We start from the raw sequence: 72089 nt of genomic DNA on the forward strand, positions 1-72089 counted from the left end.
AGACACGAGGCACCATGGAAGGCAATCAACCTTCTGCAGCCTAATCAATGCAGAGGTCCCAGGCTTTCTCCTGCTGATCAGCTGGGATGGATACTGTCCTCTTGGCAAGATCCAATCAAGGAGATTGAGTTTGGAGAAGACACAGATACTGTAAGCTTGCAACCATATGAAACAAGGTTGACTATTTTATGACTTTAAAAAAAAAAATCTATTCCGCTAGTAAATGTAATACAAATTGCATTTTAGAATAATGTCCTTTCACCCAGGCTGAGTTTCAGGTGCTGACAAATGCAGCTTGGCATTCTATAGCAAAGAGACTTGACACCAAATGTGTGCTACTGTTCCCTGGGTCAGAATGACTCTTCCGGCCTCTCCTTTCCCTGCTTTGGCAGCAGGAGTAGTGCCGACCCAGTTCACCCCCAGGCCTTTCTCCTGGGACAGCATCCTTGGGTTCAGACAAATGTTATCACAGCAGTCCCACTTGTGTGAACTTTCTTCCTTGTAGCCTGTGAAACTGAAGAGGCAGAGGGCAAGGAGAGGATTTTCTTGGCTGTGCTCACTCAGGAAACCTGCAAATACTTCCACCAAGCCTCTGGTAAAAGCAGTATCAGGTCAGGAATTCAGGGAGAATGGAGGGCAACTGTGAGGGATAACCAGTGTGGGTCTCTCCAACTGTAACAGCCCTGTTTTCCAGCAAAGCACCATGATAACAATGTCAATCATTTCTCGGGAACGACTGCAGTGGCCCAGCACTACCTTCAGGGGCAGAGTTTTTGCATGAGGAGGGTTCACCCAGCCTCCTTCAATCACTCAGTAAGAAAAAGGTTTTCTCACTCTGCTCAGAGAACTGTAATTTAAATAGACAAAACTGACTTATCCCTGTTGTGAAAATGAGCAAGTCCAAGAGAGTTTGAACGACTTGTGTAATGTCACATGGGGAATTTGTGGCACAAGTATCCTGAGCACAAGTCCACCACTATCTTCATCCAAAGGTCGTCTCTCCTGTCACTCTGAAGATTAACTGGGAGGTTTGGGCTTCTACAGGAGCCTTGCTGCATGGAGCACAAACCAAACCAATCAGCCCAGTCAGCAAGGAATGTGTCAATCTCCTTTCTCTGCTAATTCCACTTAGAAATGCAACTTGGAAGTAGCTCTCAGGACACCTGGAAACAAGAGGTATCATTGCATGTGTTCCCAATGCTTATCACAGGCAGAACTTGGCTTCTCATACAGACCAAATGCAGCCTTTTTCACAAATAGTTTTGAGGGTGAGCTTGCAGCACTGGTAACCGGAAATGCTTTCCTTTCTTCAGCACACGATGCTAGATGAGTTAACATCCTTCCTAACACCTTGTCCTTTTCCAGGATGTTCAGCCTTCTGGTATTTTCTTAACATTTTGAATTAGGCAATTAAATTGCTTAGTATCTTGGTGGCATACGTGGAAATAAATAGAAAAATGTTTGGCTTCCACCCAGAGACAAGATATTTAAATGGTGGAAAGTATGTGTGTATTTTTGGGGTGGTGTACTTAGATCTCTACAAATATTTTTAGTTGCTTCCCTGCGCTCATGCGCAACCATCCCATGCCATTCATCTCATTCCCCACTTGTAAATTCATTTAGGAAGAGTTGACAGACTTTGGTTTGGCTTCTGCTAGATTTCAAGCCTGCTGTCTAATGTCGTGTGAGACAGGATCTCACAGCAGCGCTCTGGGTGGTTGTAAGAGTAAGGTTTCCAAGGACTGTAATACACCCCAGCTCCCTGCACGTGCAATCATAGCTCTGTGCACTGATGTGTACTCCGAGGTGGCAAGGAAAGTACAAAGTCATTTCCAGACTTAATATAATTCATGTAATGACCTAAGGAGTCACTGATGTTAAGAATACATATCATTGCATGGGGGAGCTAGAATTAATGCATGCTTTGGGATGGCTAAGACATTACAAAGTCATACACAGCCTTAAACTTAATTCTTATCTAGAATTCTTAATTATTCTTAATTATATAGAGAGTGTAATGTGAACTGACATTTCTTTTTCTGCATTTTCTAAGGTTATGTCACGATGAGCTGCAGAATTGGCCAGTATCTGTTTTAAGGGAACTGACAGGACTAGTATCAGGCTTACCACTTTGAGCAAGCATTTTTCTGATTTTCACACTCTTAATTTCTCTGTTTCAGTGTTGTGCCGATGTTAGCTTATTAACTGTTTAAGCTCTTGATGTGAGATTTCAATCTTAGGAAAAAAAGAACAGGGCTAGGGAACTTGTCAGTGTAAACAGTGAGATCCTTGATGTTGAAGTATCAAGTGTGATATGTTCCCAAATGTACCCTATCTTCTAATCTGAGATTTCCGGTATTCAGATTATGTTTAGCTCCGACCTGATTCAGAAACTAAAAGCTCAGACACTTCTAAAATTTGAAGCATTAACATCCTTGTGCCCTGGAGGGCCATTTCCAACCTTAAAAGCCCAATTCCAGAACTACTGAACTCAAGTGATTTCACTTTAAAAGTGTTTACTCTACAACTTCCTGAGAACAATGATAAAAGCCAGGTTAGAAAGTATAACTTTCAACCGCATTTTGCACAAGTGCTGGCCACAACTTAGAACAGAGCATTTTGATGTGTGCAGCCAAAAGAAGCAGCACTCTGCTGGTTTTGTTCATGAGTCTGAACATTGCAAAATTCAAATCCCTAGAAATCTGTTTCAGAAAACTCTGAGCAGCTAAAAAAGACAGAGTAGAAGCTAGGACTGAATGCAGATGCAGTATACATGGTTCATCCCAGATAGGAAATAGAAGTAGAAATACAGTCCTTTTTTTTTTTTTTTGAGGGGTACCTAAAATGAAGGTCCCAATGTCACAGTAATGTATTGGTGGGGGTCCTGATGTTCAAACTAAAGTACCCCCAGCAGTTTCTGTGTATTCCTGCCAGGAAGGGCGGATGGTCTGTGCCTCTGAGAGGAGCGTTCAGACCAACACTGCGGCTCAGGCTGCCAAGCAGGAAATGTATATACACATATATACGCGTGTGTGTGCGTGCACGCACACGTGTATCCTTTTGGAGCAGAAATCTGAAATTACCAGGGAGCTAAAAGCCCAAGTGATAGTTACCCTTTAAATAAATAAATAAACAGGTAGAACTCCAGCTGTGTGGCTGACCCTGGTGGCTTGGCAACAATGAAAGGGGTTTTCTGTGCAGTGGCCCCAAGTATTGGGTATCGCTGCAGGATTTCTCTGTTCGCTTCGTGAATAGACCTCAGTGAATGTCCTCATCTTGGGGAAAACCCCAGAACCCCATTAAGTGGTTGAGCCAGCCACAGAAATGGGAAGGCTTCCAAAGTAGAAAATGAAATAGCAATAGGATGAAGCAGAGAGATGTATTCTGCTCAGAGGAGTTATCTGCTTTGCTGTGACTTGGAGGGTCAGGTACTGAATGGTCAGTGGCTCTGCTTCTCTGGGGCCAGTGGCTGGCCTGTGGGGAAACCATGGGCATTTTGGCAAGTAGGAATGCCTGTGCATTCATTCATCTGCCTGAAATGGAGGGGTTTGGTGCAAACCATTTGGCCAGAGCAAGGCAGCCTTTGCAATGATGCCATTACCACAGTTTAGCTATGGTTTCTGCCATCTGCCACAGGGCTGAGACACAGCTGTACTTCCTTGTGTGGCCAGAAGTGCCACAGGCCTGGAGCAGGCTGGTGGGTGAGCAAAGTCCTCACGCTTACCCCTGTCTTTGCAGAGAGATTTGAAGGGCTGTAATGTGTCAGAGAGGTAGCAAGAAATACCACATACATTTAATTTCTAAACTCGCGCACCCATCACAGATGCAATGCTATTTACTGCATTTGTGCTTCCCTAGACTTTGAACAAAAGGACTCCTTCCAGCATCAGGTAGGAGGAGACTGGAAAAGAACAGACCATTTGATGGCAGGAGATTGCGTTCCCCAGTTTCCTGGGGTAAAATTCTGACTCCACTTAAGTCAGTGGCAAAAATCTCATACACTTAAGTGAAGCTAGGATTTGTCTCCTGGGATCTGCAGGGTTTGGATGCCAGTATCTCAAGGTTTGGGATCCAAAGTACCCCCTCCACTGGCAACTCCCCGAGATGAACTTCCCATGGTCTTCTCCCGCCCGCATTCTCCTAAGGGACACTAGGTACAATGACAGCCTAAGTCCATAAAAAGGTTAGCCTACATGGTGCACCAGCTCCCCAATTCTGTCTCTAAAGGGCTGTGTTTGAAATGGGAGCCACTTTCCACTCCTGCAAAGTTACAAGTGGGTGAGTGAGGAGTAAGAGCGTCCTGCTGACGGATGAGGAAGGGCTTTGTGGGACCCCAGGATCACTGGTTTCAACCTTAGCACGTTAGCCTGTCACCTTTTTCCCTGTGCCCAATTGCCAGGTCATTTCATTCGCTTGGACCTTCACAAACCAGCTTGAAAAAAAAAAAAGTGTATCTAGGAGGAGTAAGCAGTTTTTACTTAAAAAGTCACAAACTGGCAAGGACATTCCCTCAGCCACCTTTCACTCATTTTTGACAGCTTGCAGGGTTTCGAGCTGGCAGCAATTCTTTCCAATATTAGGTTGAATTTCCAATCAAAGATTAAAAAGCTGAAAGGGTGCCTATGTACTAACATACATGAGAAAAAGGTCCTGTAACAAAGAAGCACCCCTGAAAGGACTGTGTTTTCAAACCCACTCACATACATAATGTTTTAAGAGCTGTCACCATCAGAGCACATTTTATGGCCAGTTCCTGAAGGAAGTGGTTGTAAAGATGTGGCACGAAGAGCAGAAAATCCAGGTGCTGAGCAGAGAGCTTTTGAACTTACAGCAAATGCGTGATACTTTTTTCTAACCAGAACAACTGCTGTTTGTGACCATCTGAACTTTGAGCTACAAGAAAATGTCTTTGGGGTTCGTCAGGCTGATATCCTGTCTCTAACCACAGCCTGTACTAGATACTTCAAAGGGAGAGAGTACAAGAAACTCTGTATTGGAATCATCTGCTAGCAGAGGAAATTTCTTCCCAACATCAGACAATTTGTCATTGATTTATGCCCTCAAACAGGAAAGTTTATGTGCCTCTTAAAAAAAAAAAAAAATCCAATTGAATGTAACAATGATGCAAGTTTATTCATTAAGCCTAACAAATTTTTATTTGAAATGTATTTGATTTCTCTGAAATACCATAACAACCCTTCTGCCATTTTCTCTGGAGATTTTTCTAGTGCTGAAATGATAGTTTTTTACCCAGCCAGTTTTTTATATGGATAGCCCTGCAAATGTGATGATGTCCAGGAGCTGCGGCCCTATAGCAGCCATTTTGCAAACATCAGTGTCTCACCCTCCAAATCCTTCTCCTGGCAAGTGTTTTTAATCCTCTTTTATGGATCCTTTAACCTTAATTTTCTTATTGTTAGGATGATATTGTGTTCCTATTGTTGTACAGTTTCTCTGAAGCCTCCTGTGTGTCAAAAGACACAAAACAGATTGAGGATATGAGGCAGGTAGTGAAAAGACAGCAAATTTATTGTTTTGTTCATTTGTCAGCTTGCTGGCATTGAGCTGGATTTATAATATTTGTTTTCTGGGACTCAGATACTTTCAAAGACAGCTGTGCTGTAGCTGTGAATATAAACTAAGATGAACTGGGTGTCTGAGATGAAGGTGTAAAGTCTGTATTTAGGCTCTTAAGTACAACTGGCTTTGCTCGGAGAGGTGTTGAATGTCTTAATTTCTTCCTGAAACCCATGAGATTTCCTAGCTGGATAGGTGTAAAACATTGGTGCCATTGACCCACTGAGGTCAATGGCAAACTTCCCACTGGTTTCAGTAATATATAATCACCCCCAAAATTAGAGTTAGGTGACTAATTATTGGCAGCTATTTTTCTAAGAGCCTGGCTAATACATAGAACAATACCAAAATGCCTCTTCGTGTTTCTTTCTTTGTGCAAAGCTTTTCTACGCATTTTTCCATCCCCTGTAAAGAAATACAGGAAAATTCTGCAGCCTGAATTGCCATCACAATCTATTTAAGGGTCATCTATTCGGTCTTAGTCACAAGCACCACAATTGAAAGACCTGCTTTGCTTAAAACAATCCCTGGCCAGGTGAGCAATTCAGCCAAATAGTAGAAACTTAGTGGTTCTGATGCAGAAACTCATTGGTTGATGTTTGGATCCTAATTTGAGACTTCTAATTTGATTGTTTAGCAATTGTTCATTGCTTCAACATGAACTACAGATGATCAGCATCTCTGGAAATCAGGCCACAGATCTCTGAAAATAGTAGCTATGGGTTTTTTTAAGATGTGGGTCCTAAGGCTCTACGCCTCATTGAATTTAATCACAGCTTGGAGTAAAAAGACACACACAAATTCAACTTTGGCTTGGTTTCTAACAGATTTGAATTTGCACCATTAATCTTCTGCTTGTCCTACTCCTGTAATGGTTTTTGAACCACACAGCCAGTGAAAACCAAACTGAGGTCTTGAAGAAACTAATTTCCTGTAGGCTTCTTAAAAATAGGCAGCTGGATAAAATGGAGAGCTGTTAGTACTCTTACTGAGGCAAAGCAAAGTGTGAGCTCATCCCTGATTCGACATGAAGAAAACAGTGTGGGAAAAACCTTGTTATGAATGCCTTACCTGTGGATAAACTCTCAGCTGGCAGTCATGCCCTACTGGACACTAAACATCCACCCCACAAGAGCAACTTCACTTTCACACCATACCTCTCTCTTAAACAGCCAGTCATGCTCAGACACATCCATTGGAAACCAAGTGCTGTTGTTTTCATCGCTTGTGGAATACTTGTTTTAACATATACCAGTGATATCTAGGAGGGAAGTGACATGTTTTCCCAATCAGGGCAAAGAAATGTGTCAAGTAATGCCCTGGTTTTTTTCAGTCTGGCTCTAGCAGCTAAAGGGTCTGCTGCACAATTTGTTAATTCAGCTGAGACTGTTGGCTGTATCTCCGAAGGGCTGTAGGTGCGTGATTTGCTTTTTTTGTTGTTATTGCCAGATTGAAGTCTGCTTTCACCTTTTTCTTCTCACTTGCTTGTGCATCAATAGGAGTATCTTTCCATCTATGAAATTAAATTATTGTAGCTGGAAAGTCAATGATTCCAAGAGATTTCCTTGGGCTTCTACTTGCATGATGACAGAGATTCCTGGGCTCCAAAAGGCTTAAAATGTCTGGGTCTTGCTAATAATAACAACCCAAAGGGAATAGTCCAGCTGACTGTATGTAGGCCAGACTTAATCAATTGACACACTGAGATAAAGACATACCAGCTTACGGAGCCTCCTAAATATGATCACATGTGAAGACAGCCACTGGCTACAGGAGGTCTGATGGCTTCACAAATTAAATAGCACAGAACTGCCAATATTTAGATCTGGGATTTCCAGGAAGCCACACTGAGATAGAGAGCAACAGCAATTTCTGAAGAAACGTGCATCTTTCCTGGCTGATACCTTAACCGAAACCATGGCTCAGGGGACACTGATACCAGAAATAAATGTCTTTCAGCTGTGGTCCTCTGTGGCTGGTGGGTGCCAAGTGATACCTGTTGGACTTGTTCAGCCGAAGTCAATGCGACTGTTCCTACATACATCTTTGCAGAACAGGGTCCAGCGTATGGAAATGTTGCTTACTTTGGAAGTTTTGGTTGTACACGTCTCTGTATTGTTCAAGGACATGTGAGCCTAAGTTTGCATAACAGCTCTTTAAAAAGTGGGCCTCAAAATGTCAAAGGGAGCCCCCTTTCATGTCAAAGATGAAAGCCACATCTTGGCTAAATTCCAGCATCTATCCTTGTGTGTTCAAGTGGGTGATGGAAGGCTTCTTGTGATGGATCCTGAACCAGGTGCCTTTTTACAGCCGATAAAGCTAAGTTGGTTAGCCTTAATTTTTCTGTGGGCTACTTTGCGTACAAAGGGATTACAGTAAACTCTTAACTGGTGGCTGCTTGAATGTGTGTGTGAGCCCTTAGTTCACCCATCTGTACGATGAGGGCAAAAGAGGGGTCCCTTCCTTTTTGACCCTTTTGTCTAATCTGGTTTGATTGTAAGATCTTCCAGGCAGAGATTGTTACCACATGGTTGCACATTGTCTACTGGGATGGGGACCCTGGTCCCAGCGGTAAATAACAGCCTTCAACAGTTACTCTCACATGAATAAAATACGACCGGCAGAGAGATCCGAGTCATCTATCAAATAACCCACAGCTCCACCCGCATACAGCTCCTCCATATGAATCCTGAGGTTAATTAAAAGAATCTAAAGAATGATGGATCTAGGGTGATTTTGGTTGAGTGCTGAAGATTGATGTATCCTCACAAGCTCCCTGTGCTGTTCCTCCAGGCTGGGGGTTTTGCATGGTTCCTGTCCAGTCCCCGAAAGACCAGGGCTAGGTTTCTAGCTGCTCTGTGCAGGCTATGCCAAACTACAGGTTTAAATATTCATTGCATTCTTCACATGCCAAATCATCTAAGTTGGAAAGCAGGAGCCTAAGATTTTGCAAAGCTGCTTTTTGCACATAAAGACCATTAAAAATTCATTGTGACAGGGAAAAAACAACGTTGCCAGTAGTAGGGAACTTTACGTTGACTTGGCTAATGCTGTGTGGGGCTAAGTTAGAGCTAACCCACACTAATCCACTTAAATGGAAGGGTGAGCCTGATCCAGTAAAAGCAATAAATCCTCTTTAGAGCTGACCAACCTCCGGTTGCACTATAGGAGAATGGGGCTGAATGGCAAACAGTTGGCAGGAGGTAACTGGATGGGGCCTGAATTTCCAATGCTCCAGGTAATTTAACCCTCAGCATCCCCTTTCCCCCATATGTGCAGACTGCTTGTGGGTAGGACCACATCCCAAAGCTCTTGGCACCAGAGGTGGAATGATAGACTGTGGGGCAGGGAAACTCCCTGCCAATACAGAGCTGGAAAGATTGAAGCAGCTCTCTGTCATCGCAGGGAGTGGGCACCCAAGATGCCTGTGTTGGCAGAGTTATTATCGCAGGCAGCTCGAGCAAAAGGCGTGAGATGCAGGGAGCAGAGATGGACAGACAAATGCCTGACCTGGAGCTGGTGAGGCTCTGCCTTGCCTTGGAGGCAGCCTGCAGATGTCAGGAGAGAAGGGCCAGCTGCTGCTGCCTTGCTGTGCGTGAGGGACTAACTGGATGCTGTTAAACTCCACAGAATTACATCTGAAGCTGTACTGGCTTGGGAGCAAGCAGACCTGCACGCCTGGGAAGTGGCTGTTACTATCAGAGAGCAATTTTCTCAAGGCTGACCCAAGGCATGGAACTAAATCCAGACTGGGTGAATATCTGTGTTTCCTTATTCCTCTGAGAAACTGGGCCTGAATTTAAAAGGCTGTTTAACACTTTGAAGCCACCCACAGTTCTGTCTTTGCCTCCCACACAAGCTCCAAGGAACTGACTCATTCCCACTGTATTTTCAGCTGCGCGTAGATCCTGCTCACAGCCCAGGAAGATCCCCGATCAGCCAAGTGAATCAAGCGCACATTGTGACTTGGGTTAGCTGGTCTTGAAAGGGTTTTGCCACACCAACTAACAGTTGACTGTATCTGAAGACATCTGGCCTGCCTTTTAAAGTAGAGTAGGAACCATATTCTTTAGTGAGCTGTATAATTTATGCCTTGTCTGCTGTTCTCTATTCATGATGCTTCCTTATGTTGACTGTTAAATAGCCGTCTGTGAAAATAAGTGACACTGTCATCTGCTGTTAAATGCAAAGAGGTCTGCTCTACGAGCAGGCATTCACCTCTCCTCTCCCCTTCTGCATGGCAAACTCATGTTTCTTCTCTCCCCATGGGGATGCTGCTTTGGGTTTTGCAGCGCTTTAAAGAGTGCGAGTGATACGCACAGCTCTCGATGGTTTGTAACTCAGGAAAATCAACAAGCCTTTCTGCAAGGGGAGACATAGGCTTGTTCCTCTGTCCCCTGACAATCTGGTGAGCTCAAAATGCTCTTTCCAATTTGGACTAAAGTCCTGACATCCCTGGATTTCTAGCTCACTAATTCCTCTGACTGCTCAGGAAAACAACTCACTTCTTGCTGTCATCATGCTGTCCTGCTATGCCTTATCCACTGTGAGTCTTCAAAGTTCATGCTATGCCTGAACAGTTACACCCACATTTTATCTGGGAAAAAAGAGACAAATGAAGGCAGTTAGAAGAAGGACATGGGAGCCCTGCCTTCCATTTTCCTGTTCTTCACACTGGGCTCATTACTGCCATCTTTCCCCCTGCCTGGTAGCAAATCTCCAGCAAATACCTGTTGGGGTCACCGCTCAGTGCCTTTTCCCTGTTCTCTGTAGAAGTATCACCTGTCTATCTGGGCTCTGGACCACTTCTACATGCTGTGACACCACAGCACAGCCTTTACAGATAAACTTTTGCAGGTTTTTGAGCATAATCCTGCTCACTATATTATTACAGAAGAGAGGGGGAGTAAACACCCTTTGCAGTACAAAGGAATTGTCAACACAGAGAAGGGGAGAAATGTCCAAAGGTGTGCTCCATTTTTGGCTTGTTGCATTTGGGTTTCCTTCATGCAACTCACTGAATATTTGCCCCCCTCTGCAAAAATCTGGGGCAAAGGCCTGGCTCTTGTCTGCACTATTAGCTAATGAAGTCAGGAATTTACCTCTGTCACCACCTGGGAACTGAATAATATAAAACCCAGCTCCTCCTCCCTACTGGCACTGGGCTGAGTTCCATTAGCTTCTGAGGAGCTTTTTGGAGTGCAGAGTCCTGACCTGCTCACAGTGGCTAGTATTAGCTGAGACATGAATAAACAATAAAGGAGATAAAGGAGAGGCTGGGTTGAAAGCAACAGCTGTTTCCTATGGACTCCTGAATAAATTCAGGCTCCTCTTGCTGAGGGGCTGTGCTTTTGTCCTTGTGCAAAGGAATTAATTGCTCTGGGAACCTTGTTCTGATATGAGAGCAGAGTAGTATTTGTTTATCATTAAGCATAAAGGTCAGCTCAAAAAGTTTTAAGAAGAAAAACATGTCTATTTTAAAATGTAATTATTTCAGGTAGTTCCATTATTATTTCTTTTAGCTCTGTTATCTCGCTTTCAGCTGTGACTCAAGGGAGAATTACACCCCAGACTTGCATGTGTAGATCATCTATGGCAAAGAGCAAAGTCCTTGGCCCGAGATAGCCTTTTGCTGACTCCAGATGTGCTCTGCCATAAAACACTTTGGAGGCCCGATCCTACATTACATAAGCCACTCAGTGGTTTTAACACTGATTTCAACAGAAGGAGCGATCCTTTCTCTGTGTAACTAAGCAAAAGGTTTGGCTTGAGCCCGTTGCTATAATGAATTTCTAAAGCCAGGCTTGTGGGAATGACTCTGTCAGCAAAGCAGGAGCCCCTGCTCTGCTCTACTCCCAGGAGTGCACACCAAGTCTCGGAGCTTCAGGCATTTACTCCTGATTTCCACCAGCAGAGCAGAGAGAAGAGCTTGGCCAGGAGAGGTGGACTTTCCTGGTACTTCTCTTGTGTAAACTCATTCCGTTTGTGTGGAAATCAAGCGTTATTTTTCATAGGGAGATAGAGCCTTCAGTTATCTCAACAGTACAGCAAGAGGAAATTCTAACATCAAGATCTGGGAATCAGATAAATGCAATTTGTCTTAACGCAACAATCTCCTTTTCAGTTACTACTACCAAGTTACTATATCTGAAAATCCTTTGCAAACTCTATTCACTCAGGTGATCTCTTAATTTGCTGAAGGCCTGTCGGCTTTTGTTTACATGTGTAAAACCTGCAACAAATTTGGATTCCAGATTAGCCACTCCCTATCCTCCCCCTCCACCTCCCAGCTGCAGAAGGGTGGCTGCAAACTGCAGCAGTTTGCTCTTGGCAGCACTGGCACTGTCACCACAAACACATTCCCCACAAAAAGTAGAGTTTGGAGATTTTGTAGGGAGCCAGAGTTTGAACTAGCCCCATTTTAAATTTTTCCTCTTATTTTGTTTTGTTTTGTTTTGAAGCAGGAGGTGTGATCTGTTTTAACATACAAATTAGCAGATCCTGGTGTGGGTCCCCTGGTATATCTACCTTTCGATATGAGGCACTTGGCTCCAGCTGCAGTGGGAATTCAGGGCAGCTGGGGTAGTGGGCTGTGCTGTGGGCCAGGACCGCCACAGCTGCAACAAGTTTGTGGCTCTTTGGGGTGGCTGTGGGGAACCTGGGCTGCTGGCAAACTGGCCACCTTGGGAGAACAGATCACACCAGCCCCATCTCCTCAGTGAATCTAGTAGTGAGTGGTGAAATGGAGCTGCGATTGCATCTGCCACATCCAGGTTGTCTGTATCTTCCTTTTTTTTAGTGGGGAGGAGGAGTAAAATCCCTGGAAAAATAAAATCTAAGGGCAATCAAGCCTTAAAAATTCTGCTATTTGTATATTTGAAATTAGTAATACCTTGCCTTAGAACAAACCTAAATGTATAGAAATACAAACCTGCTAAATTCCTAATGCTGTTTTAGAAGAGGATGTCTTTGTTTTAAAGTTTAGTATTAGCTAGAACTCAAATAGATCCCTTCAGCATTTCCTTTTTTCTTTCTCTTTTCTATTTTTCACCAAGTCTTGCCCATCTCGACTGCTTTCCTGAGGCTCTTTTTTGTTTATCCTACACAATTTCCTTCCTTCCTTCAAGTCCAGACCCCCTTGCTCCCCTGGGGCTTCCTATGATAGCTAGGCACTAATCATGTACTTCTGCCCCAGAAGCACAGATAGAGGCTTCCTCCCCCTGCTTCCAGTCAAAGGAGGATGTAAGGCATAATGGTAATCTTAAACAACACTGCTATTCATTGTTTGGGAGATCTGGGAAATATCCTTGAATTCAGCTTGCTAAATTAGCTGCTTCTTGAGTAACCCACAGCTGCTGCGTATCTGTCCCATTACATTTTACAAAAATGCAGCAGTTCTCATTACATACGATATTCTCTCGACATATGGACCTTCCATTAGTTTATGTCTCTGTGTAGCTCTGTTGCCATGAATGTATACACAGAAACATTTTCTTTTGTACTTAAAAAAAAAAAAAAAAACAAACCCAACAATTCTTGAAAATAGATTAAAGACAGGCATTTGCAATTATTCAGATGGAGCAAAGATGTTGGAGCGCCTCAGAATACAGCCTCTGTCAGGAGCCAATACTTAGATTAAAATGTTGCTTCTGGCAGTAAAAGTGTAACTACTAGTGGTTTTAAGGCTTCATCCTGCCTGTTGTGCACATGAGTATCTCCCTTGAAGTTGGCAGGCATCGTCTTGTGCGTGCAAATATTGGAAGTCAGATGGACCATCAGTGTAAGGTGATGCTTAACCATCTATCTGAGGCTCCTAAGGAGGCAGCAACATGGTTTTTGGATTTGGTCTTGTGCGTTTGCTCCTTTACAGTGATTCACAGAGGAATTTGGTTTGAAAGAAAATGGATTCCTGGTGTTAGTGGATTTACACTCCCTACCCTTTTAATAACTTCTCCGCATGAGCAGGGAACTTGAGCAAACCTTGGGGAGAAAGGTTTCTATGTCTCCTCTTGTGCACTTTTCTAGGCTTTGCCCCTCAAAGTGGAGCTGTGTCCTTGAGGAAAACCCAAACTTCCATCTTTGCTGTGCTCCCTGTGAAATAGCTGGTTCCAGCAGGGTGTAATTCTTCATGCATCAAGTACTTTAAAATAAAAATGCAGTGCTAGAACAAGTGAAAATTTCCCTTGGACCCCTAGAGTATGGTTCAGCACCTCTCTTATCCCATCTAGAGCTTATTTCATTGACTTCAGAAGGAGTCTGGCCAGGGGTGAGCACCGGCTCTACTCTAAACATTGGGAAAAGTGCCACACATTTGCACGCCGACTGTTGCACACTGACCTTGCACAAAACGAGGAGGGACAGACCATGTCCTCTGAAGGGCATTCTTGGCCTATGCTTGATTGGATGGTCACCAGCAAGGGCCAGCAAACGTGTCTGTGACAGTGGTCTCGACAGTGTAACCTATGGTTAGTAAGCCAGTGGTATCCATCTCATTGCCTGCCTTCCTACCTTCCACCTACCCTGGTCCTCTCTGTTGTCCCTCTTTCCCTCTGTCTCTCTCCCATTCTGTTTGCTTTTCTTTTCTTGAGTTGCATTTTCCTTATTCCATTTCTGTCTTGCCATGAGCTGATGACTTGACTCACTGCTGTAAGTTTGGGGCACTAGATCTCTGTCATTCTTTGGGAAGTTGCCGTGCTTAATCCTGCCTGCTTCAGGGATGTGATATCGAGGCTTCCGATGAACCACATTCAAAATTAAAAATATGTAATTCTGTTTTACAGAATCTTCCCTCCTTTTATAACTAAATGACAAGCATGCCCGTTCAAACATATCCACCTAACTACACGTACAGCCTGCTTTACTCCTGTATCTGAGCTTTCTGCAGCGTACATTTATATCTGATACCTGCTTAGTGCTCTGTGCTGCAGGAGGGGAGGATCATCTCTCCTGCAGGAGCTACCAAGCAGTTGGAGACCTGAATCTATGCAAGGATGTGGCTCTCCTGCAGCCCTGGGAGAGCTGCCAGTGCTAGGGGCTGTCAGGTACCCCGTTTCATGCTGGCGCATGTGGGAGGGTGTGCAGAGGATCCCCAGGAGTTGGTCAGCTCTGTGCGAGGAGCTGCCAAAACCTGGCAAATAGGAGAGGCTGAGGACACTGCTGCGGCCCCTCGAAGCCGTTCAGGTGCTTAATCCTGTGTTATACGGAGACGGATGGGCAGTAACTCTTTGCAGGAGAGGCCCTTCTCAAGAAATAGAGGAAGAGGGTTTGGGTTTCCTTTCAGTGGCCTCTAAATCATTTGTCCAGAGCACAGAACTGTCTCTTCCTGGAGGTATTTAGGCCCATTCCTTTAGAAGTCATCTATGATTGTGTTAGTATTTGTGCATAAATGAATATTAATGGTGAATGTGGTCTGACTACTGGGCCCATTTCCTCCCACAGCTGTTTTTGTGTGAGACCTGATCCAAAAACATCTTGCGCACACATCTTCCAGCCTGGCTCCACAGGCGAGCTTGATGGAGAACGCTTTGCTGGTAAGGCCTGTTGTGGTTTAGGCATGGACACAGTGCATAGCTGCTCAGTGCTGTCAGGATCTCAGCAGATCTGCCTTACAGCAGACATTTAGGTACCCAGGGAACTTGTGTTTTAACTGGAAAAAAGCTTATGTGCCAAAGGCCTCCCGTTGTAAGGGAGGTTGCAGCTGAGCAGAGGTTTGGAGCGGCTGAATGCTGGAGTTCGCTGCTGCAGCTGGCAAGGAAGGCCCACCCACAGCTTAGGTGACGTTTAGGGCTCCAGATTTCCAACCTGAGCACTGGCACCTGAAATCAAGTATTGAAACACCTGCGTTACAGCACTTTTATTTCATTTGGATACGGTTCTGTGCACTTCTACATTTATCTTTTTGTAGATTTATCTCAAAGAGATTGCTGGGACTGAGCCTGGGACTCCTGCAGGAAAAGACAGTCCCAGAGACAACAGGTTTTGAGAACAAATACTCCCAACACCCTATTTCTTAATAATTAAATAAGCATATCCTTACAGATTTAGATTTATTTAAGTAGGGAAAGGGATTTGTTGTATGACATGTCCAAACTAATTGCTACTCCTATTTTTTGATGCAAAACCCTCACAACTGCTTGCGGACAATCGGCAATGGATGTGTGTGCTCGGAAACTCTTGAGCAAGTAATTTTGGATTCGCACACTTGAAAAGGTGGTTTGCAGACGATGCACACGCCGACCACTTCTGTTGAGAAGGGGACTAATCCAGAGTGTATGGCAGGCAGCAAAAAGGTTCCCATTGCCCAAAATTAGTCACAAATAATTTGCCTCGCTCTTGGTTTTAATTACATGATCCAATTACAACTTAATCCCATCAATATGAAATAAATGTTCCCACCTTTGGTTATTTTCTTGGTGTGGAAAGCTGCTCACAGACAGCCTCATGCCTGGAAATTAGTCTGTGTTTTGTGTTCCTGTTGCAAAAGGGGAAGAAGGGGGATGGAGGAAGGATGGCTGGTGAAACACCCGGCTTGAAAACCCTTCTTTCGGTCCAAAGTGGGAGCAGAGCAGCCCATAGAGATACTGTCACGGATCCAAGAAGGCTGGAGTTAAACGCTTTCCTCAGCTTTTCTCCCTAAATCAATTTGAATATTCTTGGCAAGCTCTGTTACTATGCATGGTGGGCAGCTGTGATTCAAGCAGGGATTTTTTTTCCCCCTTTCTACTGTCCCGGTCTTCCTGTCTTGTGCAGATGTGATCCTTTCCCTCTGTCTGCCTAACAGCTAATTATTTTACCAGACGAGCCAACAGTCTGAAGAAAACAGACCATGCATATTCTTGAAAGCAACAACTGTGTTACAATGTCAGGGGGGATGGGGAATTAAAAAAAAAAAAGGAGTCACTTCCTTCTGACCCACTCCACTCCTTAAGAAAACCTCCAAAAATAGCAAGCATTCTGATTTATAAGGGACCAACCTACCTCCCAAGTTAGTACCACCCCCACCCCCCCCCCTTTAACAGCAGAAACTTGCACCATGTATTTGGGGAAAGTGGGGGGAAAAGCCAGCTTGAATATAAAAGACATCCAGCTAACAGCTCTGTAATCAACAGCAACCCAAAAATGTACACACCCCTGTTACTGCAAGAATGTGGACAAGAGCGCATCAGCTGCTCCCCAGAAACTGCCTGGGTGTCGCTGCGCTCGCCGAAATTTCATTCCCAGCCCCAATTATGGCTTCTGATTAAAATGATTAGTCCCTGGGTCTGGAAAGGGCACAAATTCTGCCTTCTGTGTTTGGTGGTTATGTTTGAAGGGGGCTTTTCTGGTGGGGTAGATATCTGGGCTTTGCGGCCCACTCCAAAGCCAACCACGCTAAACCACGGTCTGCCGTGTCCCAGGTGTGAGCTGTGAGCTACCAAGGAGCACCACAACTGCACAGTTTTGTTTTACAGCCTACGTTTCGAGAATGCCTACATTACTGGGTTTCATAGGCAGGACAGGCAGAAGAACACTTCGTTTCCAAATCCCACAGAAGCCCAGCACCTGTTGCTTGCTGGAGCACTGCTATGACACAAGAAGTGTGTTGTCCCACTGATACCTGCTGGGCCACGCTTACACCCTGCCTTCATCCCACGACAGTGAAGAACAGCAGGCCAGGGTGTTTGCTCTGCTCTGAAAAGGCTGGCCTATCCCTTGTATTTGGAGGACTCTGGTTTAAGCAGTGAGGTGCTTGGTATTTATGCAAGTGGGACAATAGTGCACAAATGCTGAGAGGCAGGAATGAGGGCTCTGAAGGAAGTCATGTGCCTTGAGATGAGGTAGAAGCTGTCTGGTAATTTTGGGAAAGTTAAATTAGAGCCTAGGGTGCTAATGACTGGTGGATTCAGCACTCATCCTGAGTTTTACAGCGCTCTACTACTGCTGGTGCAAAAGCTGCAGAGTCTGTAATACAGAGAAATGCCGCTGCTTTTTTTTGACAGGCAGCTCTCTTTCTAGATGGTAACAGCATGCCCCAACATGGGGTAAAACCAAGGCCTGTCCCAGCACATTGCACCCATACCAAGAGACAAAGTGCTCCAGATACATTCTCTTTAAAATTCTGCACAAGCAAATCCTTGAATGTAAAAAGTGGCCCATACTGCTCTGAAGGCCAGCATCGGCTGCCTTCCTGGATAACCTGGGTCAGTCAATCCTCTTTAATTTTGAGTTGCAGCTTGAAAGTTGAGTTGCTTTTGAGTAAGCAGTCTACTCTCCTAAAACCAAGTTCCCTGCCTCAGTAGCCCCTTGCAGCATTCAGAGCATCCAGATGGGGAGAGGTCTGTCCGACCTGGACTGCCCCATTCACCTTTCAAGGAACACGTGACTTTGCTGACAGTAATAGCAGGAACAAGAGCCAGAAGAATGAATATTCCTCATTTCTTTGTTGCCATTTTAAAAGTGGATAACCATTTAATTAGTTGTTCACCCTCCAGGGCTGTAAGTTCTTGTATAATTAGATAATGAGCAATTATCGTTACAGCGTTTTGTTCTCACATGGTACTACATGGATTCCAGCACTGACCACATTTCAAAGGCTCGTGTTGCAGGTTATTACCCAGTAACGCTATGGGAAGCACTAGCACCCCCGTTACGAGAAGAGTTTATCTTAGAGGGGACAATCTACCAGTATTACAGGTGCTAATGTAAATCCCACCTGCTCTTACTGGACTTGCCCCATGGTAGTTTGAAGTCGTGTTGATACCCACTACAATGGGAAAACCCTAAAATATTCCAAGGAGATTATGTGGTTGGGTGCTTCCCGAAATACTGCCTTTCATGTCCTTAATGCCATCCTTGCCTTTCCTGCTTTGGCAGGGAAAGCCAACATCAGGGTTACACAGAGTGGTTTAGAATGGAAAGTTATTGGACAACGCAAAGGTTTAGATTTGGAGCAGCCCCCAGAAGGGCTGCTGTGCTAAGAAAAGCGCCTGATGCAAGTCAGGACTTACAGGATGTACTTGTGTTGAGGTCAGCAGCTGGCAATTAATTAATTCGTTAAAATACCTGGAGAGATTTAAAATGGGCACATGGTGAGAACATGCGTGCAAGAGGAGGATCTTGAAACCACTTAAGCTTTAGGGCAAACAAAAAACAGATGGGAGATGGGCGCGGTGATGAAAAGGTGTAGGCAAGGGGCCCCGTATCTGTCATTATTCCTGCAGCTACAATTTAATTACCATTCCTAGGCTTTGGGGAACAGAGATTATTTTTTTTTTTTTTAAAAAAAAGGTATGGGAATGAACACAAGTTCTGCAGTTGGAAGATGCCCCTTAGCATCATCCCAAGTGTCTGCTAAGACTCTTAATATGCTTTACTCGTCACCCAGAACAGAAACTGTTTCCTTAATCTTTAATGTTAAGGAATTGCTTTCAAAGCGGGGGGAAAAAAAAACCCAACTGAGAAGCAAAGCCCCACACTTCCTCTCCTCCCTGAACTTCTCCTCGTTTCAGCAGCACCAGAGCAGAACTCAGAACAAGGCACAAGGAAGGTAAGAAGCCCTTCTCCAGCTGTCTAGGCAATAAGCAGATGTGCACTGCGATCTTGTTTTATGCAGTTGTTAGCTCTGACAACAGGCTGCACCAACAGCTTACAGAAAGGTAAGCTATTTACCTGGATGATATTACTTAAAGCTGACCTTAATGTTGTAATGCAGTGAAGGTAAGAGGCAAAATTAGCAATGGAAGTTTTGGGTTTTTTTTTCTTGAGGCCTATAATGGCAAAGTGACAGTGGCTTATACCACCAGGACAACAAACCAACCCATTAGGGAGGAACAAGTATCACATGGCAGGGCTCAAATAAAGCAAAATTATAGTTTAGATTTTTCATATTTGCTGAAAAGGTCCAAACCAATTTTTTCTAACACCGTTCTCCTGGTTGCTAGAACACAGGAAGAGATATGTCTGGATTTAAAAAAAAACCCAAAACACAACACACCAACAAAAAAATCAAAACAACAAAAAACCCCAAACTTGATTTTTCACAGTATTGAAACAGCTAATGAAGCTTGTTTGTGGAAAATAGATGAAGTGCCCGCAGGGAGGAATTCACTATTGAAAAAGCTGACTAGCAAATGTCGACCGAGCTGTATTTAGTCCTTTCCACACAAAAGCCATGTCAGGCAAAGTAAGCCAAAGGGGAGGAAGTGGGGAACATGAATTATTACTAAGCAGAGGTAAAGTCTGATTTTTTTTTTTTTCCCCCTAAGAATGCACAGTGACAGAATAAAGATTTGGATCAGGGGCTTTATTTTATTTTTTTGCTATTAAAATCCTGTCTACCTGTATCTAAGCTGGCACGCATTTGGCATAGCCACTGAGCCAGACGCACCCAGGGCCAAACTGCACATACTGATTCACTCTAAGAAAACCAAAGCCATTATCCTACTGGGGACATGATGCCTGGGGAACATACATACAGAACAGCATGTACGATGAGCTGGCTGAGCTCATTTCAAAAGCCAGATAAATGCATCATGATAGGAGGCCAGCCACTAATATACACAGCAAGTTGAGAACTACAAAATTTCAGGTGCAAGAGCTGCTTCAAACCAGTGCATCTTTCTAAATGCTACACGTTAACCCCTCATACAGTTCTTCGATCAGTTAAAATGAGGGATGCAGGTGAAGTAGCACAGGAGGTCACAATGCCAAGGAGATTTTTCCTAAACAGAGCATTGCGATGTGGCTTCTGAGCTTAGCCAGGGATGCTGAAGTCAATACAAGTTGAGGGCTCTTCCCATTTTGCAGTACTGAGCATAGAGCTTGAACTAAAAAAAGATTCCTGTCCAAGGATAAGGATTTTATTTGCTTTTTAAAGAAACTAGGATGGAGGGAGTTGAAGTCTTGGCTAGAGAATGGAGTGGGGGTGCTTTTCTCACTCTACGACAGCAATCAACAGGGAACACGTTATTTTGCCATGTCAGATTTCCTCAGCATAAGCAGCTCATGATAGTTTTGTGATGGGAGTTAAGTTAGAGAAAAACTGACAGAACTGTGATTTCCCAAAGGAAACAAAGCAAACATAATCTACTTTGAAAAAAATCCGATTTTATTTTTGTATTGAAAAGACCTGTCAATTTAAATAGATGTTTATTTCCATTCATGGTCTCAACCGGTGTTGTGTGTTAACATTATTCAGAACTGTATAAAAAGCCATTTGTGTTACATCGGTTAACATCCTAGAACACTGGGGGAGGGGGGGGAGGTTTGAAGCAGCTTAACATTAAAAATAGGATGTTCCCAAAAAACTTACAACTGATGCGGCATTTTCTATTCTAATTTTATAGGAGCTGAAGCATATTGTAAATACAACTCAAGTTATTTGGTCTTCAAGAAAAACTTTAAAACCAGATTGCTTTCATGGCAATATTGAAGCTGTCAGCTGAGAGCACACACACACACATTCTCTCGTGTGTGCACACGCACACATGGAGAACCACACCGAGCACAACTGGAACACCCCATTCAGTATTTGGATTACATATGCATTCCTCTGAATCCACCACAGGTGTAATTTAAAATGCTAGTTGCTTTTTTTTGTTTTTTAATACATACGTGGTTTCCATGGAAACCCAAGATTCTGCACAATCAACTGACATTTATTACTCACGGTGCTGTGAAGTTCTCTAGTGAAAGGGCCAAATTCCAAAACCTTTACTCAAACATGCACGTATCTAACCGAAGCCAATGAACAGGGGAGAAGATGGTTTAGAAAAGGGGTTGCAGGGTCAAGGTCTAGCTTCGAAAAAAATCACATGACAGATTGTCATTCAAAAAAGGTTTTTAAGTCATTCTTTGGTTTATTTCCATGATTCTCAACACTGTCCGAAGAGCCCAGAGACAGTCACATGAGAAACCATAGCTCTAAAGCAAGCCCACAGCATTTTTAAATCTTGTGTATTAAATGTTCAGAAGACTACCCCTTACATTCACGTCCCCAAAAATCTAGTAACCGCTTAAGTGCATGCACTGAGGCATGACCGGCATGCCTGTAAATTCATATTGTTCAAGTTAAGAGTAAATATAGCTGCAAAAAACCCCACCCACCTATAATTAAATGGTCATTACTAGCAATACTATAGCGACTGTCTTGTTATTAAAGAAATGCAGACATGGTTTCTGCCTGTTTGGCTCGCTCAGCCAAAAGGAAGCTGTCTGCTCGATTTAGAAAGCAAATTTTCAGAATCCAAGGGAGTTTAGTATTTCCATGTTCCTGGGGTCAATTATTAATGTAAAGATGTAGACAAATGGCAAATATATGAAAGCATATCTTGTACATTCCAAGGTTTGGAAGTCAAAAGCAGATCTTAACTTCCTTAGGCTTAAATGTTATGGTAGGCTTGGAAAACCAGTAAGAAGAGATAATAATATTTCCATGAAAAGCAAAGTAGAAGTAAGTCTAACTGGCATTCGTATGGAAGCAGTTTTTGCTATGCTTTATGTAAGGCAGATTTTATTGCAAAGACAGTTACCAGTCTGCTAGTAGGAAGAAAATACAGGCAACTATACTCAGAGAAGATGGCTGATAATTACTAGTGACAACTTCCATTTTTCAGAACAACTCAGCTTTAATGTACTTTCTGGAAACAGCACTTTCATCACTGGTTTTCACTTCCTTCCCCATCCCATGTTAAGTATCAAAAATCAAGACTGGACAAAATGAATTGTGGATATTTACCAATGAACATCATCTCATACTCCAATGTTATTTTTAACTGGAACAAATATGGGTCATTCTTTATAACCTACTGCCAGTGGTTGTTTATAAATATCTGCTTGCTGCAATAAACACTGGTCATTGAAATACTCATTTGCAGTAACTACTTGGCACTAGTTTAATATACTTGTAAAGTTTAATGGAAGTGCTTCTGATGTACATACAAGCACTTAAAACATCAGACTTTTAAAACTTAATTTTGGGGGTTTTAATATCTATAGTTACAGTTTTCACAAGCATTTCTGAAAGCATTAAATCTCTTCAGAAGTTTAGAGGCTCCTGTCTCAGCATATCTAAGTTTCTCAACAATTACAGTATAGCTAATTTAACATTCTTGCTCCCTATGCTGAGACAACACAGTACCAAAATTGAGCTATAAAAAGAGGCATTTTTGGTCAGACTGACCCCCAGCTGTCCCTTAACAGAAAAGCAACACAGCTCAAACCTGTCTCCTTCCTCCAGAAAAAGACACCTAAGGCCACAAATTTACATTTGCCAGAGTATCAGGTGTTTCTCTGTTTGTGGCAACTGTGTACATGCCCACTTAGAGAAATATAGTATGAAAGCCCCACCACCACCTTTAAGGATAAACCACCTCAGAAGCCAGTTTAGGCAGCAGTGCATATGGAACCACGTTACATTGAAACAGTGTGTTAAAGCCATTCCAGCTAAACTAGTTTCTAACAATGTTTAATGAAAATTCCTAATTGCAGGAAAGGAAAAAAAAAAATTATAATCTTCACGTAGAGAGAAGCAAAAAGATGCAAAGATAACCACCACAATGATCCAATAGCAAAAACTCCCGTTTAAACGTTTTCTTATGCTAAAAAAGGCACACCACCCCTTGTGAACTAGAGACAAAAGCTAGCAGTACTACAGCAATAAACCCAGAAGAAAAAGCCTACCAGAATTACCCAATTGCCTACCGGGAAGGAACAATGAAGTAGACAGGCTGCTCTTGCTCTGTTTTGTTTGCAGGGAAGTGGTCAAAATTTAATAGTCAAATTTAGCCACATTAAGAAACATTTAACAAAAGCTACCCCAAGAAACCAGAACAAAACCTGACCTTTGGGTCAAAAGGCCACAGACAGGCCTTTCCATAGCATGTAGCTGAGTGAGTTCAGAGATTGGCAATGAAAGGAAAAAAGCTTTAGACATGTGATGGGAACAAGCTTTGGGATTTATCGAACAGTCACACCAAGCTTTTCCAGCACACGCACTCCCTTTTCTTGGTATTCTTGTCGGGTCATCCAGAAGTTGTCTTTGTCTTTCATGATGTCTGCTAGAACGGCGCCACCCAAAAACACCATGTGCTTTCGACGAGGTGGATCTTCAATTCGGATCTTAAATTTCTAAGAAAAAGAAAAGAAACTGTAACTAGGATTCTTGAAACAAAGCCTTTCAAAATAAAATTGTGCTTTCCACCAGAACAATGAAATGGAAACTGTTTAGTGAGAAAAATGCAACCAAAAAATTGAAATGCTAGCATAGAGCACTCTGCGTGAGCTTCCAGCTTGCGCAACCAAAGTAAAATAACTACTTTGCACTGGAAATTAGAGACAGCTATTGACACTTTCCCCAAAATTATACTTTTAGTGTATCCACAAAAAGCCCAGGAGTCAGAACACAAAATTAAAGACCGTATTTTTGCATTTCATGAACACAGTAAAGAGTGAAATGCTTCCTAAGCTTCGATGGCTAAAATTATCAGAAGTTACCAGATCATCAAATCACAAAATATTTTAGAATTATACCAAGTTTTAGAAGTGCAGATGGAACAGATTTTAAATTTACACAATCCAGACCAGCTTAGCTAATTAATATTCCCTTAAATTCTTCGATGCTAAAGCTCTAACTTCAAGAGCAAAAATAAGTACAGTCAAAACTATGTGTGAAATACTGTCTTAGACTTGAAACACTGTGTACAATTGAGTCATTCCACATAGCTGCAAAAGATCTTTAGAGAACACTGTATTAAGAACTAGGGAAGTTCAACCTTAGAAACTCCACTCAAAGGAATTTTCTCTGTAAATATCTCCTCCTTGAAAAGCAGATAGGGTTATAATGCAGTGTTACCTCTGTAACATGTGTGGCTGTTGCCTGCTTATCACAGTAACCAATGAACAAGGGAACCTTATTCCACTTGAAGGTGTATGAGAACCCTAGCCTCTTACTTTTGAGTATTTCACTTATAGCATGAACCAAAAATTTCAGATATTTAAAGAAAAAAAAAAATTTTGCTCAGTGATGACTTCAAGGCACAAAAACTCATTAGCTTCATTTAACCTACACTACAAGTTGCGCCCTAGCATCTATCAGCCCATTTCACATTCAAACTAACCCAAGACTTCAGGAATTACTTGCTATTAGCGTGGACTAGAAGGTGGCTTTATTGCAAGTATATACACACGAGCCACCTATACGAAACGCAGGGGTGTGAAGAACCGAGAGGCAGCAATTTTGCACGTTGCACGGAGGGCCACCCACAGCTTCCGTCATTTATGACTACTTGGTTCCCTCTAGTGGGGATTTAGGATAAACCTCGGCCCCACACAAATAAAGCAGCGACTCGGTACCTACCGAGAGTTTTTCCACATCTCCTTTCAGAACTCGTTCCAGGTAGAGCTGTTTAAGTTCCCGCTCCAGTCGCGAAGGCAGCCCCGGGTACATGGTGGACCCTCCAGACAGCACAATGTGCTTGTAGAATTCAGACCTGCCCCAAAAAAATAGTCTTTCTAGTGTCGTATAGTATACTCCGTAGTACAAATACACACAGGGGAGTAAATACAAATCTAAAAACCAATCACTACACGAAGACAGATGTTGCACAAGTTGCTCATGCTTTTCCAGGCATCCCAGAAAGCAGCAGTAAAAAAAAAAAAAAAAAAAATACTGTGCTTTCAAGATTTTACCCTTGCTCGTTTGTACCAAAATAGTCAAGACAACCCATTAAGCTCCAAGATCTCAGACTAAGCCCCACTCCCAGTATACACCCTCCCCCAGCAGCGCACATATTAGTGTCTAAAGCAAAAGCTGTTACTTTGTTTAAATGCAGTTCTCACATCACTCCTGCACCCTGACAGAGGATTTTAAGTGTTCTGCTCTTACCTGGTATCAATGTCAGCAGCCTGGATGGTGTTAAACAGCAATTCAGCCACACCAACCCCCTCTACGTTGATTAAGTGAGGCTGGAAGAGAGCCTCTGGTGCCTCAAACCGTTCTCCACCAACTTTGATAATCCTGCCATCTGGGAGCTAGTGAAGAAAAAACACGACTTAGAAGACTACTTTTAGCCATTTGGATACTAAACAAACCAAGAGGAAATGACCTACATTGTTCCCTAATGTTTTAAAACAGGAAATTGTTGATAATTGTCACCACTGCAAGAAGTCATTCAGTACTACTGAAAAGACGACACAAATTCTTCAACCGTTATGCAATTTACTTCAAGACATCAGGGACCAGATACATCGATACTGACATAGCAAACATTTCCTTGCAATACAGCTCCTAATATCGATTTAAAAGATGATCTTGCAGCAAGAGTTATGCTTTCCTGCAAGTTCTGTTTTTCCATGTGTGATGACAGGAAGCTTCCACTAAGACCAAGTTTACCATTCCTGTCACCAGATATCAGTCTCATTCATGTTACTGCTAGATGGATGAAGCTGAAACAAGCTGACATGCTAGAGTAAGTCCACTTTCTCTACAAGTTCCTGTACTACAACATTCAAATTTCAATGATCTACCATGACAAAATTGAGTACAAAGTCTTATGGAAAATCTGAAAAGGAAAAGCAAAAAAGAAAAAAAAAGAAAAGAAGAAAAAAAAAAGGGTTTAAAAAGTTTTCCCAGAACCAAGTAATGTGATTCTACAGACTCCTATGTCTCGGAAGTGAGCTACTGCCAAGAAAAATTTAGAAGGAATCAAAGCTAAATGCTACCTGAATTTAAACCTATGAAGTTCAGGACAAGAAAAGCTGTCTCAAAACACTCACCGTGTAGGATTCAACTAGTACTGTGGTCTCTAATGCCAGTTTCTGCTCCTGTTCAATGTTGTATCCCACATAGCATAGCTTTTCCTTGATCATGCGAACAGTCTCAAAATCAGCAGAATGGTTGAAAGCATATCCTCGCAATAAGAGGAGCTACAGGGAACATATCAGGTTAGCAGTAAATGAGAGGAACAGTCCAGATCTCTTTATCAGTAGATGAGTACGTTCACTTATCTTTAAAAGTCTCCCTTTTTTAACTGCAAATTTATTATTAAGTCAAATCTGTCGCAATGTATCCATTATTACCAGAAAAGTAGAATAGCAGCAGCATTACTCCAAGTGGGAAATTTTTTTGCCATTACATCTTTCAGTATAACCATTACAAAGACAAGTGAAACATAGCCAAAATAATTCTTAATGTTTTGGACTTCACTTCTGAACACGCCAGTATTCCAGTTTAACCATAAGATTTGTCAATCCAGAATGTTGCTGATATTTAAAAACCCCAAACAAATAGTCTATAAAACATAGTCTTCTTAAATAATCAGGGAAGAATCACTATGCTATTTTCCACACTGTAAGAAAAAGCCTTTCTGAAAATAGATGAGCAGAACTGATAGAATACAGTTTTGTTTTCATTTTATGTATCAAGAAAGTCAACTTTTGAGGTTTTCCTTCCCAAATGCAGAATAAAATCCCTTGCTACAAGACTGTCACTAAGAAAATGTGAAGTCTCTGAATAATATCAAGAATATCACATGCAACTTAGATGAGGAAACATAGTAAGGATAGACAGAAGCAGTACAGAGAATACAGCAGTTCTTTATGTAATTAACATATGAACAATAAAGAGAAAACGTATACTGGTTTCTTGCTATCAAGGTTTTAAGTTGAACCAATGGACTGCAGATACCAGCTTCAACTTTAAAAATTCTTTCCAGCTTACCTTAATGAGGTACCTAGTGATATCCCTCCCAGCGATATCTAACCGTCTGGTGAGATGAGGGAGAGAGAAACCTTCATAAACTGGGCAAATATGAGTTACGCCATCTCCAGAGTCCACAACAACACCAGTCAACAAACCTGAAAGAATGGGGGTGGGGGTTGGTACAACTTTTATTAGCACCTTCATAAATAGAGCAGAACAGTAGCAAGTTTAAGGTAGGATTTTTCATTGTAATCTTAACACAACCTCTGCTCCCCCAGTCACCATTTTAGGAGAAGTACTCACAATTTAAAATTCAGTTCATTCAGCTGCATTTTAAACTTAAGGTTTTCATGGTCACAAATGCTTTCATACATGTTTTTTAAAAGTATTACCTCTACTTCTTCCTCGATGCTCATAACTCTACCATTCACAATTTTGCCTGGTGTTTTGACATCTTAAGTTGCACTCTTTATAATTAAAGAGAATATCTAAGATCATTAAATGCTTGTTGGGGCACAAATTCCTCTTCAGATTCAGCTGTATATGTGCAACCTTATATTAATTTTTCAAATATGAAGAAACCTAGAGGTATTCAGGCCACAAGTTTACCTTATTACAACTATTAGGACTTGTTGATTTTGACTGGTATTCAAAAAACAAAACAATGCTTTCATAAAGTAGAGAATATTTGGACTATACAGCACATCTGTTTTTTTCCCCACAGAAATAGCATTAGGCTAAATCAGATCCACCTTCATAGACTAAAGAAATTAACTCTGGTGGAAAAAGTTTACCATAAAACCATTAAATTCTAAGGTGTACAAAACTGAGATATCATAAGCATGTAGAAACAGAAGTTTCTATACTTCACTAACAAAATAAATAAGAAGCAGAATTAATGGTGAAAGTTGATTAGAAAACAGTTTTATAGTTTCTCACAAGCTACCTAAAGCAAGAAAATATATTTTAAGGGGAGACCTTAAAATAACGAAGAAACATTTAATATGTAATGGCAAGGTGCATTGGGTCGGCTACTGTAATTTGCTCAAGCTTTGTAAACAGAAGGCAAACAAATTGGTTATTTGCCTCAAATGAACCAAAGAACACGCCATTGTTCACTTGTGTGATCACATCTTCAGATTTATCAGTGAACTGGAATAACTGCTACGCAAACACAAGTCTTGCAATTGGACACACACAGTAAGGAAGGAAACAGTCAGTCACAAGGTAATACACCTAACTCCAAAAGACTGTTCTGAGGAATTGCTAAAGAATTTCCTAATTAGAACTAGGTTTTGATATATAAACCCCTTTGCCTTTAAAAGGCACATGAGCACACAGAATTCCAGGTAAAAGCAACAATTAGTCTTAAAAGAGTTTTAACAGCAGCAACAAAATGCGGTGCACTGAAATGAGGCACGTCTCTGTATGTGATTTTAGCCACTACTTTAATCTTTAATGTCATATAAATAAGCAGGATTTTAAAGGGCTTTTTTTATTTTCAAAAGCAAACGTTCTATCTATGAACCACTTGTTTCTTATACCTTAGAAAGTCTTGAACTTTGTTTTACATGATAATATGTGGAAACACTGTGGACTGCTCTAAGTTGTTTCACATTTTGTTATTCACAAAGTAATTGAGCACTATACAGTAAAATACACATACAATTACAGCAGAATTTAAGACCGCGTATGTTAGTCAATTAACTACTTATAAGGAATCAAACCAAAGAAAAAACAAAGGGGGGGTGGGGGATGGGAAAAGAGTAACAGCACAGATTGCAGCAAATAAAATTAATATACAGGTCTGCAAAAGTGGTTTTGGTTCAACTGGTTTTAATGACTTGTGTAACAGAACCACCCTTCCGGTACCCTATCACTTTTGCTCTTGGACATAGGAACTATGGTGACATGTTAATGGACAAGGATATTTATGTCCTGCTATGTGACAGCTAAATACACCAAGCCACTAGTAAACAGATGTAAGGAGTCATGTTATTAGAACTGATGTCCTTGAGTAACAACTTAAAATCCTAGCTGGATTGCAGTCAATTGTAGAATTTCTATTGAATTCAGTGAATCCGTAAGTTTCTCCTCAGGCTGAGCATCATTTATTCTAGTCTATATACAGAAAAAGAATCAACTTCTTTTTTAAACTGAAAATAGTGCAAAAGTCACCTAGTCATCATCGCCAAATTCACTTATGGTAATAAATGTTTCCTTTATCAGAAAATCAAAGGCTTGATGCTGAATAACTACACCCTGAAACAATGACAGTTTCGATAAACCAGGTTTTTGAATTTACAAGCGTGTCTCCACAGTTGGCTCATGAAAGTAACACTGACAGCGGTACCTATCAATAGTTCCTCAAAACAAAAAGCAAGTCCATTAAGTCAGAGCTGAGCTTACTTACAATAGTGCTGAATTAAGCCCAAGACCCATTAATACCATATTAGTACTTTCGCTCAGCAACACATTTATAAACTAAATGGATTTTAAGTTATCTTTGCCTACCTTGAGCATACAAAGTAAGAACAGCCTGAATGGCTACATACACCCCAGAAAACTGGTATGTCTCAAACATTACCTGTAAGATGAAGGCAAAAATTAACATCCAAAATAGGCCAAATACTTAAAAGAAATTTCATAGGTGTTTGAAAACTGTATTTCTAGAATTCTGTATTTGTTAATCAAAAACACTTTCCAAGAAATGTCATCACACAGATTCTACACAAACACTAGAAACCTACTTGCTTCATGGCAGTAAGTACTACATTTGGTTCTACACCTTACCTGTTCACACAAGACGAGCTGTATGAAATATTCCACAATTGTTTAGCAATGAAAGTGAATACTTAGAAGAAACCCACACACCAATTTCTGCAGCTTTACTAAGACGTTTTCCAAAGTGCTTAATGAGCAGGAGGCAGTACTTGTAGACCAGCCAAGTACTTCATTACTGAAGTGTGACTCGGGAATGAAATTTTTGTTAAAGGTGTATGCTCTAAATCTAACGACGTTCAGGGTTTTTTTTTATTCTTCATATCAAGCCCTACAAACTTTGTACAACTGCAGACTATGTCACATAAAGACCAAACAGCCTCCTGGGCATATGGGTCTAGAATAAGCCCAGTGTCACAGGTCGTTCTCTGCATCTGGGCTGCCTTCTTCTGTTCTTTAAAACACAACTGATGACAAACTTCTAGAATCAGTGCAAAATCCACTACAATTGAAATAGTGCAGGTAGGGCTAACTGTGACTACACACAGAAAACCACAGGTTTGCAGAACTCTTATTGAAACATGAAAAGTAACTGCCTGTCTTGTAGACTAGGTTCCCCTAATCACTGAACTAGTTTCAGTGAAGAAACAGAGTCCAGGATTAAAGGATGCAAAGTTTATAGGATCTTGTCTTCTTTATAAACACACAAAAAAGGCCAATTAAACAAATCATACTGTACAGAAGTTTTCTCCTTAAAATGCTTTACCAAGAAAAACGGATGAACTCCAATTATTCCAGCACATACGGAAGTTTTGCTTTTGCTATTCTGCAGCCTCCTGAGCACTTCTGCAACTTCTAGGATTAGAAACTGATTAAATCCTAAATACTCCCACAGCTCAAGTAAAAGATATCTAAATATTTTTAAAGAAAAAAAGCTGATGCCTGACAATTTTAGAATTCTGAACTATTTGAAGAACCTCATCTGTTACAATAGCGTGATTTTAGACGGCTGGCCCATATCAAAAACCTGACCCTGGAAAAGTCAAGTTAATTATTTCATAGCTGTATCGAGCACACCGCAAAACCCCTGGGAAGACTGATGCTGCCTTTCTCGGGACATTTGCTGTGAGCACGCGCAGAAGTCAAGCAGAAAGGAACACAGACAGGGTGAGCTGCAGAGCATCCTGCCATGAGAACATCACGCTTTGGGTTTTTAGGAACTCCCAATGTGAAGCGGGTAATATAAAAGGAAATTTAATACAGTAGTCAGGTGCATGGGCTAAGAATGAACAAGACACTACAGGGCTGGCTAGTAACTTCTGTAATGGCCACAATTTAGCACATACGCAGTACCTTCAGAAACAAGAAGCAGAAGTGTCTGCCAGAAAAGGAACAGTTGAAACTGCAGCAACTCAAAAAGAGATCCCATTTGAGTAGCCATTATCTAAGCCCAGCACTATTCCAATGAATGAGTCTTTCAAGAGCTTACAAAATGAAAAACTAATTTAAGAAAAATCTAAATTACCATCTTCATACAACAAAATGAATATTCAAATGGCATTAGCTACTGCCTTCACATATTGTACTAAACCTTAGAAGCCACTGCAAAACCCTTTTATAACCTACATGTAGGCCTTTGGGGGGTGGTTATTCTTCCTTTCAAGACATCTACGTCTATTCTATTTGACATGAAAAATGTCTTGACACAGGACATATATGTTAACAAACCTTAAGAAGTAAACACTGAGCAGGATGTTCTGAAAAGATTCTTCTTCTCATGACAGCAGCTTTTGGATTACCTACAAAGTGATGTTCTAATTGGGCACAGAAAGGAAGAACTAAAAATTGGGAAAAAAGATAACAGTAGTTTGGGATTAGGAGAAGTGAGTGTGCTACAGTATCTCTACAGCTACATGATATGCCATTACAGTCTGGCTGCTCCTGAGGGTATTACAGAATGAGAATGCAGCAGATAACTAGAGACAAACAAACAGCAAGCACTCGGTGAAGCTGAGAAGCAACCAGTGTCTTGTACATGCTATGAAAGAAACAGCACTTTTAAAATATATATGTTTTACAATATAGCTGTCGTGAACACTTGCTGCTGTTACTATGCATCTGAGTTTGACGGAGCAATGGGGTGAGGAAAGAGAATTACTGGAAGTAGAATGAAGTACAGCATATATCATTATCTATCATCTTGATGTGGTCCAGATGACTAAGCTTTTCTTTTGAAATGCTACTGCACTGTATCACAAAATGCAGAGACATTATTATGTTTACTGCAGGCTTTAGGAAAAATCTTAATTCGGTCCTCTGCTTCATACTGGGCTTGCCTCCCTGAAAAAGCGGAGTCTGTGTCAAAAATGGAAGAAAAAGGAGTAGAAATATGTTGCGGTTAAAAACTAAATATTGCTAGTCCTCCTAACACTGTGATGCATTAAAAATATTAACAGAAACAATGAACTTCTGTTTAACTCAAATTTAAATTTACAGAACTGAATTCTAGTTCTCCCCAATCCTCTGGATCTTGACTAAGTATCTACAATTTCTACAGTGGTTTAAAAAAGCAAATGGGACAACACAAGTATTTTATCAGACTTCAGAAGCCATGCAAGACTTTTCAAATTTGTGGTATAAAACTACTCAGGCCCAGAATAACTAAAACCCAGCCTTTTGTGTTTAGCCGGAAAACACAAACAAGGACACTATTGTAGACAGCTGAGAAGCAAAGAAGCCTGAACAGGAAATTCAGCCATTCCTGCTACACGGAGGCCACCCAGAATAATCTGCTATGTCTATCACACCACAGCTGACTTGATATACAATAGACGGTATTACTAATGTTGCATTACATAATACTTCGGTAATAGGTCCCTAATGTCCACAATTGCTAAGAAATGCTGAATTTAGATTGTACAGTTTGATTTTTTCCACTTAAGTTTTTCCAACTTTTCTATCCTTCACTTGCTCCCAAGTTGCTGAAAGAAAAGATTAGCGCAAATATATTCACTGCCACGTTGCAGAAAGCACTACTGTAGCTGTGACAGCAAAAGGATTTTAAAGGAAAGGTCAACAGGTAATGATAAAGGTAAATTCTCATTAGACTAAGCAACAGATTTGGGGGGAAAAAAAAATATACACACAAGCCTTCATATTCAAAGTTCTGATAAATGGATAAGGTTTCAAACTTAGAATCCATTTTTCCTGCCCTATCAGCTACTCTAAGACATTTTTTTAATTACATTTTTGTTACACTGAATACTTACATTAATTGAAAATACCTATGATGCTTGAGAAAAAAAAAAACGGGAAACTAAACTTTTTGTTGTCATCACACATTACTGCTCTTCAAAATCAAGTCTTTGTCACATGCTGCTAGAGCTGAACAATATACATCTAACAACCTACATTAATACGAGATTCAGATGGAGCTTAGGTCACCCAGGGCAGCACTCTGAGATCAAGGATCCAAGAACCAGGCTTTCCTTCTTAGAAGGCTTTCATCAATAATCCCTAGCATTAATCAAAGATTAATGGTTGTCATCACACCTTTGTCTCAGATACCTCCGACAACACTGCTCCATCTGGTAAGCATCATCTTGCTCAAGACCCAGTCTCCTCTGAAGCATTACTGGCTTACAGAAGTAATTAACATTCATCCAATAGCTAATAATCAATATATCCTAGATACATGAAAATAAACGTATATTTCCAATTCTGTGTTTTAATGGTGATACGGCTTGAGACAAGAAGCCTGCTTACAGCTTTTGAATGAGATCAGCTTGTTTGAATTTAACCACAGTATCCTTCATGACTATGGCTGAGGACAAGTTTTAGTTAGAGAACAGAACTGCTTTGCCTCAGACAGTTACCAGGTGTTCCAAGAGGTTAAAAACTCTTAGTGATGCTTCAATGACAGTATATATCAGTTTCTACTAGACAGACATACCTCCACAATCTTCTCCCTATTTTTAGTTGGATTCATGGGAGGTTCTGTGAGTAGTATTTTACAATTCTTTGTGTCAATATTAAGTTTTTCTGGTCCAAACGTATAATCCCAGAGGTGTTTCATATCATCCCAGTTCCGAACTATGCCATTCTCCATTGGATAATTCACTTCCAGCATTGAGCGTAATTCACTTGCTTCATCACCAACCATGAGATCCTGTAAAATTTTAATACAGAAACATGTCAGTGCTTGCAAAGTTTTCCAAACACCAAATCCTCAAGAATGACAGCGAACTGCTCCAGCCTGTGTCCAACTGTGTTCTTAAACAAAGCCCACATTTTAGAATTGTTTTCAGGTACTTAGGAGAGAAGTAGAATCTATTTCATGTAATATTTAAATTTGGCTGTTACCCATCCCAAATCTTTCCCAAAATAAACTTTATTAATTCCATTTTCCAATTAACCTTAAACAAACCAATAAACCCAGTTACAGCTAGATGTACTGTAAAGATAGTACAAAGACCTTTATAAGTACAGATGTTTTTCCACTGACACCTCCAAAGTTCTTTTACCAAAAACTAATTTCTAAGGGCTGAGATGCTAAACAGCACGTAAGGGTAGTAGGTGGGATTGGCAGAGTATTTTTCCATGCACATTGCAAATTTCTGTGCACAATACCAAATAAGGAATAATGAGTGGTGAGTAAGCATACCGAACAGTAGCAAAAGCAAATAAGAGATTAGGAGTTCCACACTAGACATTAAAAGAAACAATGGTTTACATATTGCCTATGTCGGTAGGGTGTGAAGAGAGACATCTAAATACAAAATATACCCTCATCCGTTCCATGCCAAAAGGCCCAAGCCAAAAACCCCAGTAATGCATTCTCACACAAATACAACCAACTAATGCATAGTTTGTACACTCATTTCACACCGATTAAGCAATCTGTTTATTAAAGTTAGTTACGCAAACATTGCAAATTTAAATTAGTAGCATCATATCTTCTCCTTTCCCACGTATTTCCCAGAGGAAGTATGCACAGTAACATCTTATCTTTGCTCCCTATTATATTCCATGCTTTTCTAAAGAAGCCTTAACTGACTTGCTCGTATTTAGCCTATAAGGACATATTTCTATGTACCAACAGCACTATCTCCATACTAATATTACACTAATTTAATTGCAAAAAACCCAGCTCCTTCATACAAAAACATGCCACAGCAGCCTGCAGTTGCTGTGGCACAGAAAACTTTGAAGTGAGGGTTACTCAACCTACTATTCAATGCAGGGAACAAAGATGCACAACAAAAAATGAGGCATCCGGTTTATAGTGCCTCTTTTAAAGGTAACCTAAACAGTTACTGTTGACTATATAGAAAAGAGGTTAACTGAAAATAGTTTAAATCAAACCATTCCTCTTCTACCCCCTCTCACTGACAAGGCATTTTATTTGTTTTCCCTTGCACAGTAGATCACACTTCAGTTATCTACTGTACAGAAGACAAAAGTCAAGACTATCATTTTAAATCACATGTACTCTAGTGAAACTGTACTGTGAAAACTCCACATGCAGCCACGTTACTGCTGAGAATTTAAGACGACAGAAACTCCACCAGTTAGAAGAATCGGAAGTCTTTTTTGCGCACTGTTCTTTGAGGCTCTATGCTACCAAACAGGACAGCCCAGGAAAAGTCGCTATTCAAATGTGCAATGGAAGTTGCACAAAACTTTCACATCCTTTTAAAACAAAGTTAAAGGACAGAACAATTTTTCTTAAAAAGCACGCTAGCAAACATGCGCACTTGGTAGGTGACGAGGAAGGAGGACAGCACAACTGAATTTGCAGAGAGGAGCCAGTACTGTGACATCCAGTATTTCCACCACTTCGGTACTCAGTAATATTTGTCTAACTGAAATCTGAAAGTTTTTTCAAGTTCTTGGTTTGTAATGTTAAATATAGCAATTTCTACTGTTAAAGATGCTTAGCTCATGTTGATCTTTAGGAGTTATTCTTACATCTTGCAAAACTACAGACTATGTAGCATTTGGAAACAATACATAACATTTTCTCATGAATTAGTTGCTAGTAAACCAAAGCAATGAACAACGTCCAAAATAAGTATGTATCCAAATGTAAAATGTAGGACAAGACAGAACAATTAACAGCATCAAAAAATAACATAACAGCTACTAGGTCCCATCAAGCAAAAATGGCAAACAAGCAGCACAGGGGCACCTCACTTACCATCTTTTTGTTATTCTACTTCAACAGGTCAAGAAAGGTGAAGAAAGAAGGTAGAAGCAAGAAAGTCAGAAAAGGCCTAAATGAAATTCTCAAATTATTTTTAAGTACACAGTAGAAATAGGCTGAAAAGAGATGCATGTACAGCGAGAAATGATCTCAGTTAGTTTAGTTAGGGCCAAGCTAACATTCTCCAGATCTCAGATTAAAATGTCTCTTTAAAGGAAGCTATTGCTACACGTCCCTGGCATGTCACGTTTACACATCTTACATTGCAAACAAGATCAATATACCTGCCTTTTTCTCATAAATAGGATTCCATGCATAAGTATTCTGTAACACTGGAGTTTTACCCTGGGCAAGGTGTTTATATGAACTAGACAAGACTGCACAAGGCATTTGACAACCATAACTAGCTCTGACAAATGCTAAATTTAAATTTTGTTTTAAATATTCCACTTTAAACACCCAAGAACTGAAAACTATAACATAAAAGCATTCACCTATAAGCAGGCTAATCTGTTCATGTATCACAGAAAAAATACCCAAAAAGAATCAAATAGGAGATATTTACTTAAATTATGGCATCTACTCTCAGAATAGAAATGAGCAATCATGAAGTGTAGCAGTAAGAGCAGTGTCTCAAAGCTCTTTCCCTACAGCAAGCTATGGAGGTAGGAAGATAAGATAATTAAAGCAGCCAGGAAGCATGATGAGAAGTTTGAAGTGTATGTGTACAAACATCATTCAAAATTGTATGTGTACAAACATTGTCCAAAATTATACTAAAACCATTTTCACAACTATTAGAATCTTTCCTCCTTTGATTAAATTGACTTTGAGTCACCTAAACTGTCAAAAGCCATAGGGTAACTATCAGCATCATTAAGGCAAATCTACTTATTCTGCAAATGGTGTCAGAGGAAAAGTGCTCAGAGTTTCTGGCAGCTGCCTTTGGACAGGCAGTACCAACAAGGCTGGTCAGAACGTGGCCCCTTTCCTCACTTCAAACCCAGAGGATGACCTTCTCCAGGCTGTTTCTGGCAGAAAGTGAGCAGAACTGTAGGACATGGACATGAACGTGAACTAAGGCTCAGCAAGTCACTGGTTCTGATCTGCCCTAAAATCCTAATTGTTTTAACTAGTCAAAGCTACCCTGCCTTCCTAAGAAGGTTATTAACCCCCAAACCTGCTTCAAAGATTAGTCAGAGGAAACTAAGAGCATCATCTTTGCTTCTGGTTTGAGAGTTTTAAGGTTGCAATTGTAAGCAAAATAATCCCAGTAATAACTGAACTTTTGTGTTTATGTCCTGAGCTGGGAACTCTGAGTAGAAGAAAAAGCTACATCCCTGCTGCTGGCTGAAATGAGAATCCAGAAGGAAAGCATGGACAAAGCAACTTGAAATCACTAACTCCAGAGATGGACGATAACCAGTTTTGATCAGCTTCCATACTCTTTTTACAGAGTTTGAGTTTCACAGGAATGACAGCTTTTCTGAATAGTTTTGAAAAGTTAAACTGATAATCTTCTTGCCAGCTTCCTTTACTCAGTTTTAAACTTATCCTGTAAGAACTTGCAGTGAATGGCTAGAATTAAATTTTGGCATAAAACCCATCTACTGAAATACATTTTTTTTAGGAAATCTGCAAGAATCTCACAAAGGAAAACAGCACTCACACTTAACAAGTCTTCCTACTGTATTATCCTACTGGGCTACCCAAAGTATCTGTGGCAGGGATTTCTTCTCTTGATACACTGTTTCCTTAAGAAAGAGCGACAAGCTATTATACACAGATGCTGTAAAACTTCTAGGAAGAATCTAGACACAGTTTATACTCTCTAAAATACACCCATGTGATCCATGCTCAAGCAGAAGACAGGCAATGCACGCAGAATTGTAGTTTACTGGTTCTTTCACACTGATCTCATAGCAATTACCCACTTTACCTCCTGTCTTTCCAATTCAACACCACATCTGTAACAATATCAAGCTAAGTTATCAGATAATCAGAGGATACCAGAACTGGCAGGACAGGCTGTATCAGATCAGCTGGAAAAAACCCATGACTTCAACAATGAAATTTCATGCAAGAGAATTTTTGTTGGACTTAAGACTTGTAAATCACTGCATAACTTTCCTAAAACTTTACCAGGACCTCCTTGAAGGTCCTCCTTGTCACATTAAGTTCAAGTAGATATCTGAAGAAACACCTCTCCCCAACTCTCTTGCAAGAGAAAGGAAGATGTCTTCCCCCTCCTTACAAAAGCTCCTGTCTACTGTGAAAGGGAAAGATCCCCAACCTTTCAACCAAATTGTCCTAGCTGACACAAGGTAAGTGGTATTGCAATATTTAAAAAAAAAAAAAGCACATTTTGGAAAGGTCCGATGTCTTTCATCCTCTTGACTTGCAAGTATGGCCTTCTGCTGATACTAGTAACTTTTTACAGGCAGCAGCAGAAATCAGGTAACTGAAGTTCTTGTCACCCATAGGGTTCCGAAAATAAGGAACAAGACTGGGCAGATTTTTTTCTTTCCCTTTTACTAAGCTGCTGCTCAGAAGCAACAAGGAAAGCAAAATTGAAAGCCTGTACATATGTGGTTCTACTTGACCTTTACTGGCCTAAGTGAGGGCTTCTACAGTTCTGTGTTGCTTCCCGCTTCTCCCTCAAGTTCCTGCTTCTGCCTCGCTCTCAAACTGGTGCTTCCACAACTGTCTAGTAAGGCAGTCAAAACTTTACCTGACAAAAAAAAAAAAAAAAAAATCACTCTTTTTCAGCTGGATCAGCTCACTAAAGTGGCTCACCACATGACTGCACAAGCAGTACAACCAGCACAAGATGAGAATGTGTGGCTAGAAGCAAGAAGTGAGGATGTGACACAGCAGGGCCAAGACACTTACTGAAGTCTGCACTGCAGAAGCAACTACTAACATTTGAAGTGTTACTCTGTAAATACAAAATAAAGTGAGAAATAGTTCCCCAGACTTCAGAAAAAGATCCTCACAGTGTTCCCCACCCCCATTCCAAGCTTGAAGCAACCTCCCAAGATGAAGTAGCCTGAACACAGCCTCTCCATCTCTAACTGGGGTGGAGTACCCACATCTATCAACAGCAAAAACAAAAGAAAACAAAACCAATAGAAACAATGAAACGCAAACACAACCAAGGTTAATCATCTCGTACAAGATCACAGATGATCAACTGTGAGTAGAAAGCAAGCAGTATAGAAAGACCTGAAAGCTCCACCAGTTCTTCAGCACAGCTCAGTGACAAACATTAGTGACTTCTGCCCTATTTCTGCCTTCTGATCTTGACATCATTTACATATTGGCATCAGAAGCCCCTTTTTGCCCAGAACCACTTGAGCCCTACCTGCTGCCTCCTCCACTGTGCTATCTGAAGGCCTCCAGTGCTTTAGATTACCCTCCTTAGTAACTTTGTAGTTTGTGACAGGATAAAACCCAATACAGAAATGAAGCAAGAGATACTGCAACAGCATAAAGGGGAATTAAGGAAAAAGCATTTCCAAACATTACGTAAGTCAAAAGCTGCCCTAATTATTTTTATCCATCAGAAAGGAATAATAATGAAAAAAATTTACCTTGATTTCAATGTTTCCCACTTTAGCAGTTGATCTTATAATGGGTCTTCCAACCAAAGCTGGGAAAATGTGCTCTGGAAAATTTGAGCCTGCATAGCCACATTTCACAAACTGAAAAGGAATAAATAATTTCATTAGAATATGCATTACTTTTGTTTACCAACAGAAACCTGGTGTGGGGTAAAAAAATTAAAAGCCCAAATTTAAGAGCATGTGTCCAACTGCAAACCAACTGGATTTATACTTTCAAATCAATTTTACACACTTCAGATGATGTGTAGATCTGTAAAACTGAATTAAAGTATTTTCCAGAATGCTTTCTGAATCAGACTGTCAGATTTTTGAGAAACAGTATTAAACTACTAAGTCCATTAAGAGGTGTAAAGGAGTCCAGTGTTTGAATTTGGATTTCCTGCCACTCTGTAAAGAAGTTCTCTAGCAACCTGAAACCCATCATTTTGGTAATAATGGATCACCTTATAATGAGTACCCAATGAGACCAAATTAAATGGCCTCTCCAATTAGAGCACACAGTAGCATAATGAATTACACATCAGAAAAAAAACCCTTGCCAATTCACGTGTTCTGCTGTTATAAGAAGTGTTTAACAGTGAACTAGCAGAGAGTCTGTGCAATTCAGATGGACTTCTCAGAGTTTCATAATTTTCAGGGCTTCTTTTAAGGATAAAAATATGAGTTTGCAGTAAGCACTTCTAAAAACAACAGCACAAATAAAACCTCGGCTGACGGTAGTTCACACCAAACAGGATACTCTGAAAGAGTGTTTGTTACCCAAATATGTATGAAAGGAAGCTTTATATCACTGGGTCCCGAGATAGTATATACACAAAGAAAACAGTGAGGATTAACTGAGCACAAAAAAAAAAAAAAAACCCCAAACCACCAGTCATTAGAGGAAGCTCAGCTGTAAAACAAGAACTTTAAATACACCAGCAAGAAGTTACAGTTTTAGCTCACAGGGTCAGCAAATTATGCTCTTCAGCTCTCCTACTCTGTTGTTCATATATATATGTGTATATATATAAATATATATATATGATGTCCTACTCCTATGTCCTGCCTGCAGTTCATACAGAGCAGGCTTCTCTCTTTTTGATGCATACTTAGTGTATCGCACTACATCAGCATGCCAGAACAACATCCTGCAGTCCCAAACCAAATATTATGCATTTTCATCTGCAAAATTACTCAACCATCTAGGTGTAACAGCAGTAACACAGCATCACAGGACCATTCAGGTCAGAGGGAACCTCAGGAGCTCTCTCATCCAGTGCTGGGCTCAGAGTGGTCAACACTGAATTCGGACCAGGTTGCTTATGGCTTTGACCAGTTGTGTGTTGGAAGCCTCCAAGGACAGACATTCACAGCCTCCTTGGGACCCTGTCCCAAAGCTTAATTATCCAATTCAGGTTGCATAAAAAGTCATCTGCTAGAATTTCCAAAACATTCACTGAGTTTTCTGAAGTGAGGTCTGAAGACTGCCACTGAAACAATTATCACAGCAAAGAGTACAGCTAATTGCAGCTGAGGGGAATTCTGCCATTACACTAACGGTAACATGAAGTCACCTTCTGTTGCTCTAAATTATTTGCCTTACTGCAGTAAAAAGGGTACCTGTTTCAGAAAAAAATTTGTATTGCCAGTTATGGAAAGAGTCAAGAGATATTTTAATTAAAGCTGGGCTAATACAGGGGGAAAGGGAATTTTTTTTTGTTTTTGTGACCCTAATTTCTTTCACCCATTCAGTGCTTGCTGTCTCCAAAGGCAGAGCTGTTTGGAATACCTGAGGAATGACACTGCGTATACAACTCATTTTGCTCATTCTACTTCAATCCATGTTCTCTGAAAAGGCAAGTACTTATCAAATCTTTTGCTTATATTAAGGCCAGAAGTACCTAGGAGTTACATAGATCTTATCTGTGTATTCAAGAATGCAGTGCTGCTACAAGAAAGCAAAGAGCAGCCACAAGCATTTTTGGATCACACTACCTGAATACACCAGAAGACTTTACCAGAAGGAAACATATGAACTGTTTTGAAGGACTGAGTGGAGTCCAAATAATAGTGTCCAAATTTAAAAGCCAAAACAAAACAAAACCCTCCCTTTCAGACTTAGCAAACTACTGCATTCAAGGCAATCACACAATTTTTGTTGCACCTAAAATATTTAGGTATGCTTGTTACAAGTTCCATTGTGCAGGACCTGGCCAGGCTAAAAGGAAGTTCTATAAAACAGCCTATACAATCCCATTCCCCAGTTTAGGGTTTCATTACTTGGTCCGAGTACAACCACAAGCACCTCCAGGTAGCCCATGCACCTTTACACCCATAAAGTTGCTTACAGCTTTTCCTCCTCTTCTTTCCCCCAGCATGAAGCAACTTCCCCACCAGTCATCACCAACTGTGTTGGTCAACAGAAGTAACAGGACCAGTAACATCTAAATTAATCTTTACAACTCAAGCTACTGGATCACCCCTCAAGAAGCTCCGCTACCCACACTTTTAAATCCTGCCAACTGGGCAAATAAACCCTGAGGATTACATAGCAACCACTGAGATACACGACCAAAACGACTACTGCACAAAATCAGTAAGTGCCTCTTGGACAACCTTAAAATACCTCTTGAAATCACACACAACTATGCTGACCTAGAAAATGCCAACCTACAAAAATACTATTCTAAGTTCTTACTATTTGAACTGTAATAGTAACTTCCAGCCCCTTTCCACATTAAAGCCTTGACATACCTTCCCGGGTAGTTAACAATGCTGGCAATTAATAAATCCTAGATTTTAAAAGCAGACTGTCATTTCTCCAACCAGCCTAAAACACATTTAATCTATGTGAACTACAATGAGCAAGATTAAGCTTGGACACTCATGGTCTGTCCCTACCCCTTTCAGGCCAGAACTGAGAGCCTTAAAAATGACATTTTTACAAAGTTTGGTAAACTCAATAGTAGATAGATGGGGCAAAATTTTAACTCTGTGTCTTTCCCTTCAAATTTGAAATTTAAGCACCACCACACACCCCCCCAGGCTACATGAAATTTCGGTGAAGATGAGAACAAGTCAGCCTTGGGCATCAGCCTCCCCATCAATGGGAGCATCCCCACTGTAGTATTCTCCCTGACATGATATTGAATATACAGCTGGTTTGGTAGGTCCATGATGATGTAACATGGCGAATTATGGCTGAAGAATCAGACTTGGTAAAACTACCAACAGGTAAATGCACCTAAGAAACACAAACGTATCCCCATATAATAGATCTTGAATAGTTGTAGATTTTTGAAGGGAGACAAGAAACGTAAGACTTCTCCCTCCCGTCCCTTACAGGAGATCCTCCAAAATCTTCAATTAAATGTTATGAATGGCAGTAGTCTGCAATATAATCAGCTTCTCTTTTCTAGTGCCAGACATTAAATACTCACTGTTCCTGACATTCTCAATTTGAAACTCTCTAGTAAAATCTAAGTATAGTGCGCTTGTTTCTCTTCTATCTCTTATTCTGCACACCCCTTGGAACAATTATCATATAATTTCAATCCAATGCTCAGTATACATCAAGTCTTGAACAATAACACCAACACTCAATGAATTTACGCATCTCTGCAAGGAAGCCAAGGGTTCACCATCATTCATTTTTGCATGCATTTGCTATGCATTCAGAATGTTTTAAGGAAAGCTACTTAGTTTGCCTGTGTGCAAGACCATGTATGTGAGAAGTTTTACCATATATAGTTTCTTCTCCATTTCACTGTGGTTTATACTGACTCTTTCACTTCCTACTGAGTCATGAAGCAGTAAGAACTTATACATACAAGTACTCTTTCAAACAAAAAGAATGAGGAAGCTCACAAACAGGTCATGTGACAAGTTTTAAAATGAATACTAATGTTCGTATCAGGTCTCTGTGCTTGATTCTTTCCACTGATGCAACTCTCAAACAAAAACCCTAAACACACTTAGAGCAATTTTACAGGCCACTAAGTAACTTAACTTGTCCTATACCAATAAGAACATCCATCTCTAATGCTTTAGACCTTTCAGATACCACTGCCTGCCTCTCTGCTACACTACGTGTTGCAAGAACTTCCTTCTAGTCACCTCTTCCTCAAAGATTGGTTGCAGCCAGATACATTAGAAGTCCTATTGCAGCATAACAAGAACAGTAAATTTCAAAGACAAGACTAAAGTTAAAATTGCACCCAATTTTTCTAAAGATATTCTCCGGTTTTATGTAGTATTTCTGGCACCTGGCAAGAGATTTAATTTCAATCATGGTTTTAAGTATGACATATCACAGTGTATCAGAAATCACTCTGACATAAAGCATCTCTTCTTTGTCATACAGAAAAAATATTATAAAAATACTGGTTTGACAATATAGGATAATATTGATAATCTCAATATGCAATTGAGGCTTGGAAGATTTACTGAATGGAACTTTCTTCCAGTTTAATTATCCCAATTCAACCTAAATATTATGAGTTTACTGATTTAACAATTATTTCTTGATACTTTGCTCTCCCACACAATGAACTCTATGGCCAGGGTACTTCCATTCGCATGCTGTTCTGCTTCGAAGCCAAACACAACCCAAAGCAACACAAGCTGAAGCGACACAGGCCCCTCCTCTCAGCACCGCAGTAGCAGCACTATAAAGGCACCTTCCACTGGTATAGTTATTTATATCCTGCTGGTACAACTCACAGAGGAAAAAAATGTAACATTCCAAGGTGTCTCTTGATTTAAAAGCACACACAGATATGTTACACTGTACAAACCCAGCCTTGGGAAATTGGGTAAAAATAATGGCTTCTACCCCACACTTCACACGTTACTGAGACTGGCCAAAGCACAACACTGCTGTCACTACCAATATACTAACCATTTTACAACTCGATGATTTATTGCTATGTAAAGGACCACACTAAAGGATGCAGCTCTAAAATTTCTTTGGGTTATGGGCCTGGGTATGAGAATATTAAACAATGGAGGGGGGGGGGGGGCACCAACAAAAAAGCTTCCACATCCCTTTGTAAGAAGAAAATGGTAAATGCCTTCTTTTTTTCTTTCCTTTTTCTAAATGATAGTGTAAAAAGTGCCCAAAGGCTCCAGACCCCAGCCCCATTAAAGATATTTTTTGCTACAGGAGGAAAACTGAGAAGACATCAGAACTGTCAAACCCCAGAACTGTCAAATGTGATGTTTTTCTTCCTGAACCGTTCTAATCATTTCAGACAGTAACTGGAAAACCCTCTGATTCAGGATGCTGAATCTCTAACAACATCCTTTGTCTCAACTATTCCCTCTTGGGCTTTAAAAGAAAAAAAAAAAGTCTTCTTTATTCCAAGTGTATATAAAAAAAATAAATAACTTCCTTTTTTTTTTTTCATTCAAGAGGTCTTTACACGCTGTCAGCCGTGTTAACGTTCCACACAATATTTCCCTACTGGGGGAAACCCTAGATTTCTAAACAAAATTACCAAGGGGAAATATCCACCTATAGCACCTTATCTGTTTGCTTTAAAATGGTATCTTTTTCACTTCCTGTCGAAGCGGCTCAAAGCCTGCGTACCACTGACAAAAGGATGAATTTCTAGTGGGTGCCTGCATGCTCATGGAGGGCAGAAAGGGTGAAAGGATGGGGAGAAAACCTTTGGGGCTCTCTTGATCAAAAACTGCCAATTTTGAGCACACGCTGCAGATCAGGAAGGTATTAACAAAAGGAAGACGCTCCATTTTGACCAGTAGCTGAAAAAAACCAAAAACCCTAAACAAAAAAAACCCCACACGTTTCCCTGAAACTAATAATCCTGCATACAGAGGGCACATCCCTGGCTGCTCAATGTATAATGCGCTCATTCAGAGTTTAAAAAAAAAAAAAAAAAAAAAATCAGTATTTTTGGTTAAGTGCTCGTTGCTACAGAGAGACTTGCTCGGGTCATGTAGAGAATTAAGATATGCCCGGTAAAACAGCAAAATGCCGGGGGGAGGCGGGGGGCGCAGCCCAACCCCCGCGCACCGGGCACAGCACCGAAGACCCCCGACGGTAGATTCTGCTCAGCCGGTTTAGAAATAAGCCAACCACCGGCAAAGCGCCGGGATCGGCGTTTTTCCGCGCCGAGCTCCCCCCCGCCCATTCATTCCGCAGGCCCGCACCGACCTCCCGTGCTGCGGCGGCTGCCCGCGGGCCGGGGCTGGCGGCGGGGCCCTCGCCGGCCCCGGGCAGCGCCTTGGCGCCGGGGAGGGGAGGGAGGCGGCCGGGCCCGGTAGCAGCGGCGGCAGCAGGCCGGGCGCGGCCCACGGGCGTGCCGGCAGGAAGCCGGGCCGGGTCGCGGAGCGGGGGGGGGGGGGGGGAAGAGTCGCCCTGCTTCCCCTCCCCCCCCCTCGCCCCGGCGGCAGGGCGGGTCCCGGGGCCGGAGCGACTCACCCCGGTGCCGTTGTCGCACACCACCACCTTCCTGCCCAGCGTGTCCATCCCTGCGCGCCGCCGCCGCCGCCCCGCACCGACACAGACCCGGCCGCCGCCGCCGCCGCCCCAACCGCCGCCGCCGGGCCCCCCCCACCCGCGCGCGCGCGCCCGACCGCCCGCCCTAGCCGCCCGCCGCGCGCGCACGCCGGAAGCCGTCACCCTCCGCCAGCGCCCAATCAGCGCGGCGGCGGCCCCGCCGCCACCGCCCGCCTCTTCCCCGCCCCCGTTGCCATGGTGGCGGCGGCGGCCCGGCTCCCCGCGGCCTTCCCCGTCCCCACAGGCCGCCCCGCTCCCCGGGCCCGCCGCCGGGGCGCTGCCGGACAGCAAAGCGGCCCGAAAATCGAGGCAAATAACCGGATTTATTTTGTTCTTCCCGCGTTTCACCGATGCCGAGACGGGGACGGTGCCGCGGCGGGGGAGTGTGTGTGTGTCACCGAGCTCCCCATGGCTGCTTGTGCTGTCGTGACAGACAGACAGACAGACACTTCCTCTGCCGCCGCAGGAGCGCATGCACGAGGTGCCCGGGCAGCCGTGGCAGAGAGCCGGGCAGGAGCAGCGTTCCCGGCTTCCTGAGGAGAGCAGGCCGCAGGCCCGGGGGCTGCCTGCCTGCCTGCCTGCCCGCCCGCCTGCCCTCGGGGCGAGGGGCTGCCTGCCCGCCCGCCCGCCTGCCCTCGGGGCGAGGGGCTGCCTGCCTGCCCTCGGAGCTGCCTGCCTGCCTGTCCACCTGCCTCCGGGGCGAGGGGCTGCCTGCCTGCCCTCGGAGCTGCCTGCCTGCCTGTCCACCTGCCTCCGGGGCGAGGGGCTGCCTGCCCGCCCGCCCCTCTCACACCTTCCCCTCCCCAGCAGCCCCTGCCACGATGGGTTTATCCACCAGCTCTCCTTGCACGCAGTGAAATTAGGCAGCTGTTAAAGAACTATGTGTCATTAATATTGTGTTATTTCATAGCTCGACGTCCCAGAAGAGCTTTTACTCTCCCCAAGGGGTTTTGCCCAGGTCTGCTTGCTAAACAGTTTGCATTTGTCTGGTGGAGTCCAAATACAGGATAGAATAAGTATGATCCCCTGACTTGCCTCTGACAGCCCGGTACTTTCTTCTTGTGTTACCCAAAATTCCACCGACTTCCACGAGACTCGAGAAGTCAGGAACAACAACACCTCCCCCCCACCCCCTGCTTTTTATTTCTGTGCCATGAGCTATGTCAATCTGCTATGAACAATGGCCTGTTGCAATTAGGCATAGCAGAAACAATAGAAGTGCAAGGTTTTTTGTATAGTTATATGAGTTATATATAAATAATGGTGGTTCTAATGGTTTTTTTCTGCCTTGAATTTTACAGACTAGTGGGAAGAATAAGAAATTTTAAAAATAACAAAATATAGGCCACAATATTTGACTTTTTTTTTTTTTACTTTAATCACATCCAGATACTGAGAATGAGAAGACAGGGCATTACCTAGTAGGATGAAAAGGCTACGCAAACAAACATGGACTAATCCAGTGCCATGCAGGAAGGACATCCTGGTCACTCTGGAGCCGTAACAGCTTTACGGTGGTATGAATTGCTTTCTAATACAGATATGTTTAAGATTTGTATTTTAATCTATTTTTCAGGGCATGATGTTTTGATATTTATACAAGTAAAGGGTTTACATTGCTGGCTGAAGCTAGATGCGTAAAGCAATTGCCTTAAATGCCTGCTCTTTGTCCAGAAAAATTAGTATATGTATCTGAAATCACTCGGCTTGTTGAACCCAGCATAGAGGGCTCAGACAGGGGACTACACACTGTTTACTGCTCTGCTGTTAGACTTGCTGCATAATTCCGGACACATCACTTAACCTGCCTATGTCTTAGTTTCAATAAGCTGGATACGGTACCATGCCGTATCATACTAATGTTCATGAATAAAGCATCTGCAATATCTGAATGAGAAATGTTTCATTTTGGGTTCAAAGCATCTGTTGATTCATCAGACAGAATGCTTCAGCTATGCCTCCTCATGTACAGGGATGGCAAAATTTACTCTGCTCTGTGTTTTAATTTGGCAGACCTGAAGAAAAAAGAGCAAACTAAAGAGCACACTGACTTTACTAACTTTTCTGAGATTAGATATTTGCTAGATCCTTATATATGTTTAAGATTTTAATTTTATTACATTAATATACATCCCCTGTACCTTTTGTCAAGAGCCTTTTCCTACCAGGGATTTAGACTGTTTATTAAAGAAAACGCTGTATGACAAAGGGTTAGTTTGAGAACTGCAGTCAGAAATGACAGTGTAATTAAAGTCACTCAAGAAATAGTGACATTGAAGTCTGCCAATCACTGCAACATAAATGGTTAATTTGCTGCTTCTAGCACACTATGTAAGATTACATATCAAAGGGATGCAAGTTCTGCACCGGAAACAGGCCTATTAAGGAGGAACTTATGTACTGCACGGTATAGTCAGTAAATCCATCGCTGTTCTTGCTAGCAACTATTGCTGTCAGTTGTTGGATAGCCTTAAAAGATTTTGGTGTTTTATTAAAGGTCGTGCAATGTGGGAGCGGAAATACAATGTAGTTTGAACGGAAATCTATTTTAAAACTTCTTTTACTGGTTTAGTTGAACTGAGGTATTACTTCTTGTTCTAAAGAAAAAAAGAATGCAGTGTCTGTAGGAAGAAAGTTGCAGAGTGTGGTAGCAACCTTATTAGTAACAGGGAGAGAAGTTTTGTCATGGTCTGTATTTGTCAGTGTCGTTTGCTGTGAGCAGGGTAAAGGAGAATGTCTCCTCTGTGCCAGTGCATCCACTGGTGTGTCAGTGGAGAAGGAGATCCGTTGTCTGCATGAGTGGCGTTGAGGAACAGTGTAACACCCTAGAGATCCCGCGGAGTGTCAGTATTTGTGAAGTGCTTGAACTGTGCTAACAGTACAATGTACTTATAAATAAATCACGGCAGCAGAGATTTAATTTAACTACACTCAAAATACACAGGGATTCGTATTTCTTTTGTAGGTCAGTCATACGATGCAAAGGAATCTTGAAGGGAAAAGCTTTATCAGTGAATTGATGGATGAAAATATAGGGTACCATATACATTTGAATTACCTTTTTTGTGCACATATTGCATGTATTCCATTCTGTGTATATTCTAATTAGTGCAACTCACTTAGAAGGTTGTAAAGAAATAAGCAAACAGAAGAAAAATTTTTTTTTCTATTTTCAGAGTAATTTTGTGTATATACTTCATAACTTAGGTTTTTTTGCATAATATTGTGTAAATAGAATATTTCTCTTCCGAAAAGCTAGTGTCTACTCGCTACTGCTTATAAAGCCATGGAGAGAACTACCCACAGTTTCCTAGTAGGAGATGGTGTGGTGACTTGCTGTGACTTTGGCGACAGAGCAAGGCTTCATGATAGAAGATAATAAAAGCATGATGACTAAGCAGAGTGCTGAAGCTTACCAGATGAAGTACTACAACTATCTTGTACTGAGTCAAATAGATTTTTACGAACTTGCCGATTAAGTGCTCAATGCTTATCCTGGTGTGCAGGCATGGAGAAACTATACAAACAAAGGCAGGAAATACTCAGAACAGAAAGGGAAAATGAGTTACTGGGACAGGTGTCCCAGAGCTCTGCTTAGTAGAGCAGAGAAAGGAGGGTCTAGGAGGAACAGATGACATCTCCCCCACAGCACAGCAAACCGTGTGTTTCTAGTCCTGCTTTCACTTCCTATAGAGCCCTCTCTCTCAGTGCATGTGTATAGGATTTGCACATGCCAACTCTGTGCTGGCTGGGGAAACTGAGGTCAGTTCCTATGTTAATAAGGCCGGTTCCAAAGCTGTTTTGGCAGAGCAGGGGAAAGACACATCACCTATTAGTATCAATCTTTTCTCTTTCTCTTTTCTCGGTTTTGTTTCTTATTGAGCCATTTTGCCTTTGTCTCAGAATTATTTCATTACCAAAACCAGAAGGTTAGAAATATTCACAGAAAGCATCCCTTAGAATTGACTAAACACAGGGTATTATTTGCTGGATTTATGAAACAGTGGATACAGTAAGTGAAAAACATTCAGGAAATCTGAATACTTCTAAATAGATCATGGTTTAAAGGGCAGATAAGCCCTGAACAGACACACCTCAAACATTGTATGACTACATCATTAGCATTAAGGGACTCTGGCCTTTACCAGATCTTGAATATCTAACTCTCCTGTTATCAAAACCAACCTCGCTCAGGTGCCAGAAGCAGTGTGGTCATGGTAGCCTATGCAGGATAATTTTCCTGCTAAGAAAAGACAACCCTGGCATAGGATGAGAGCGCTTGGCAGGCCTGGATTTCTGTGAAGGACAAAAGGGTCTGGATTCTCCTCCCTATAAGCACCACCCATTCTGAGTCATCTGAGCTGGAAGTACTGCCATAATCGCAAAACATCTTCACACAGATGGTATGATCCAGTGTAGGTTACACTAGGGTTCTTGAGTGAGGCATTTGGCTGTATAATTAAAATATGTTGAGGACAGGTTTTTACTGTTGGGGATTTTTCAATAACATTTCTTCACAAGGTGGAGAAAATTATTTTCCTCTTTAGTGCCACAGAGTTACAGAGTATGAACTATTATTTTTGTTGACTCATTTCCAGGTAAACATAAGAACACATTGTAAAGGTTACTTTGATTTTTAAATTCAACTCAAATTCGGTTCCATGTAGCATCTCTACCGTGTTTTGCATCTGCCGTTCAAAATTTTTAAAACACAACAAAGTTATCTTATAGAGTTCAGACATTGCAAATAATAATTAATTTTGATCACTGTATATATGATGATTGTCACAAAGGTCAGATCCCAGCAGGGCATATGCTTACATTGATTTCACTGAAAGTTAGGGGCCACAAATAGTTTTATGGTAAAGAAAATCTGCCTTTTAAGCTATGGCTTCTTATTTGAAACACTTTAATTTCTGATGACCTAAGCTGAAGCACTGAAATGTGCAGATGAGGTGTGTTGGACATTGGACACCTCACTCACAGCGAGCCTCTGGATGCTCAGGACCCTGCTCTTCATCACCCTAAATGTTTTGTAGTTGTTTAGACATGTGCAGCGGATGCAAAATAGTAATAAATCTGAATTCTCCACTTATGTCACCGGTAGCATTTTAGGGACACTTTGCAGAGATATAAATGGCAACCAATGGAAGTTCAGTTTCATGAATCTGATTTGCAGAGGTTTAGAGTTCTTTTTATACCAACTGAATTCAATGAAACCATTTCCTGAAAACTGACTTCCAGAAATTAAAGTCTGTCAGGCAAAGCTGGGTTATCTAAAATTAGATGCCACCTCTGAAAAGATAATTGTAAGTGATTATCTCATAGGGGAAGTCTGAGACAGAGCCAAGACTAGAATCTAAATTGTCTGATATCCAGTCCCGTGCATTAGCCACAACACTGACTTTTTAATGCTGTGAGCTTGAATACTGACTTTTTAAAAAATAAATGCAGTTTTCAAAACTCACCCACAGCATATGCAAAACAGTGTTTTGATATAATTTGCTGATGGTAGAATTCTGATAGCTGAAGTCTATTTGCACCTCATTTTCAAAGGATGAGGGTTCAAATCCATTCATTCTTCATTGCTGTGAATTTAAGCCCCATGCGAGTGAATGCTACTTTTAACAAATTGATTAATGGCACTGTTTTTTACCATTCTTCATCCTTTTTCTGCATTTTCAAATTCAGTTTTCACAGAATACTTTTACACGGGTATATGTTTGGTTGCAGTAAAAACACAACGATGGAATGCTGTTGTTTAGAAGGAAAATATTGTTAGATGCTATTGGATTTTAAGAATAGCCCTTATTATATAATTTTAATAGGCATACTTAGAAAAGAAAAAAGTTCCAGAGAACATGACACCTAAGGTAGCAGTAATTTATGTGTATTATTTAACTAGTCTGTATTTACTTGCAATAATGACTTTGTGATAAAGCATGACCTGAACAAAAGGAAGTCACTGGTAATCAAGCTAGCTTGCATTTGTGTACATGTATATCTGACAATAAGGGTACTGAATTTGTGATCAGAAGTTATTGCCAGCATCCCATTGTTGTGCATTAAGTTGAACTGAACAACTCATGTATAGTTTTTGTGGAGATGACATCCTGCAGTGTTTCACAGATATAAGTGATTCAAGATCCAGTGTGTATTTTAGGACTTATGCAGGACTCTATGGAGTCTAGCTCCACATGAGGATGATGGCAGGGCAGAGTAAATCATAGAATCATAGAATGCTTTGGGTTGGAAGGGACCTTTAGAGGTCATCTAGCCCAACCCCCCTGCAGTGAGCAGGGACAGCTTTAACCAGATCGGGTTGCTCAGAGCCCCATCCAACCTGACCCTGAATGTTTCTAGGGATGGGGCCTCTACCACCTCTCTGGGCAACCTGTGCCAGTGCTTCACCACTCTCACTGTAAAAAATTTCTTCCTTATATCTAGACTAAATCTACCCTTAGTTTAAAATCATTACCCCTTGTCCTATCACAACAGGCCCTGCTAAAAAGTTCGTCCTCATCTTTCTTATAAACCTTCTTTAAGTACTGAAAGGCCACAATAAGGTCTCCCCAGAGCCTTCTCTTCTCCAGGCTGAACAACCCCAACTCTCTCAGCCTTTCTTCACAGGAGAGGTGTTAGATCCCTCGGATCATTTTTGTGGCCCTCCTCTGGACCCGCTCCAACAGGTCCATGTCCTTCTTGTGCTGAGGGCCCCAGAGCTGGGCGTAGTACTCCAGGGGAGGTCTCACCAGAGCAGAGCAGAGGGGCAGAATCACCTCCCTCGACCTGCTGGCCACGCTGCTTTTGATGCAGCCCAGGATTCGGTTGGCTTTCTGGGCTGTAAGCGCACATTGCCGGCTCATGTCCAGCTTTCCATCTACCAGTACCCCCAAGTCCTTCTCAGCAGGGCTGCTCTCAATCCCTTCATCCCCCAGCCTGTATTGATATCGGGGGTTATCCCAACCCAGGTGCAGGATCTTCAACTTGGCCTTGGTGAACTTTATGAGGTTCACATGGGTCCACTTCTCGAGCTTGTCCAGGTCCCTCTGGATGGCATCCCATCATACAGCTCAAATAAGTGGATGAACCACTAGCTTAAAATAAGGAAAACGCTTCTTCTCTTGTTATGCTGAAAAATAGCTGAAACTTTCAGTTAGCAATTTTGCAGAAATTATTTGCCCTGTATTTCAAATTAAATAAGCTGAAACAGAAGGAAAAGGAAAGGAAATAAACTTGGGGTTTTTTTTTGTAAATTGCAGGTGAAGTTTGAGTGGAGTCAAAACTTTTGTGTGAGAATTTTTATGCTTCCTTACAAGGTGGATATTGAGGTCTCAAGCTAGATAATAACACAGGAGTGTGCATTTGCTTTGATTCCAGTAGCCACACTCATGAAGAGAAAGTCTCAGATATGAATAAAAGACTGCGAGGTTGTCTCCTAATTCATTAGAAGCAAAGGACTGTCAGACATCTGAAGTGTGCAAAGCATAAGACTGTTCTCTACTTTCTCAATTTTTGCAGTTCTGATGCCACTTGTACTTAAAGTTAGTATTAATCGCTGGGAAAAAAATGCAACCTTTCTCCCTTTAATCAACAGTTTATAAATGCAGTAGCACATTTCAGATGTCAGTAATGTATTTTTATCTGGCAATTGACTGATGTGCATAATAAAATGGATAGGCCTGTCTGTTGAAACACAGAATAGTGAGACACAGCATAGTGCTGCTTGAGAAGGAAATATCTTTTTTGAATTTTCATTAGGTCTAATAGCTTTGGATACCCATGGAAATATAACTGTTTGTAAGACAGATACAACATATTGCATAGTTGCTCTACTTCCTGTAACTTATGTAAATATTTGTGTCTGATTAGTTTTGAAGAAATATCCTTTCTACGTAGAATTAGCTTTACGAGCAAAGGGGAGTATTAGGAGAAGCACCCTGATCAGGTTACTAATCAGTGAGTGAGTGACTAGGGATTTAAGACAGGAGGTGGCAGTCTTGAGTAGCAACTCACTGCTGTCTCCGCGTAGTTAAGCGCAGATCCGAACTGGAATCAGAGCTGGACACAAATAACTCAGGATCTGAGCCCTTTTTCTTAAACATCGTAATGACAAGCAGCTTAGATGTTGAAGATGGAAACAAGTAGCTTTGTCCTTTGTGTCTGATAATTAAAAATGTGGCTAAGTTATGTAATAATTTTAATGTGGGGTGATATGAGTTTTCCTAGTTTTCTTAATATTTGGATCAATAGTTGTAGAGGGAAAGACTGCAGCACGGTGTAGAGGCAGAATTTAGTCTGTCTCATTCTCATCTGGGTTTGATTCTTCCAACTATGAAAATCATGTTGCAAACAAGAATAACTCCCTATAAAATGTTGTATTGTTTTATTCAAATAAGAGGTGTGTCTAATTCTGGTGTTCCTTTTAAGTGTTCTGGAAGGTTGGGCGATCCTTCGTCCCCTGGCTGTCGTCTACAAGCAGGTTATGAGCTACTTCTATCTCCCTCATGAACTACCACAAAGTAATGGCAAGAGAACCTACTTTTATTAATAGTATCACCGATTGAAATTTTCTAATCAACAAATCAGCACAAAACCTTGCAATTACCCAGTCTCAGCAGAGAGGGGAACTTGATGACATAATTGTTTTTCCTCTGTGAAAATGCTTAGTTGGAAAAAAAGACAAAAAAAGATTAAATGAATCACAGCAGCGCCATGCAACATCCCACTTCTAATCTTTTTGAAGAATGTGAACAGTACCATTCACTGTGACGGTCAAAATGTAATCAAGAGGGTTCTGCAGCGTTGCTTATTTCCTCTGGGTATTCATAGCAGGAATTTTACTTGTAAATTTTATCGTACATTTTGTATATTTATTGATTGGTTTTCCCTACAGCCCCACAGTTTAAAAATATGTATTTTGGACCAAATCTCAATTTACAATTTTTTTCATTCAGATGCACATGAAAAGTCTTCCTTTAAAAGTTTGCAAAGAAACAAATCCTTCAAATGGAGTAAGTTGCAACTCTGCTCTACCTAGAAAGTATACATGCATGTAAGCCTTGATCCATAACAGAACTATTTCCTAAGCTTGTTTTTTGTCACAGCCTGTAGACAAAAAATACAGTGTTTTCTTTTTTCTCTGTGGCTTGAATCCTTCAGTTAGCCTGTGCGTGCACAAATCTGTCTGCTCCACACAGACACAGTAGTCTACCTGGATGGGTCTGAATGCAAGATCAGGTTCTCTGTAACAGTCCGGTCCTGTTAGACACAGCAGACATTGTCATGAAACCTTTTGTTTAATCTTTTTATTAAACAAACATTTTCCTAAGTTTGCATAAGCAGTCGCCCAGCCATGGCTCTCACACACACAGTCCTTTAATAACTAGCAGGGTGTGGTGATTAAGCTTCCTCAGAGGCTTTTTTTCTATCTGACTACCAAAGAGTAATTTATTCCCCAGTTAACATCATTGCTTACTTGCTTTGTTTCTTCACCTCCTTCATCTGTTGGAGATAGATCAGTGAGTTAATAGCTGTCTTTTTAGTGCAAAAAGGGGGTGGGGGATGATTCTTTGAGCCTGATTCCCTAAAGAAATAAGGCTTATGTGATCATATTCTGTCTATCCCAACATTCAGCACTAGTAATATGGAACCCCGTTGGCCATTTCACTTCATATGGAAGAGAGACAGAGGATTCCAGTCTTCGAGCTTCCTAGCAATTTTATGAAAATACATGGCTGGGAGGAGGAAAGTACTACCTTCTAGTAAGGGAAAGCTTGCAGTGTGAACTCATTTCTTACTAGACAACTGAAAATTCATTCAAGCTCTCCTCTGAGGCACAGATGTCCAAGATGCCAGTCTTCACTAGTTGCATTGCTGAGAATTTATTCATGTGGGGATAGCTCTCATTTCAGTGGACACTAGCAAAGACAAGGCACAGGCCTACAGTATTTGTGCTTTGAGTATATGGAAGTTCTGCAGAGAGATGACAGCTATCACAGTAGCATGCCTCTCCTTTGTAGTGAATATGAGGCTGTGCCTCTTGTGTGTAGATGGGGTACCTGGGTATGGTTGTCACGGCGCTCTTTCAGATAACGCTGTCTTTAAACATTCCTGTACCCTTCTGAAGGTGGAATGTAACATACTTGATGCTGAAGAGGTATGGAACACACACCATTTTTGAGTGTCTGCAACGGAACAAGGTATTTATTTATTTAGAAGATACATGCTAAGTTTCAAATATCAAAATGATGCAATTTTAGATTTATTTGGGGTCAAGATGAGCACCTGTCTCTTAGTGTGTGTTTTTTAAATAAGGCCACTGAAACTGTGAAAGAATGTGCAAAGCTTGCCTCGTAGAGCTGATCAGTACTGAGCAGTACCCTTAGGTTGAAGGCTGAGACTTACCAGTTGTTCTGTGTATTAGTTTTCATTTTCACTCCTTCACAGTCATGTTTCTGGGATTGGAGGATGTGCCAAAAGGTATTTGCACATGAAAAAGTGCAATAAACTTGGGTCTTACAATGTCTGTGTTGCTGGAGAAATACGGTTTCCTTTTTTTACGTAGGTGTTTTTGGAGTCCTGAAGACTCCATTTCTGTTTCTTGGTTTTCTTAGGATAGCAATAGCTGCAGCCTTGGCTAGTTTAGAACACGGACAGATGTTTTGTTCCAGATCCAGATGTGCAGAGGACAGAGATTTTACATCCACAGCCACATGGGTCCTTCTAGCTGGTACATACTGACCTGTCAGAGAGCAGGTTTTGTGAGTTCTTCCTAATTCATATTAAGCACAATTAGGTAGATTATTTTAAGCAGTTTAAAATCCTGGTCTGGGATATGGCAGCTGGCTTTGCCTCACCTGAGTTAGCAGTACTCCCATAAACTCTTCTGCTGAAGTTAGCACATCTGAAGAGTGGTGAGGAACCTCTGTGGTTGTTAATCCTATCCACTGGCATTGCTAGATGTAGAAGAAACTATCTATACATAACCTGAAGCCCTGTTGATAATGCACAAGCATACGGCATCACGGGCAAGACTTCTGCCTGCACAAAAGATAAATGAATACCATTTGGGCACTTGAATATCTAAGGTCAACAAACAGAAAGAAAATGACTGACTCATATACTTTTACAAATGAATGTCAGTGAGCAGAATCACATTTTAAATAAGGCCACATGTGAAAATGGTTTCCTACACTGAGAAAAATCGTAGATAGGTGAAAACAGGGTATTTGAAGAACTGTTTAGTGGTTTGGGGCACTAAGGAGATCTATTCCAAGTGTGGAAAAAGGTCCTCATTAAATATACATTGGAGTTTTTGAGAAGAAGATGTAGTTGAAGTGTAACTTGGACTGTGAATGGCATGAGCAGATATTTAGGGAACCATAGCTCTCTGTGTGGTAGGAAAGTCTAAGAGAAATGAGCAAGTAGGTCCATGAGCAATGGAATCCATGAAGCCTGGTTTCCAATGGATTTCTGTCTCATGCAAGTTTTTCCCCTGGCCTGGATGGTCTTTGTGTCTGTCCTAGATGGATTGTTTGATGTCTGATAAGAATGGGGCTTTTGCTACATCCTTTTCCCTGGCTAAAGGCACCATTTGGATCTCTTTTTCCTAGCTGGCTGTCTACTTCCACTAAACTTGTGACAACTTTGTATCTTGAAACCTGTGGCTCACTTTCAAATTTAGTTGAAAAGCAGACACTGGATTCAAAAGTTACTCAAAGAGGAAGTGAAGACAGCAGAATAGGCACTCATACACAAAATATGATGACAAAGGTCTTTTTTCCTTTGGAAATCGGAACAGCTGGAGAAGGCACTTCCTCCAGATTTGGTGATTTCCAGCACTGGCAAGGTCATCTCAAATTGGGGCATAGAAAGGGTAAATGGAAGCAGCACTAAAACCTGCTTTCATGTTGCAGCCCTTGAAGCTGTTTTGTAGAGAGCTGGGGTACAGGCTTACAACATTGTACTCTTGTGGTGGGTTTGTTGGCATTTATTTGGAACTTGGTTATTTATTAAGTGAAAATATGTACAGTTAGTATTCCAGGTGTTGGTCTAAATCTATATGTAGATTATATTTTTTTAACTATTTGTTAGGCAGGTGTTACTGATACGATTAATTTTGCTAACTTGTTAGTCATTCCAAAGTAATATATATAAATATTATTTTTTCTAGGTGGGAGTTGCAATGGGTATGAATGAGAAAACAAAATCCAGTAACAGGTGCATAAAACAATCTACCTGAACATGTATCTAGATCGATTTTATTAGGCACATTTTGTGAAACAGAACAATTTTCTGTAGTTCTTATCAACATTTTTATCAAATCTTCATCCCAGTAGGTCAGAACTCCATTGTTTTGCTAATGCTTTGGTTGACTTGAAAAATAACCCTCCTTTGACTATTTGAGAACCTGTAGCTGAAATATGTGGTAGTGGCAGGCTATGCTTTTGTCCTGGGGGAAGAAAAATGCTTACATGAACAATGAAAGAGGAAAATATCAGAAGAACTGTTCAGAATAAACAGCTGTATGTTTTTCCCCTCTGTCTCTGAAAACTTCATTTAGCTCCAGGCATGGGTTCGAATAAGCTACCTCATGTTTGCTAACACCAGCTAAAAATTTATTCTATACAGAGTAATGTATACCTTGTATCAGACTTAGTAAGAAAAAAGTTGGTTTCATGTAGATTATGTCATTGCATGTTAAAAAAAAAAAAAAAGGTCTTGACTGCACAGAACAAAATGCTTTATCTAGGTCCTTATCCAAGTGCAAAAGTTTTTCTACCAAATACAAACTATCTGTTGAGATAACTAGGATGGGAGAATCTGTGTAGACAGGTGTGATAAAAAGACTTCTTTGCCTCAATGAAATTCTCAGTAAGAATGTACCGGCAACTAGGGCTTGTAACAGAATAATATTTCAAACAAACTATAACTTATGCTTCTAGAAAGTAGTAATGCTTCTACAAGAACTATATGTAGACTAGACCCTAGGATGTGTTGTCTAACAACACAGCTCTTATCCAGGGAAAAGTTCTTTTTAAATTTGAGGAAGTTAATTTCTAGGCCCCGCTTTTATACCATTTCATATATTACTCTACGAGACAGTAGACTTCTGTATTCAATTACTGCCTTCCAAGCCTTACTTTTTAAATTCTAATAAGCAGTCATCTTGCAGGGTATAAGCTCTACTTTCACAGTTGCAGTTTATAATATTGAACAATACCAAGGTAGGTAGATTAGGATTCCCATCTTTAAGGAATTCAGGGTGGTGTCAAACCTGTCAAATGACTGTTTCATAACACTCATAGGTGGCGTGACTGGTGTGTTCAGATGACTCCTACCTGAGCAGTGCTGGGGTGGTTGTAAACGAGCACAGGTATCTTGACTGTTCGGATCTGTGCTTGCATAAGCTTAGCCAACATCTGAATCAACTCTAGGGCCAAAGAAGGTAGTAGTTATGGTTTTTTAGGCTCCTTAGACCATTTTCCTGCATTGAACATAATGTTTGCCAGCAGGTTAGAACTGAGCCTTGGGTATCATCTACGAGTTTGCTGGGTACGTACAGTAAACAAGAGTTGTCTTCCAATTTAAGGCCTCCTTTATATATCATGAAGGTTAAAGTGCCCTCTTTCTGTTTATATCAACACTTTATGTACTATGTGAATCTAAACGAGTAGTTTGGGGTGCTCATTGTCCTTGGCACAGTACGCGAACAAAATGGTTCTCTTGACTCTGTGAGTGGAATAGTCTTTTTGTGTGACCTTGGCAGCAGACATGGGTATGTGTTCATGGCTGCAGGAGGTGCAAATGGGTTTGGAAGCTGGAGACTGGGAGAGTACTTATGAGAAGTATCACTACCTGTTTACCCTAGCCTGAATAGTCTTTCTTTGAAGCTCTGTATTGGAAGTGTCTGTATCATGGCAAACAACATTTAACCACAAAGGCTATGTAGAGTGTGACCCTGGTGCCTGAGAGCAGAGACCACACCCATAGCAGCCATGATTTTCCTCTTAACACGATTAGTGTAAGTCACAGCATCTCAGATCACATTTTCCAGTACCACTTTCAGTGTTCCTTGGGTAATATTTTGAATATTGTTCGCTTAAAAATTTTGTAAAAGAATATTAAAATAATATTTCACTGATTTCATTGGTGAATATGTAAGAAAATCTGAAAGCTACAGCTCATGAACAAGACAGTCTTTCATTTAATTTCTTTTTCTTCCCTCCTCCCCATTTTTTTTTTTTTTTTGCTCCTTGAAGCTGGCAAAGCCTTGCATGTAGGGATTTTTACTCTCTGGTCTCATGCCCTGAAATATGATCTCATTGTTCCAGACCAATTTGTGGTAGTCATTTAGCAGTACCTCTGCTAGATATGGGGATAATAAAGTTAACAAAAAGCACGTAGTTTAACTTCTAGAACCCAGGCTAAAAATTTAGTGCCAAAGCATGGAAAGTCTGTTTTTTTCCCAATGAAAATTAATAGACTGAATTATTAAGACAATAAAGATAGAGTCCCACGATGGTATTGTACACAGCTTTGCTCTTTTTATTGAAGAGAGCTCAGAAGTAATTGACAAAGTAAAATGAATCACACCCTAAATTCCAGCCAGCTTCTCTCAGCAAATGGTCAATAGTCAATAAAGAGAAACAGGCAATTCAGAAAATGATTTGTTCCCTCTATCTTTGATACCCATTTCAGAGTAGAGGAACTCGTCCCTCAGAAGGAGGAAGGGATGCTGTCTTGTATGTGCAGCTATCATTGCTTAGCTTTCAAATTAATTCCACTCTAACTAGCCTATCCAACCTGTTTTTATTACTGGAAACAAATGAGAATGCATTCACTATTTGCAAATGTGAAGTTCTGCAGAAATATAAGTCATTCTGCTATATTTCACCCTGCTCCACAGAGCAGCAGAGAAGATTTTTTAATTTACCCACTAAGAACAAAGTGCTGGTTTGGCTCTGTGGTTCTTGGAAACTGTCTTTGTTCTGCTATTTCCTGTTGTTTTCTCAAGCTGTGTATTTCAGATGTGAACGGGGACCTACTCAAAATCTCTTTATGTTTGTAGTGGTATGACATGCTTCCTTGGACAGATGTAGATGGGTGTTATTTGCCAGTAAAAAGGGAATGGAAAGTGAAAGCATAGCAGAAAGTTTTCTCATTTTATTCCTGAGGATTTGATGCTTGCCGCCAACACACCATGATTAACAGCCTTCCCCCATGCTGACCTTGCTTGACATGTTCAGCGGAGGCTGCATGCTAAATCTCATTTCCTAAGACTTTCAGCACTTCGCATGATTGTTGCTCTTTTCATCCTGAGGCACACTTTACACGGCCACGCAGTGAGACGGTCCGTGCTCGCTTTTGTAGTGTTGGCAGCCGTGCTTAGCAGCTCCTTTCACACAGCTCTGCTGCAGTCTGACATTGTGGAGTTGTCTGCAGGCCAGACAGTGCTGCAGGAGCAGCAGACACTTTTGAACAAATTTTCTGGCTGCATTAACAGATGATTAAATTTAAAGACAAGGCATTGCCACTGTGTTCGTTTGAATGATTGTGGTGCTTTCAACGTATGCTAGCGTTCCTTGACATACATAATTGATAGAATTTTGTTTGTGTGTGTTGGGAGAGAGGGATATATCGCTGCAGTGATCTGACACCTCACCTACATTGGCAGCCGTATTTCAAACCTTTTTGGATGCCAAATTGAATAAAGTGCTTTCAGAATCTGTGGATGACCTGGAAGGAACTGAATGATTGTCCTGAAAACCATTTGTACTTTCTGTTTTGCGACCTTGGCAGATCAGTGATTGGGAAAGTTTTTCACATGCCATCTGCACCTGCTAGCTTTGCCATGCAGCAATAGGTCATTTCCTTTCCAAACATGACTGGCTTCTGATACCAGTGGGAAACTGGCAGCTCTTATATGAAAGCAGTAGATTCCAGTTTCCTCTTTTGGCTTTTCGCTGAGATAGGAAAGGACTTGTTATTGTTATGGTCCCAGTGCTCTGTGTCAGAGCTCTCTTCCCCACATAACTGCTTTTCCAGTCATTCAAAACCAGTTTGTCAATAGTATATGGCATCGTATTTTGTACTGTGTATGAGATTGCCCTGAGATAATTTTTTCCCAATATCATGGGCTTAATTCTAAACAGAACTGCACAACCTACAGTGAAAACAATTCCCTCCTCTTTTGCCTCTTGGTCTTTCTTCCTTGTTTCTGTGAAAGAAGAGAGTGCAGAATAAAGTGGCTATCTGCTGGTAGGGCTTAAGAAACAACATAGTGAAACTGAAGTGTACTTTTCTCCCTATTTCTTTGTCATATCAAAAAGATGAGGTGAAGTGGCGTTCTTTGTTCTTTCAGTTCTCTTCTCCAGAAATGATGGAAAACTGTTGTGACTTCTTCTTTGTAAGAGGTATTTAAATCAGCAGGTAGGGAATCAGTGATGTTGGGCAAGATGCAGGCAATTGCCTCATCTCCAGCCTGAAGTATCACCTTTGCAGAGAGCTGCAAAGGAGCTACATTGCTGACAGTGAGGTGGTGAATTTTGTTTCCACTCTTAACAGCGTAAAGCAGCTGCATTGGCTTTACAAGTGATTCAAAGATTTGCTCTCCCTGAAAGTTAGGGTCAATTGTTTGTTGCATGCAATGTGTGTCTTTATAAATGTGCACTTTTTCTTCCTGTCAGTTACTGGAGATGGAGATAGAACCATGTGTTTTTGTCTGTGCTTTCATGTAGTGTTATTAATGAAACAGGTAATCCTATTTGTCTTAAAATCAAGGCAAATATCTATTGTGTTCTGTCCATCTGTTCCAGACACTAGCAGCATGCTCATCACCATGGTATTGGAACAGTCTGGTCCACAAATAGCAATCAGCAGTTATTAACATAATATTATTACCTGGTCCATAAAGCTAATATTGGCAGAGATACTAGACATCACACACTGTGAGATAGTTTCTCAGCTGATGTACTTTGTTCTGCCAGAATATGATAATATTCTGTATAAAAATCAGTAAAAGGATGCATTTTTTATTATTTCACGCAAGCAGCATAAATTGCCAGTATAATATATATAAAAATTTTCTCTTTACATCCAGTAATTTACAATCCATTGCTAGCTTGTTGTAGAACAGCATTCTTTAGAAAACAAAGGGGTTTTTTTTACATGCATTAGATCAAATCAAACTACTGAAAGTTCCCTTTTTCCTTCCTTTCTCCCCCAGCTGTTGATATAGACTGATACAGGAGTAGCTTTTTACATGCAGAAGGCCATTTTTCTCAAACTTGAACTAGACAAGTTAAGGTTTATTCAGCATGCAATCTCCTTCTGTAGTGTTGGAGGGGTGGCACGTGATTGCAGCCCGCCAGGAAACCGTAAGTCACTCTCTTTCTGCCCACACTAAACCAGCTGCTTCAATACTTTTTGAGAAGAGTGAAACTCACTCTCTGCTTTTCTAGCCTGTGGAAGGAACATGGACCTTTCAGACCAACTTTTTTCAGGACTTAGCTTAGCAGGGAAGCAGACTGCAGTCCCCCAAAAGATCCTGAACACCCTACAAAATTTGGAGGTTCCCTACCTGTCCTTGCTCCCCTTCATACATCTCATTTACACATGTTCAAAAGTCCAACTTCAAATGTTTTCTTGTTTGGTGACTTTTCCTATGATATAATGTAAAGATTTTTTTTGAGTTGAACAGCCACACTTTTAAAATCTCTGGTATTTAAATTGCTGGTTAAAATTAGTAGATTCCTCTCAGGTGGCATATTTGTGCCGATCTGGTTAAATGAATAGCCCATCTATATATTATTTTTCTTCCCTTCTTAATCAGAATATATTCCTCGGAGTCCTATTTTGCAAGCTTATCTACAGAGACTTCTATACAGAAGCAAGATGGAGACTTTTCAGATTGTGGCTTCACAGTTGCCGTGTTATAGCTATGAAACAAAAGTGAAACCAAGGCATTATTGTTCCTATTTTTCATATACTACAACTTTTAGCTTACTTCAGATGGCAATTAACATTTCTGTAAGCGTTAGTGTCCATACAAGTGCTGCTATAATGAAGGGGAACATCTTTATCTGAGCTGGTTGTGATTATGTGATTATGTCAGTGGGCACAAGCAGATTGCGTCAGCCGTTATTACTCTTTCAGTGAACATGAAACTTACTGGTCATGATATTGGTTCAGTCTCCATTTTTATATCAATAGCTTAAAAAAAAAAGTTAACTACAATAATTAAGCTTTACAATAAACTAATTAAAAATGTAAATGGCTTGTTAAGAACACTGTTGCCAAATGGGCTGTATATGTGTGGAGCCTAACTGAAATGGATGGAAAAGCCAACAGGAATCTTGTTACAAAAACGTAGGATCGTTCCCTACAGTTCAGCTCTGCCTTGAACACTTAGCTTTTGGCTTGACTGTGGGAAGGAGTCTAAAGTACTGGGTGACTTTCATACATGTCTAGATACAATGAAGGGCAAAGTGCAGCATTTTTATCCTGTCATTCCCTTTTATCAATCTCAGTTATTAAGCAAGTGGTGGATATTAAGATCAACCTTGCCTTAAACATTTAATAGACATTTCTTATTAGACAAACTACATGTGTCCCATTATATTTCTTTCAGGGCCTGTCTCTCATTGGATGCATGCCAGGCTGTCCTTCAGGATATAGTCCAGCAAGTAGGAGATGAAATGTGTTTGAACTTGGCATAATTGCAATGAACATAAAGGTATAGTTGGAACTTTCTTGGAACACTTTCTTCTGTCTTGCTATCGCAGGCCAGTATCTTGGTTCTCTGCAGTCAGCTGCTTTGGAGCAATGGTATTGAGAAGAATGAGTCATTTCTGGCTCAGTTTAATGGGTTTATCAGGACTGAAAAAGCTATAGCTGGACTAAATGCCGTATCCACAGTTCATTTTATGTAGCTTTTTTTATCATGTACAGCGACTGCCCACCAAAAGAAAATGAAGATGCATCACTTCAGCTTTTATAAGAAAGATCTGTAACAGGTGTTTCCATGAATGGGAGGCAGTTACAGATGTCATTAGCTTTCTCTGCCCCTGTGGTTGCAATGTACATCGCAAAATTACATGTTGCCACTGCACAGTTTCCCCTTGTCCTCTTAATTTTAGATAGGCTGCATCCTCCTCAATAATCTTTCAGGTTTATGACATGGAGCATAAAATGTAACCACTAAAATAGGGTGGATGATTTTTTTGCACAATTTGGAATGACTACGCAAAGTAGGATTTGGGGGAGAGTATGGCATCATGTTTTTGTAGAAATGGGTGCCTCCCAACATAGCTGCTCTGAGTGGGTCAGTCATTCAATTTGCTAAGTGTTAAATTAGTACATGGGCATACTCTAGAAAAGATCAGGTGGACTGTTTTGAATTAATGAGGGAGGCTGGGGTCTCATATTATTCATTACGTGTTGATGGAAAGCACAGGAGTCCATTGCCCTTTCTAAATTATAGTATTAGAACAAAAAGCAATAAAATCATCACAGAGGAAGCTGTCACCCTTGTTCCCATGTGTGCTATATCTCTTTCATGGGGATCTCTTGTGGATACCAAATAGGAAAGCAAATGTAGTTGTCCTGATTATTTTTTTTCTTCAAGTGCTATCTCACATAATAAGCCTCCATGACTTTCTGCCCCACCCCACTTTTTGATGCTCTTGATTTAGATATGACATTACTATGTCTTTTGAACCATGTATTTTAGCAGATTTTGTATTTGGACATAAAACACCAGCTATGGAATGAATATTACATGGGGCAATATTGTGTTAGATAACAGCCAAATTTGAATAGTTAATCTCATGTATTCAAAAGTGACCTTTTTTTTGCATGATACTAAAAGAATCTCATTAGTTAATGAACATAGGCAATGCATGCAGTGTGTAGGGAGTGATTGCATTTCCCTATGAATTACTTGATCTTTAAATAGCTTTTTTTTTTCTTAAGGTAAAAGGAGCAAATAATTTCACTACCCTATCTTGAATAACATTCTTTGTAATTATTTTTCACCACAATAGCCAGTAGAATGTAAATAGTTTTTTTAATTTCTTAGTGGTGAATTTATAGCTCCTGAAATTACATATCTGTTCTCTCTCCTTTTGTTTGCTTTTAGGGAGAAACCGGAGCTGCTTCATCAGTGCCATTTCCATACTGTGGTTGGTCTCAGGAAAAGGACTGTGTTGATGAATTAGTGCAACAACCTTCCCAGCCATGGAAGAATACATCTTACAAGAAAATCCATAGGTGACTAATAGGCCAGATTGTTCATCCCTCACCCACAGTGGTAAGCAGTCTTTTGAGATCTAGGAGAAACGTTTTGGTATACCTGGAACTCAGTCTAGATCTAAATTAAATTAAATTAAGCATCTAAATACAGAATCTGGACTTTAACATGGTCTGCCTTATAAACAAAAACAAAAAAGAAAAATTAATTTCCACTGTGGATATTTTCGTCTTGAATCATGCTTTTCTACCACATTCCAGCAATGTGTCCTGTATCTTAAAACCTTTGCTTTCATGTTTGTTTGTTTTTTAAGTTTGGCAGTCATTACACAATGTCATTTAGAATCAGCTTAGCACCCTTCTATTGTGTTGAGTGGTTCCAGTGAATAATGATTGCAGGATTACCCTGCTAGTAATTAAATGTTGCTGCCTCTTAGCTTGAAAATGAAACACCTTTATGGAATTTAAGAGTTTCTTGCTTTATTTAGTTTGTGTGTCTAAACAGTATGGATAGGTGTACCAGGTTAGTGCAGACACAGTGCAATCTTAAAAAACTTCAAAATAAGCAAAAAGAAAACAGAGCGGCGGGGAGGAAGAAGAGAGCGAGAAAGTGAGAGAAGGAAAACAAACTCACACAGTCATTAAAACTTTGAATTGCATGGAAAATTTTCCACACTTAGCTGAATCCTGAGTGTAATTTCCTAATTTTGCTTTTGTACAATCCAGATAAAGGGTTCATGTCTGTACTCATTTTCACTCACAGATGGGTCTTCAAAATCTGCAAGTGATAAGTTGTGTAAAATAGGATGTATTGCCTATTTGTTGAAGCCTATAGGTGTATCTGTTTCAATAAAGCAGAAGCTAGGTTCCTTACTGTTTGTGGACTAAAGAACCCATTGAATGCTTGCTTCTCATACTGGCTTTCCTACTATGCAGAGTTTTACCACTTGAATTCACTGATTAACATTTTAAGCAGAATGAAGCCTTTATTAATTTTATTTTTTCAAAATCTGCTACCAAAAATCACAGTATTTCACCATTCAAAGACAGTTCTTTGCTTCTTCAAAAACTATTAAACTGATCTGTACTATCCTCCTCACAGGACAGGTAGTGGTGTACCCTTGTATGATATAAATGATACAAATGATGAGCTTCTGTCTGAAATAACAGGGATTATACCTATTCCTGAACGGACATCTGAAGGATTTTAAATAAAGGTTATGAATGACAGGTCTATAAGCTAGCCTCAGTTAGTTCTGTCTGTTCTGTGTTAGGATGAAGGCATTTGACTCTCTTAACAGATCCAGAGCCTGAGCTTTTTTCCCTGAGCTTTTGTTACATTTAAGGATTCATGCTGAATAACAATAATAAAAGATGAATCCCATCTGGTTTTCTGTTGATTGTTAGTTTAATTTAGTGTATGACTACTCAAAGTTTAGTCTGCCAGCCAAGGAAGGTATGCCGTTATCAACATTACTGATAGGATAAACCAATTATGTAACCTTATTTTCAAATCTCCCCAAATCCCATAATACGTATCGAAGTAAAACTCTTGAGTTGAAATGCACCTGTTTACAGGAAGATACAGCATCAAATAGAGGTTTCATTTACAGTTTTGGGTAGACTAAGTGGCCTTGTTGACTGATTCTTTGCCTGTTGCCATTTTTAGGCATGAAATATAGCAGGAAACTGAAAAGAAAGTACAGACGAGAAAAACACAGAGTTGTAAGAAAGACATCTGAGAGTTGTAGGAAAGACTTTTGTGCTTAGAAGGCTGTGGAGGGCCAAGCACTGAAAAGATCAGTATGCGCTGTGTTTTGGGGGTCTAGTTAGTGCTGCATCTTTGAGCTGTAACAGTATTTCTCAAACAGTGCATCCAACCATTGCCTTGGCTGGACTCCAGATTAATCCTGTGTGGGGAGAGGAAAGTGCCCATGGGGCTTGGCAAAAGTTGCTTGTCCTTTTCTCATGAAGATATGCATTTTTTCCTGGGTAGTGTGGGAGGTGGCTCCTCATTTCTGTCTGCATTTGTAGCCACTGTGAAAACAGATAATTCCAGAAGACAGTCTAATATTCAATTGCAGACCCAAATGTCATTGTAGAGGTCTGAGACTTTCTCTCCTGACACACAACTAAATTATACATGCACATGCAAGCGTTTTCAAAAGGCTGCTAATGAACGCCCCAAACCAAGTTAGACGGAGCTTACAAGGGATGAGTAGGGAGAGAACAAAATGCCAAGGGGCAAGAAAGACAAAAAACCCACAAAGAACAGTGAGAAAGAAATCCAAAATGTAGATCATGGAAAGTGTAAAATGGCATCATCGATGTCAGGCCATGAAACAAGGGGGGGCATTCTGTTGTGGAATCACATGTTGCAGGCCCCTGTAAGTGTACAACACACAAAGTATGGAAGATGCTGTGCAAGGCCAGTCTGTAAAAAGGATGAGCAAACAGAGGAGTATCATGAACAAAGAAAAATTGAGGAGAAAGTTTTTGAAAAAGGAAGAGGTCAGAAGAGAGAATAATGGCACAAAAGCTGGTATTGAAGAAAAGGGGTGAGACAGTAGAAGGAAAGATGAAAGAAAGTACAGCCACGGATTTGATTTGCTGTTTTTCATTAGAAATGTATCCTTTTGTCACTTCTGGATGCCATACACACATATAAGAAAATACAAGATTTTCAGCATAACAGGGTGAAACTCCCTTCCAGAACCCTGGCATCAAAACCACGCGCAAAACCCAGTAAAACAACCTCCAGTATTAAGTCGATGTCAGTGTTAAACAACATCCTGTGCCAAGCAGGGAGATGCCAGCCCAGCTGGATGAATACATGCCAGAGCATTCAGATGATAACTGCTATGATGAATCAAATTCTTAAGCAAATAGATACCTAGGCAAAGAGCAGAGCAACCAAATTCCATGGCGCACTACCCTGCTATCTCCACTGGGCTGCAAAACATATGAGTCAGAGGTAGAAGATAGCCCTTGGCAGTATCTGTGGAGAGTCAATGATCCCCACTTAAGTAAACCCGTGCGTTCTTACTTCCTGATGTTTCTGGGCCCTTTTCAAGCGTGCTTTCTAGCAGCACTCTGCCCCAATGTCTATGTGGCAGTCAACCAAGGTCTGCATCAATGAGAAAGGGTTCATTTACTAGAAGGAAATGGGTGCTGCAAGCAGGACATCAGGTGCTCAGGAGATGGCAACCTCAGAGTCCAACCTCCTGTTGCACAGTTGTGGTCCAGAGTCTGAGCTGCCATTATAAAAACAACAAACAGGCCAGATCCTCAGCTGGCAGAGAGCTACAGAAGCTCAGCATATTAGCTTGAGCTCTCTCTTCTTTATCTCTTGCAGCACTGAAGATTATGATTAAAAAGATCCCCAGGATGTAACAGATGAAGTAAAGTGTACTGAATTCACCAGCAACCTTAACTAAAAGCCTAAGCTGCTTAATTTATCCTTGGAATCATTTTACCACTGAGCTTTTTTTACCTTTCTTGTGAGTCCTGTCATAAATGGCCCATGGGAACAGTGGGATTGTAATTTCTGGACGTTTTCAAGAATATCACTATTGGGATTGAAATAGATGCACCTAAAGCAGAGGAACTGACCAGATCATCTCTTGGTGTCTCTTCCAACCCATTTTTTTCTATGATTTTAGCAAATGTATTCAGTTACTGTCCTAAGCTTGCAGTGTTACACTGCTTCCACTAGGCTTGTGTAAGAAAAACCCCAACTACCAAACCCCTCTGCTTCCTCCATGGCTACTCATGCAATACAAAATGTGGTATTGTCAGTTTTGCAGAAGGTTGGGAAATCAAGATCTGAACAGTGGTGACAGTGTAAAGTAAAATGTAAAGAAAGATATCAAAGCTACTAGGTAGCCAGCTTATTACACTGTTTCATGTCCTGCTCAAAATAATTTTCTACTTCAAATTTGGGTGACAGTTGCCACAAAACCTCCCACATGCTCACAACAGTACTGAAGTAAACTGGCCCTGGATTCTGAAGAAAGGAGCCAGAACAAGGTGCTAGGTTTCCTTCTAGGAGTTTCACAAAAGAGAGTTAGCTCACCAGAGTTGGACATCTGCTCTCCAAGCATCCTGCTATCCCTTCACCAAGTGCTCTTGACACTTCACCCTGCTCGTATCTGCTTGGTTTTTGCCTGTGATTGGAACCAATGTGAAACCTGTGGCTCCGTTCCCCTCACTGTAGGATGCGAAAGCACAGGCTGTATGAGGCAAAAATGAGAGGTAGAGCTGTACATCAGTGGTTTCCTGGTGATTTACAGACCGGTAAGATCCATTACACCATCTGGTTACCTCCCTCCTCTAAGAAGCAATGTGTGATAGTGGACCAGCTCTTTTAAACGATTCCAGAATACCATCTTCCTCTCCACTTCTGTTTTTCTGGCATCAGACTACACCTGAGTATGGGTTAATTTGTTCTGTACCTCTCAGTGGTACCACAGGTCCATCAGTAACTTACTTCTCCTTTGCCCTTTACTTCCTAAATCAAGAATGAATAAGGAGAAGAATTTGCTACCACCATTTTAGGTGTGCTGCCAGCATATCAGAAATGGACTGGTTATATTGTCAGAAAAACACTGGTAGCTGACAAGTCCTGCAGAGAGACTAAATACATGGGAGGACTGTGAGCAATGCGAGAGACATGCTGCTACTGATAAGCTAAAATCAGTGTTTGTTTCCCAGCACTCCCGGTATCAAAAGAGTCAGCTGCAATGTCTCAGCTCGCTGTTGTGCATTCCTGGTACCTGACCTTCTCTGCGTGGCTGTTGTGCATCTATTAGCCTGCGAGCTTCTCACTACATGGATCAGACACTGAGAAGAGGGAGGGAAAAGGAAGAACAGAGGAAGGCAGGAGGGGAAATAAACACCTAAATTGTTTTTTTCTCATTTTATACATAGTCTAGGGAAGAGGACACTGGCAGGAGCTGAATGCTATCTGAACACTGCTGTGCTAACATGACAGTTTTCTGGGGAGGCAGTTCTGGGTCAGAAGCCTGATTCCCTCTACCTTTGGTTCAAGAACCGTTACACAGGAGAAAGACAGACATTTTCAGAGTAAAAACTGTGGTAGAGTGGTAGAGACCAGACCTGAAACCTTCCTTTTTCCTGTGCCTGTGTGGCATGGTTGTAGAGCTAAAAAATATTGACCATTTCATGGTCAAAGGGCAGAAGAGGAAGGCAGAATGAATCCTATGCGGCTCGCTGCTTTCTGCAGGCTGCAGTCGACATGGGTGATACCCTCACCGTCCCACTGACGGCCCCGCGGCACAGCAGGCATGTGGGCTCCGCACTGCCATGCAAAACCTGAGGTCATGCAGCTGTAACATTCCTCCTCCATCATTTGTGCTGTTTTTTCTCCTTCCTCTCCCCTCTTACACCTGCCTGCAGCCAGTGCAGCTTGCTTTCTCTCTCCCTCCCATCCCCTTTCCTCCTGTCCCCTTATTTCCCAGAGCCTCCTCTGGCACATGCATTTTGTGGCCCAGGGAGGAGAGAGAT

At 41.1% G+C, this 72089-nt stretch overlaps 1 protein-coding gene across 2 annotated transcripts; it reads right to left on the minus strand.

Annotated features, from left to right (window-relative positions):
* Window positions 1–20641: 20641 nt before the first annotated feature.
* ACTR2 (actin related protein 2) lies at window positions 20642–46280 on the minus strand. Of its 2 annotated transcripts, XM_075706992.1 has the most exons (10): window positions 46233–46280; window positions 39773–39883; window positions 36174–36188; window positions 33927–34142; window positions 29768–29840; window positions 27272–27408; window positions 26329–26478; window positions 25439–25584; window positions 24911–25043; window positions 20642–23682 (listed from the first exon to the last, which is right to left on the minus strand). In XM_075706992.1, exons 1-10 carry the CDS (start codon window positions 46278–46280, stop codon window positions 23512–23514), a joined length of 1200 nt encoding a protein of 399 aa, XP_075563107.1. In that variant the 3' UTR covers window positions 20642–23511. The 2 variants fall into 2 exon arrangements, with proteins under 2 accessions (XP_075563107.1, XP_075563106.1); XM_075706991.1 differs by lacking the exon at window positions 36174–36188.
* Between the last annotated feature and the right edge of the window lie 25809 nt (window positions 46281–72089).

The sequence above is a fragment of the Pelecanus crispus genome, chromosome 3 (genome assembly GCF_030463565.1).
Source record: "Pelecanus crispus isolate bPelCri1 chromosome 3, bPelCri1.pri, whole genome shotgun sequence".
NCBI lineage: Eukaryota > Metazoa > Chordata > Aves > Pelecaniformes > Pelecanidae > Pelecanus > Pelecanus crispus.

Bases quoted from the DNA above. Each gene is read 5' to 3' on its own strand.
- ACTR2 (XM_075706992.1), bottom strand. From the start codon at position 46,280: ATGGACACGCTGGGCAGGAAGGTGGTGGTGTGCGACAACGGCACCGGG. The intron at 39,884-46,232 runs GTGAGTCGCTCC...ATTCCTTTTCAG, and splicing joins TGTGCGACAACGGCACCGGG to TTTGTGAAATGTGGCTATGC. The intron at 26,479-27,271 runs GTAAGCTGGAAA...TGTTCCCTGTAG, and splicing joins TCACTAGGTACCTCATTAAG to CTCCTCTTATTGCGAGGATA.